At 37.0% G+C, this 72089-nt stretch overlaps 1 protein-coding gene across 2 annotated transcripts; it reads right to left on the minus strand.

The window, feature by feature from the left end:
* Positions 1-21183: 21183 nt before the first annotated feature.
* On the minus strand, positions 21184-47280 carry TMEM33 (transmembrane protein 33). Of its 2 annotated transcripts, none has more exons than XM_004448735.5 (8): positions 47114-47280; positions 46853-46924; positions 43842-43936; positions 43186-43373; positions 37562-37629; positions 36003-36136; positions 31434-31517; positions 21184-26689 (listed from the first exon to the last, which is right to left on the minus strand). In XM_004448735.5, the coding sequence occupies exons 2-8, from the start codon at positions 46895-46897 to the stop codon at positions 26560-26562; spliced, it is 744 nt and encodes a 247-aa protein (XP_004448792.1). In that variant the 5' UTR covers positions 46898-46924; positions 47114-47280; the 3' UTR covers positions 21184-26559. The 2 variants fall into 2 exon arrangements, with proteins under 2 accessions (XP_004448792.1, XP_004448793.1); XM_004448736.2 differs by having other exon boundaries at positions 47033-47118.
* Between the last annotated feature and the right edge of the window lie 24809 nt (positions 47281-72089).

Raw genomic sequence — 72089 nt, forward strand, 5'->3', positions numbered from 1 at the left:
AAAGAACTTTTGTTAAGATGTTGAAAAGGCAGCTTACTCAATGAGAGAAAATATTTGGAAATCACATATCCAACAGGGGTTTTACCCATGATATATAAAGAGATCCTACAACTCAACAATAAAAACTCATATGATCTGACTGAAAAATGGGCAAAAGACTTCAAGAGATACTTTTCCAGAGCAAATCAAATGGAAGGAAAAAAAAAAACATGAAAAGAGGTTCACCTTCACCAGTCATTAGGAAAATGCAAATCAAAACTACAGTGAGATCCTTTCACACCTATAACAATAGTCACTATTAAAAACAAACAAGAACTACAAGAGTTAGGATGTGGAGAAATAGGAATAATTAGTCACTATTTTTTCATGTATTTTTATTAAAGAAGTAGTGAATTTACAAAGTAATCATGCATATGTGTGAATTTCCATATAAGACCCTGTAGCAGTTTGATGTGGTTATGAATTCCAAAAATAGATATTGAATTATGTTTGTAATCTGGTCTGTACCTGGGCATGATTAAGTTATGATTAGGGCTTTAATTGGGTCACATGATTAGGGCATTGAATCCCCACCCCTTGGTGGGTGGGGACTTACAGATAAAAGACAAAGGACAGAGTCGAGGGTTTTTGATGGTGGAGTTTTGATGTTGGAGTTTGATGTTGAAGTCTTAAGCTGGAGCCCTAGGAAGTAAGCACACAGAGGAAAGAGAAGCAAGCCCCAAGAAAAGAGGTCCCGAGCCAGAAGAAGAACAGAGGAATAGAGATGACTCAGACATGGCAGAAACCCCAGGGAGAGAGACAGAGCTGTTCACCTGATAGTTTACAGCTGATCTTGTGGAGAGAGGCAAAGTCTAGAGAGGTTCAGTCTACAGCTGACCTTGCAGAGAAAACAGAGGAGCTGAGCCCAGAGAAACCCAGGAAACCTGAACCCTCACAGACTTCAGCAGCCATTTTGCTCCAACACGTGGAAATAGACTTTGATAAGGGAAGTAACTTATGCTTTATGGCCTGGTAACTGTAAGCTCCTACTCCAAGTAAATACCCTTTAAAAAACTAACAGATTTCTGGTATTTTGCATCAGCACCCCCTTGGCTGACTAATACAGACCCCTTCACCAATACACCACAGAGTCGTGGAACACATTATAGACCACGTGATATCATCAGACTATTAGCACCAACTGTGGTCCTTAATATACACCTGGTATATCTTCTCCATACCCCTATCATTAACAGTACATCTTTGGCATTGATGCAAGAATATTATAGTCTTGCTGTTAACAATAGTCCATAGATTACATTAATTGTATTTTTCCCATGCTTCTCCACATTCTTACCGCCTTGCTTAGTGATGTGTATTCTAGTTCATAGGAAATTCTTATATTTATACTATTAATCACAATTCTCATCTACCTCTGAGTTCTGTTATTCAGTCCCTAGATTATTCTCTAGCTTTCTTTCAATTGACATTTACATCCCTAGACTACACTTTTCAGCCACAATCCCTTTTATAAACCAGCTGCTACTCACTATAATGTGTTACCATCAACTCTATTTCCACACTTTGTCATGTTTATTAAAACTTCTACATATGTTAAGCATCAGTACCCCTTCTCAGCCCTCCTCTTAATCTCCTAATAAGCTATACTCTAGGTTTTAACTCCATGTGTTTATTCTTTGTGTTTAGTACACATTAGTGAGACCATGCAGTATTTGTCCTTTTGTGTCTGAATTATCTCACTTAGCATAATGTCTTCAAAGTTCATCCATATTATTTGTGTCCCAATTTCACTTCTTTTTACAGCAGCATAGTATTCCATTGTATGTATCTCCCACATTTTGTTTATCCATTCATTGGTTGATAGACACTTGGGTTGTTTCCATCTTTTGGCAATTGTGAATAATGCTACTGTGAACATCAGTGTACAAATATCTGTTCAAGTCACAGTTTTTAGTTCTTCTGGATATATTCTTAGTAGAGGAATTGCTGGATCATATGGCAGTTCTATATTTAGCTTCCTGAGAAAACACCAAACTGTCTTCCACAGAGGCTGCACCATTTTACAATTCTACCAACAGTGAAGGAGTGTTCCTATTTTTCCACATCCTCTCCAGCACTTAACAGTTTTGTTTGTTTGTTTTTTAATAATGGCCATTCTCTATGGTGTAATAATTGTCATCTTGATTTGCATTTCCCTAATAGCTAGTGATACTAAGCATTTTTCATGTGATGAAGCAACACAGTTTTACAGTACATTTAGAAACACCTGGGAACTAGTTAACTCCCAACTGTTTTTTTCTTTATACCTTGTAAGAGTCCATAGATGGACTTCTTTGGGGGGTGTCAATGAATACCTAGAAATTGCATATAAACATTTGGGTGCCTGGGCACACATACATTTTTCTGAGGGGAGCATGGTAGCTCTTATTAGTTTCAAAGGCATCTGTGTTATTTAAAAAGCTTTGAACTGTTAATATATATGGTCTCTCCTCAGGACATTGACATTTACTAAATTGTTGTGAGTAGCCAGGAAGGATTTATCAAGATAGTAATTTGGAGAGCTACTATGTTATTGGAAAGTTAGGGTTCTTCTAATACTTCGGTATAGTTCAGTGTCTTGCTCATCAGTTGGAAATTAGGAACCTTTGGAGTTATAGTTATAATGAATTTGATACTCAGGTTGTACTATAGTGGTCAACATTTCCTGTCATGACAAACCTTCATTAGTATAGAAAAATATAATTGTTCATTTCTTAGGAACCTCTAATATTTTTAGGATGTCATTTGCCATTCATGACTGACTAACAGTTTATACCATTTCATGGAACTAACTGACTTTAACCTGGCAGAAATTGGGATGGTAAGTATGGGATCTTTTGAGCAATTTCCATTTTTCAAAAAGCTGAATGAAAATTATATATTTATCCATGAAATAAAGCTGACAGTTGAACTCAAATATAAGGATTCTTTGCTTATGTCTGGAGTTAAACTGATGAGAATCTCAGATGACTACATACAAACACAGATTTAGACTCTTTAAATTATACAAATTAAGAAAACATTAATTGTAATAGCTTCATAGGTACAGTATCTTGAAATAAAAGGATCACTTTATAGGAAAAGAATAATGGAGCTTTAGTTGAGGAAAACTTGAAAGCTACTCTGTAAACCACATTATTTTATCCATCATCAGTTGATGGGAATGGGTTATTTCCATCTTTTGGTAACTATGAATAACACCGTTTGTGAAAATTGATGTGCAAATGTGTTTGCATCACAGTTTTCAGTTATTATGGATATATTCCTGGTAGAGGGACTGCTGGGTCATACCCTCCAGAACTTAGTGTTTTCTGTTGTTTTAATAATGGTCATTCTGTTAGATGTGACATGATATTTCATTGTTGTTTTAATTTGCATTTCTCTAATAGCTAGTGATATTGAACAATTTTCATGTGCTTTTTGGCCATTTGTATTTCCTCTTTGGGGAAATGTCTGTTTAAGTCTTTTGCCCATTTTTAAAATGGATTGCTTGCTCTTTTATTATTGAGTTGTATGATCTCTTTATATAGAATGAAAATCAAGCTCTTATCAGATATATGGTTTCCCAGTATTTTCTCCCACTGAGTAAGCTGCCTTTTCACCTTCTTGATGAAGTCCTTTGAAGCATAAAAGTGTTTGTTTGAGGTCCCATTTATCTGTTTTCTTTCATTGCTTGTGCTTTCAGTGTAAAGTTTAAGAATCCACCACCTTGATGAGGTTTCCCTATATTTTCTCCTAGGACCTCTATGGTTCTATCTTATATATTTAGATATCTGATCCATTTTGAGTTAATTTTTGCATAAGGTGTGAGATAGGGGTCCTCTTTCTTTTGGATATGGATATCCAGTTCTCCCAGCACCATTTGTTGAACAAACTACTTTGCCCCAGCTGGGTGGGTTTGACAGCCTTTTCAAAAATCACTTGGGGAAGTGGATGTGGCTCAAGCAATTGGGCTCCCATCTACCATATAGGAGGTCTAGGGTTTAATGCCCAGGACCTCCTGTTGAAGGCAAGCTGGCCCGTGTGGCGAGCTAACCCATGTGGACTGCTGGCCTGCACAGAAGTGCTGCTCAGTGCAGGAGTGCTGGCCCACACAGATGGCACAGCAAGATGACAACAAAAAGAAACACAGAGGACAGACAATAAGAGGTGCAGCAGATCAGGGAGTTGACGTGGTGCAAGAGAATGATTGCCTCTCTCCCACTCCAGAAGGTTCCAGAATAGGTTCCCGGAACTACCTAATGAGAATACAAGCAGACACAGAAGAACCTACAGCAAATGGACACAGAAAGCAGACACCAGGTGGAGGGCGGGTGGTGAGGGGAGAGAAATAAGTAAACCTTAAAAAAAAAATCACTTCATTCTTGTATAGGATCTATTTCTGAATTCCAATTTGATTCCATTGATCAGTGTATCTCTCTTTATACCAGTACCATGCTGTTCTTACTACGATAGCTAGGTAATATGATTTAAACTCCTGAAGTGAGAATCCCAACTTCACTTTTCCTTTTTAAGATGTTTCTGGCTATTTGGGGCCCCTTACCCTTCCAAATAAATTTGATCATTGTGTTTTCTATTTTGTTAAAAAATGCTTGTGGAATTTTTATCAGGATTGCTTTAAATGTATATCAGTATGATAGACTTGTGATCTTAATGATATTTAGTCTTCCAGTAATGAGCACAGAATGCTCTTCCATTTATTTTAGGTCTTTTAAAAATTTCTTTTAGCAATGCATTGTAGTTTTCTAAATACAAGTGCTTTACATCCTTGGTTAAGTTTATTTCTATTTATTTTATTTTTTTAATCACTATTGTAAATGGAATTTTTTTCCTGACTTCCTCCTCAGATTGTGCATTACTAGTGTATAGAACTACTGTACTGATTTTTGCATATTAATCTTGCATCCTACCACTCTGCTGAAATTGTTTATTAGCTCTAACAGTTTTGCTGTAGATTTTCAGGACTTTCTACTTATAGGATCATATCATCTGCAAATAATGAATGTTTTACTTCTTCCTTTCTTATTTGGATTTTTATTTCTTTTTCTTGCCTTATTGCTCTAACTATAACCTCTAGCATTATGTTGAACACTGGTGACATCCTTGTCTTGTTCCCAATCTCAATGGGAAAGCTTGCAGTCTTTCACCATTGAGTACAATGTCAGCTGTGGGTTTTTCATATATGGCCTTTATCATGTTGAGAAAGTTTCCTTCAATTCCTATCTTTTATAATATTTTTATCAAAAAAGGATGCTGTATTTTGCCAAATGCCTTTTCTGCATCAATTGATATGAACCATCCTTGCATGCCTGATATAAAACCCCCTTGATCATGATATCTGGCTTTGGTATTAGGGTGATATTGGCTTCATAGAATGAGTTTAATAGCATTCCTTCTTGTCCATATTTTTGGAAGAGTTTGAGTAAGATTGGTAATTAATCTTCTTTGAATGCTTGGTAGAACTCACCTGTAAAACCATCTGTTTCTGGGCTTTTTATTTTGGGGAGTTGTTTAAGCCTGTTTCAATCTCTTTACTTGTGATTGGTTTGTTGAGGGTCAGTGTAGGTTGTTTGCACATTCCTAGGAACTCTTCCATTTCATCTACCTGGTCTAGTTGGTTAGCATACAGTTGTTCATTGTATCTTCTTACAGTCTTTTCTTTCTCTATTCTCTTATGATCATTTTTATTTCTGTGGGGTCAGTAGTAATTTCCCATTTTCATTTTTATTTTATTTATTTGCATCTTTTCTCTCTTTCTCTTTGTCAGTCTAGCTAAGAGTTTGTCAATTTTATTAGGTTTCTCTGAGAACCACCTTTTGGTTTTGTTCATTCTTTTTGTTGTTGTTGTTCTCAATTTCATTTATTTCTGCTCTGATCTTTGTTATTTCATTCCTTTTGCTTTATTTGGGAAGAGTTTGCTGTTCTTTTTGTATTTCTTCCAGCTGTGCTGTTAGGTCACTGATTTTAGCTCTTTCTTCTTTTTTTTTTTTTTTTTCTTTTTTTAAAAATTTCTTCTTCTCCTTCTTTTCTTTTTTTTTTACAAACCCTTGTGTCGAGGGCTGACTTTCAATAGATCACAGCAAGGGAGCTGCTCTGCTACTTACAAAACCCCGACCCAGAAGCAGGTCATCTACGAGTGGTTTAGCACCAGGTTCCCCACGAACGTGCAGTGCGTGATGGGCGAGGGGGCAGCCCCCTTTCCGGCTGCACCCCATTTCCCGGGATGAGGGGCACTCTGCACCGGACCCTAGTCCCGACGCATGGCGGGGGGCGCCATGCACGCAGGTGCGTGCGACGGCCCGCCGGCGGGGACAGCAGGGAACCGGGTATCCGAGGCCAACTGAGGCTCCATGGCGCTGCCGTATCGTTCCACCTGGGCAGGATTCTGACTTAGAGGCGTTCAGTCATAATCCCACAGATTGTAGCTTCGCCCCATTGGCTCCTCAGCCAAGCACATATACCAAATGTCTGATCATCTTTTTTTATTGTAAGCATAAGGGCTATAAATTTCCCTCTCAGCACTGCCTTTGCTGCATCACATACGTTCAGATATGCTGTGTTCTCATTTTCTTATTCACTATTGATGGGAATGTAGAATGGTATAGTCTCTGTGGGAGACTGGCAATTCCTAAGAAGTTGAATATAGATCTGCCATGTGACCTGGCAATACCTCTACTAGGTATATATCTAGAATAACTGAGAGCAGGGACATGAAGAGACATCTGCACACCAGTGTTCATAGCAGCATTATTCAAAATTGCCAAAAGATGGAAACAACCCAGGTGTCCATCAATTGATGAATGGATAAACAAAGTGTTGTATATACATACAATGGAATATTATTCAGCTGTAAAAAGAAATGAAGTGGTGAAGCATTTGACAACATGGATGAACCTGGAGGACATTATGTTGAGTGAAACACACCAGAAACAAAAGGACATATGTGGAATTTTGCTATTATGAACTAAATATAATGAGCAAATTCAGGGAGTTAATAGCTAGAATAGAGGTCACCAATAGATAGAATGAGGACAGAGACTGGAAAACTGAGGCTTAATCCTCAGAATTGGCAAAGAGGTTGTTTGAAAATGTTTAGAAATGGATACTGTTTGAAATGAGAAGTACTAATATTTAAGTATGATAGTGGTTGAAAGGGAAAGTCTAAGGCCATTTATATCACTAGAAGGAAAGCTAAAAATGAAACATAGGAATATATAGCATAGCAAACACTCTTGTGAGAAATGTGTGGTTAATAGGGCATATATAGAAGTTTTTTCTCTGAAACAGAAAATAGGTACATAAATATTACAAGTTCTTAATAATAGGGTGATATCTGGGTAAAAATACAACAAAAGCAAACCATGGACTGTAGGATATAGCAATATATTAATATTCTTCCATTGTTAAAAAAAAACACCAAGTATACTAAGTGAAAGAAATTAAACACAAAGTACTACATATTGTTGGACTCTGTCTATACAAAATGTAAATATAAATAGATATATAGATGTGATCCTTAGGCTATTGTGTCACCTCGCCCAGATAATTGTGCCCAATTGTTTGGTCAAGCAAGCAATGGGCTAACTGTAATACAAGGGCATTTATGGACTTTAGTCACCATTGACTTTACTGCAGTGGTAAATCTTAGATAGCTGGTTATAATTACATCAATCAGGGAGATTGCCATCTGCAAGAGTGAGGCTTAACCCAATCAGCTGAATGCCTTAAAAGGGGAAGTGATTCTAGCATTAAGAAAGAATTTCCCAGCTCGTCTTTGGACAGCCAGCATCTCCCAGAACTCGTCAAGAACCTTCATGGGACTTTCATTGGAGCTCCAGTTTGTGGCCTGCCTGCAGAACCTGGACTTGTGAATCCCCATGGCTGCGTGAGAGACTCTGATAAATCTCTCACTATCAACAGATATCCCCTGCCCGAACCGGCGGGGGCAGATTCAAGGGACCTGTGGGAAGAAGTGAGGGCAGGGGTACGAGAAGAATGGAGGCAAGACAGGGTTCTGATCAAGCCTCGTTTATTGGGGGTAGAACATGGGAATTTATACTGAGGGAAGGGAGCGTGTCCATAGGTGGTAGGCTGGTTTTGCGGGTGGCAGACGTCCAAGGAGGGGATTGGTTGAAAGTTCGTGCCGGGTCTGCAGAGTCTTGCGTCTTGCGCATGCGTTTCGCTGTGGTCACCAGAGTTGTGGCAGGAAGGGGAGAACAAAGAAACAAGGAGGAAGAAGAAGGAAATGGCGGGGTAGGGCTGTAGTAGTTATGAGATTCGCCATGTTGTTGGAGGCTGTAAATAGATTTCACAGCGGGTGGCTCCCCACAATCCCCTGTTGCTTCTGCTTCCTTAGAAAACCCTAACTAATACAATAGATAAGGAAATAGATTAGCAGTTATGTATGGCAGGTGAAGGATAGAAAGACAGGGAGGTGACTGCTAAGGGGTAGAGGGTTTTTCTTTTTGAAATAAAGAAAATGCTCTAATATTATTGCAATGATGAATACACAACTCTGTGATTATACCAAATGCCACTGATTGTACATTAGATGGGTTGTAAGGTTTATTAATGTTTCAATAAAATTGATTTTAAGAAAAAAAGATTTATCCCCCACAAAGTATAATAGGGCTGCTATTGAGAAGCCCTGCACAATTCAGAACTGCATATTAAAGGCAATGTCCAACAGTTTCTATCAAGTTTGTGTGCATTTGTGTATATGTGAATATAAGTATTTTCTAATTCCTAAATCCTCACACATACTAACAGTTGTTCCCATTCACTCCAGATCTGTCCATTCTGAAGCCACTTCCCCACTTCAGAATCACTGTTGGAAGCAGGAGAGGGGAATAGGGTACATTATTATTCCTCATCTTCTTGCCTGAATACCTATACAAGTGGGGACAGGAAGGCAAAAAACAACTTGCTCTGTTCTGTTCTCAGCCTCTGGCAAACCTCATCATCCAAAGATTTCAGCAGCATGGATATGGTTTATTACAGCTTGTTTGTTCCCACCAACTTTATTACACTTTCTCCTAAGATCACCAACATTCCATTTCTTGTCTTTGGTTAGCTTGTTTTGTGTAACATCAATCTCAATGAATTGGATTTTTGTGAAATTTTATAACGATTATTTTTGCTTTCTAAAAATATTCAGGTTTTTTACTTGAATTAAGTCAATTCTGGTGTTATATTTGGCTATATCATATCTACTTCTGAATATAAGCAGCTGTGGCAATTTGAGATTATTTATGAATCCCCCCAAAAATAAGGATTATGTTTGTAAACTGATCTGTTTCTCTGGGCATGATACCCTTTGATTGTATTAGATTCAGCTGAGATGTCTTTCATTAAATTAAGATCAGGGTTTTGATTCAACCACATCAGTAGGTTGTAACTCAGGTTAAATCCCCACCCCCTTGGTGGGCTATATAAATGGACACTCACTCAGGAAGACACACAGAAGAAGGATGCACAGGAAGAGTGAGAGAAAGCTCTATAGATACGGAAGAGAGAGAACTTTGTCAGTTTTGATCCTGGAGCCCTGGGGAGAGAGGAGCTCTATGCCAGCCTACAGCTGAGATTGTAAGAAGCTGGACCCATGGAGCCTTAAGAGGAAAAAGAAAGGAAAGAACTGGCAGTCATTGCCCACCATTTTGCTTCAACACATGACAACAGTCCTTGGTGAGAAAGTACCTCTTACAGTGCCTAGAGTTGGACTCTTTAGGGCCTTGTAACCATAAATGTTTATCCCAAATAAATAACCCTTTATAAAAGCCAACAGATTTCTGGTACTTTGCAATAGTACAACTTCAGCTGTCTAAAACAGCAGCTAAAATGAAACTGGAACAGGAAGAAAAGAATTCTGTCCCTGTCATGTTTCCTGATTAGGAAGGAGCAGACTTTGGCAAATAAAGGCCAAAGCATGTTTTGTAACAAGCTGAAAATATCCCCTTAGAAGCCAAGGCCTAAATTGTGTCTGTGAAATGATAAACAAGCCTGACTGTGGCTTTGCTTTATTTACAATAAAGAACAAATCGAAGTATTTCACATTCTTCTTTCATACTAGAGAAGAAGTAAACCATAAAGAGCCATGAGACTTTACTGTGTGAAAGGAATTCTTTAAAGAGAAAAGAATGAAACAAACAATAGGAAATGAAAATAAGCGCCAAAAAAAAAAAAAAAATGCTTTTTAGAAGGCTAAAAACATTTTAGAAGGTGTCAAAAGAATAATTGCTAAACCCCCATGGCTACGACAAATAAATTGCAATCTGAAACTAGAGTACAAAAAAGAATTATTCATTAACTAGCACTGTAGCATCAGCTACATGTTATTTCAGTAGCCAAATTGTGTAGTAATGACAAGAGGTGAATTCTAAACTTGAATATCTAATGATTTAGCATAGTCCTTTTTGCTCCCAACTTGCAAAAATAGTAAGGGTGGATGGAAGGAAGGGGGAAAGCAAGAGAAGGAATGAAGGAAAGCAAGAGAAGGAAGGGAAGGAAGGAAGGAAAGGAAAGAAGGAAGGAAAGGAAGCAGGGAAGAAAGAAGAAAGGAGGGAGAAAGAAAAGGAAAAAAGATTATGGGAAAAATGGCTAACTGGTGTTAAGACTAGTCATAAAATACAATGTGATATTTGTGGTGGTTTGGAGCTGTATGTACCCCCAAAAACAACAGCAACAACAACATGTTTTTAAACTTAATCCATTTCTGTGGAAATGGACCTTTTGATGAGGTTATGTCTGTTAAGGGTTAGCCCACCTCCATCAAGATGGGTCTTATGCCTATTACTGGAGTCCTTTCTAAGCAGAGAGAGATTCAGACAGAATGTCACAGGAAGCAAGAAACTGAGTATCCATGTAACTCAAAGAGAAGGGAGAAACCAGGATACGCAGTCATGTGACAAGCTAAGGACCAAGGATTACCAGCAGCCAGCCCCAGAATGCCAGGCATTGGGAAGAAAGCATTGCTTTGATGATGCCATGATTTAGACTTTCTTTTAGCCTCAAAACCATGAGCAAATAGATTCCCATTGTTTAACCCAACCCATTTCATGGTATTTTCTTGAGCAGTCAAGGAAACAAAAATATTTAAACTAGGCAGTAGGCTGCCTGCTGGCCTAGTTGCTGAGTACATAAGGTTTTATGTAATAGGTGAGATGCTCTTCTGAGACAGCCCAATTATTTATACCCTTGCTACTTTTTCTAATAATGGTTCACACCCTTATTCCTTTTACACAAATGAAGCATCAAGTTGTCCAACAACAAAGGATGTACATGATATAAACCATATTCCATGCAGTGGATTTTGGCTATTTACCAGAACATCAAATGAGAAAATGTGCAAATGATAAAGTTAGAAGCAAAGTCAGGGATAATGAAAAAAGAAATTCAAAAGCATACAGGTTAACAGTTGCTACTGGAAACAAATTTTGGATTAAAAATGGAGTTTTTAACTAAATTAAAATAGTCTACCTGAAATTTATGAAATGTATGATCAAATCCAGTGCAATTGAAGGACAATTATCATATTTCATAGCCACCCAACATATTTTGAACATACTTCCAATATCTAGAAAATTTCCTACCTTGTGATGACCATCTCCCCAAGGGAAAAAGCTCAGAACTGTCTGGGCTCCCTTGCAGCTAGGGCCCATACATGTGTCAGAGGCTCCAACCAACTAACAGAACATCTGTGAGAGGCTTCAATTTAAAAGAAATAATGGGAAAAGCAAGGCTTCTTGTATTCTGACAAGGGAAGAGGTGTAAAGCAAAGATAAATTCAGCTTTTGGAGGAAGTAGGGATAGAGGAGTGTCCTAGGAATTGTAATGATTGTTCCCAATGGCAACTGCAGTAAGAAGCTGCATCATTGCTGATTATATTGCTTCCTAGTCTATTTCTCCACTCCTCCTAGAATTTTGTTAGTTACCCAATATGAGTGCCTTCTATGTTCCAGGAACTGACTTTTCAGCAATGAACAAAACAGAAAAAGATTCTTGTCCTAATGAAACTTACGCTGTAGTGGGAGAGACATGGTAAACAAAATAAACTAGCAAATATATATGTCAGGCAATGATAAATGCTTGAAGAACAAAAAAGTAAGGAGGTAAAAATCGCCAGTGTAAGGGTAGGTTGTAGCATATTTATTCAAAGGGGGAAATATTAAATACAAATTAGTTTTTATGGCTAAGAGATTGCAAAATAAGATGGGAGGCTATTCCAGAGGTTACGCTTATGCACATCTCAGCAGGATCTCACTGAATGCCACAGTAAGCAGTGCCTCAAAGAGCAGGGCTCCTGAGGGCGTTAGAGACATCTAGACACTATAGGCAGGACAGACAAACCTCAGGAATTCAGCACCCTGTCAATGGGCCTTACTTTGGAATATGTGCTTCCCAATGTAACAGTGTTGACTTATTTATAATATTTCCCTACACGTGGCTCTTCTGCCCCTTTTATTTGAAACTATACTTGTTAAATATATGTCCCAGAGACTTAAATCTTAGGTCTGTTCATATGCCAGTTGAGCCATGAATCTCTGCAGAGTTGTAACACCTACTCACCAGTTCATTGGATCCAATTAGAGACAGGATGGGCATCACTGTCCCCATATCCTCAAGATTGAGGAATGAACAAACATAAGGGGGAAAGCAACTATGGACTAAAGTAGACTTATGGGAAGCGGACTTGGCCCAGTGGTTAGGGCGTCCGTCTACCACATGGGAGGTCCGCGGTTCAAACCCCAGGCCTCCTTGACCCGTGTGGAGCTGGCCCATGTGCTGTGCCACACAGGAGTGTCCCCCGCGTAGGGGAGCCCCTCACGCAAGGAGTGGACCCGTAAGGAGAGCCACCCAGAGCAAAAGAGAGTGCAGCCTGCCCAGGAATGGCGCCGCCCACACTTCCCGTGCCGCTGACGACAACAGAAGTGGACAATTAAACAAGACGCAGCAAATAGACACAGAGAACAGACAACCGGGGAAGGAATTAAATAAATAAATAAATCTTTAAAAAATAAAATAAAGTAGACTTATGATTATTCTAGCAATGGAAGAACTTGTGTGATTGATATAAAGGCAGTGGCCACCAGAGTTTTCTAAGGGGAGGGAGAGGGAAGAATAGGTTCGACATTGGAGCATTTTGGGGATGTGGAATTGTCCTGCATGACATTACAATGACAGATACACCATTATACATTTTGTCAAAACCTATAAAATTGTGTGGGGCAAAGTATAAACTATAACGTAAACTGTAGAACTTGGTTAGTACAATGCTTCAATATGTGTACATCAATTATAACAAACATACTGAAAGATATTGTTAATGTGGGAAAGTGTGGGAGGGGAAGGAGGTGGGGTGTATGGGAATCCCCTATGTTTTTGATATAATATTTACATAATTTAAAGCTTCTTTTTAAAAAAAATTGTTGAAAGAAATTAAAGTACTAAATAAATGGAAAGACATCCCTCCAATAAATAAATAAATAGAGAAATAGGGTGGTCAGGGAAGGTCTCACCAAGGTGACATTTGAATAAAAATCTGAAAGAGGTAAAGGAGTGAGTCAAATGGACATCTTGGGCAACATTCTAGTTAGAAGGAACACAAATAAAAGGCCCTAAAGCAGGAGTGTGCTTGGTACATTCTAGGAAGAGCGAGGAGGCCAGAGTGACTGGAACATAGTGAACAAGGGGAGAAATAGTAGGGGATAAGACAGGGAGAGAATAACCAAGTAGATGCTTGTGGGTCAATGCTGAAGGCAGCATTCAGGAAGAAGATTTGGATGAAGCACACTGGATACTACTGGGCACCTCTGCAGTTAATCAACACCCAGTCTGCAAACCTTCAGAGTAAAGGTCACTTCTTCACTTCTGCCTCTCAATTCTTATGCAAATTCCTGTTTGGGCCAATACTAACCCAGAATCATAGAAGAAAGGGAATTGTGAGAAATGCAGTTCCCAGCTTGACTAAGCAGACAATAGAATACAACACAGCTGTTTATAACAGATACACCTAACTAAAGCATAAAGAATAGGAAAAGACATACAAGACAAAAATTAAGCAAAAGAAACTCAGTACAACTATATTAAAATCAGAAAAAAAATTAAAGCAAAAGTTATTTTCTACAGTTAGAAGGTCATTACATAATAAAAATGTTTATTTAGATAAAATTCATTTAGATAAAATTCTAAAGTTGCATAAATGTAATAGAGCCTCAAAAATAAATAAGGCAGGGAAACAGATGTGACTCAAGCAATTAGGCTCCCATCTACCATATAGGAGGTCCAGGACTCGATACCCAGGGCCTCCCAGTGAAGGCAAGCTGGCCTGTGTGGCGAGCTGGCCCACATGGAGTGCTGGCCTGTGCGGAGTGCTGCCCTGCAGGAGTGCTGCGCCACGCAGGAGTGCTGGCCCATGTGGAGAGCTGGCACAGCAAGGTGATGCAACAAAAAGAGACAGAGGAGAAACAATAAGATACGCAGCAGGCCAGGGAGCTGAGGTGGCGCTAGAGAATGATCACCTCTCTCCCACTCTGGAAAATCCCAGGATTGGTTCCCGGAGCTGCCTAATGAGAATACAAGCAGACACAGAAGAACACAGTGGAATGGACACAGAAAGCAGACAATGGGTGTGTGTGTGTGTGTGTATGTGTGTGAGAAATAAATATTTAAAAAAATAAATAAAATAGGGCAAAAACGGAGAGAATTTTGGGAAATTGACAAATTCATCATCAGAGGAAGATTTAAAAAAAAAAAAGATTTATTTATTTCTCTCCCCTTCCTCCCCACCCCGGTTGTCTGTTCTCTGTGTCTATTTGCTGCCTGTTCTTTGTCTGCTTCTGTTGTTGTCAGCAGCATGGGAATCTGTGTTTCTTTTTGTGGCGTCATCTTGTTGTGTCAGCTCTCCGTGTGTGCGGCGCCATTCCTGGGCAGGCTGCACTTTCTTTCGCGCTGGGCGGCTCTCCTTACAGCACGCACTCCTTGCGCGTGGGGCTCCCCTACATGGGGACACCCCTGCATGGCAGGGCACTCCTTGCGTGCATCAGCACTGAGCATGGGCCAGCTCCACACGGGTCAAGGAGGCCTGGGGTTTGAACCACGGACCTCCCATGTGGTAGATGGACGCCCAAACCACTGGGCCAAGTCTGCCGCCCAGAGGAAGATTTTAAGGCACCTTTCTATTTCATAGTAAAAACACAATAAGAAAGAATATAGAAGATTTTAAAAAAACAACAGTAACATACTTAAGGAAAAAATGTAAAGTGCTGTAAGAGGAATGGGGCAAAGGGGGCCGAAGGGAGCGGGGAGTCCTTGTGATTTTGCTAGGTAAGTATAACAAACATGGCCAATGGGGCAAGAATGCTGAGGAGGCAACCAAAAGGAAAAAGGTTCATTTGATGGCCTGAGATATTTAAAACTAGAGAAGAAAGGAGATAAAGACAGAGTAGAAGAGGGAAAATGTAGGGGTGTCTATGGAATGATGATTCACCCATAAGTCTTTTGTCTAAACGGTGTTCTAGGCTTCAGGGAGTTCTCTTTCCCTTGGATCTTTCTGTACCTCAAAGATGAGAGGAGAGGTGCCAGGAAGCCACTCTACTAAACCACAGGCCAAATAAACCTGAGGACCTCCACCTGCTTGACAGGTGCCCATTCTCCTTTCCCTTCCCCTCCTTTAACCCAAATATGTTCAAAATTATGAGTAAAATGGAAGAATTGCAAGGCTCAAATTCAGGTATTTTCTTTTCCAAGAAAACATCTGGGTCAGGGACTAAGTTCACCTAACAAGGATGGAGTACAAGGGAAAGAGATGGGGAAGGAGGTTAGCCTTAGTCAGTAAAAGGAATGTGTTCTCAGGATTAATATGCCAATTAATATGCCTGCCCAATTTGCCAGGACAGGAAGTCAAAGAGGGTCTGGGACAGAGCCCTTCACTATTATGCAATGCACTGTTCACTGGCCCAGGAAGAGACCATAATCTGGTGGCCCATAAACTAAATTGGATCCACTAATTGACAGTGTTTTAAATTTCTTTAAGTTTGACTACCTGTAGATAAACCAAGTATTTTCCAGCTCAATTTGGTCTTCTCATTACTCCTGACAGTACGTTTACTGACCATTTCACCTATTTTTGCTAGGGCCCCTAAATAAATTTTGCATGTGTACATTGGGTTTATTTTCCTTGGCCAATGGTAAACAGCTAGTTGAAAACCTGGGGTCCTGGCTGTTCTTGAGAGACTTGACCAACCTCAATGAAACAACAACAACAAAATGCTATGTGACTTTGCACTGTGCTTTGCAACCAGATTTACTACATGATTAATTATGATAACACAGACTTGTTTTATACTCTTCAAAAAGGGTTTGTTGTACATTCTGTTTAATGGTGAGAATGAAATATAAGGGATGACCAGAGATGAGCCTCCCTGGCACCGAGGGATTATTACCAAGCATTAATCAGTGATGTATTTGGAAAAAGACCTTGACAAAATGAGGGAAATAGCAAAAAAAATAGTTTTTTTTTGGCTAAGAGATCTCAAAGGAGTCCGGAGGTCATTCTGAAGATTACGCTTACACATTCTCAGCAGGATCTCATGGACTGCCACAGTAAACAAAGCCTCAAACAAAAATGCTCAAACAAAAGGGCTGTAGGGACCTCAGAACACCATAGGCAAGCCACAGGGCCTCATGAAGTCAACACCCCCTCAGCGGGCCCAACCTGAGAATGTATGAAAATCTCTTCAATATAACACAGTTATTTATATAATAATTCCCCTAATCACAATTCTTTTACTCTTTTTATTTGAACCTATAATTTTCAATGTACCTGTTAAGAATATTTTTCAGACTTAATTCTTCAAATTGTTCATATGCAGAGTTGCAGCCAACTCCTACTCTCCAGATTTTTGGACTTGCCTTGGACTATTAATGATACAATGATGAACCAGCCCTATCCTCAAAACAAGAAGTATCTTCAACTGCAAGCAGAACAATTTCTTTCCTCTGCCCCATAATAGCTATGTCCCTTCTCAGCCTGAAGCTGTCAGAGTAGACATTGTCCCAAATCCCTCGATTGAGGAATGAACAAGAATAAGGGGAGAGTGTAACCAGAGACCAAAGCATATCATTGTTACTGTTATCATCTTGTGTTAATGGAATAACTTGTAACATTGATATAAGAAATAAAATAATTTAAAAAATATATATAGGGGATGAGCTAGGTCACCTATAAATAAGATTATATGGATATGACATTAAAATAACTAACCAGTGTTAAGTTCTACTAATGTCTGTAACAATGGGTATTATTTCAAGGCAAAAAAAAAAAAGAGTATTTGGTTTTAAGTCATTATGCAATACTTTTTTCCCCTGGCATTGCAGTTGGAAGATAAGATCAATACATAACATAGGAACCGACTTTGGCCCAGTGGTTAGGGCGTCTGTCTACCACACGGGAGGTCCGCGGTTCAAGCCCCGGGCCTCCTTGACCCGTGTGGAGCTGGCCCATGCGCAGTGCTGATGCGCGCAAGGAGTGCCGTGCCACACAGAGGTGTCCCCCGCGTAGGGAAGCCCCACGCGCAAGGAGTGCACCCATAAGGAGAGCCGCCCAGTGCAAAGGAGGGAGCAGCCTGCCGAGGAATGGCGCCGCCCACACTACCCATGCCGCTGATGACAACAGAAGCGGACAAAGAAACAAGACGCAGCAAAAAGACACAGAGAACAGACAACCGGGGGAGGGGAGGGGAATTAAATAAATGAAAATAAATCTTTAAAAAAAAAATACATAACATATATGTTACTGATAATCAAAAATGTTCACTTACTCCTTTTATCCTTGCTCAAACTTTGAAGACATGTAAGACTGTCTACTTTTCTGAATCTGCTGCTTTTGGATAAATAGCAAGTGCATGGATGCCTCTCCTTAGACCTAAATCATGTAAAGGTTTATTCTACAAGTTTTAAGAAAGGATTAAGCATGTGAATACCAAATTATTATGGTATTCTACAGAACATCCATTGGCTGCTGTTTATAAGACTCACTCAGAATATAAAAATGGGCCCTCACTCTGTGAACATGGTGTGAATGAGGGTTGTACTATGATATCCTCCACAAATTATCAATCGGGAATTCTTGCTGACTTGTCTGTGGAACTAGACGTAACTATTCTCTTTAACTTTGGCTTCTGTCTTTAAAAAAAATAGAGGCAAAAAAAGTTCCTCTACTTCTTTCATAAATATAATGGAAAAATTCATTAGCTCACTTAAGCACCTCATACACTGATAGTGATTAGTCAGTAATAATGGTCTAAACTCTCTAACAGGCGGCAGACTTGGCCCAGTGGTTAGGGCGTCCATCTACCATATGGGAGGTCCGTGGTTCAAACCCCAGGCCTCCTTGACCCGTGTGGAGCTGGCCCATGCGCTGTGCTGATGCGCGCAAGGAGTGCCCTGCCATGCAGAGGTGTCCCCCGTGTAGGGGAGCCTCACGTGCAAGGAGTGCACCCTGTAAGGAGAGCCATCCAGTGTGAAGGAAAGTCAGCCTGCCCAGGAATGGCGCCGTACACACAGAGAGCTGACACAACAAAAAGAAACACAGATTCCTGTGCCGCTGACAACAGAAGCGGACAAAGACGCAGCAAATAGACACAGAGAACAGACAAACGGGGTGGGGGGGGGGAAGGGGAGAGAAATAAAGAAATAAATCTTTGAAAAAAAACAAGACTTTCTAACATGAAAAGGTTGCAATCATAAATAATACTTTTCATACTTTTTCTTTAACTTTGATTAGACATTTTTTTAAAGATTTATTTTTATTTCACAAACACCCCTCCTCATTTGCAGATTTTAATGTAAAAACCAAATGGAAATAAAATCAAGTTGTTTTTTCTTCTCCTATGGTTTTTTATTGCATGTAAAATGAGATTTTTCAAAAAACTTGCCACCAGAGGGCAGTTTGCTTGTAACTAAAATAAAATTCTAATGTTTTAAAATTTGAGAAGCTGATTACTACCAATACATAGAAAATAAATAATGATTTTGTAAATCTGATTCAAGGTTATTTGTACATTTTTATGTCAAAGGGATAAAAGATACTAAGTTATTGAAAACAGCACTATATTAATGGTTATATCATTTTGACAGTTGACATAAAACCATTTAAGAGCAAGTATAATGAACATAAAAGTTCAAATATAGTTGTAATAAGTCTCCTTATTACAGTTATTTTAATTTTGCTGCAGTATTTAAAGGTAAAGAAAAAAAGGAACACTGGTAGTTTCCTATTAGGGTAATATTTTGTTTCTATATTCAAATATTCATATTACTAAAAATATGAGCCCAAATTAAAATATTCTTCTAAAAACTGTACCAATATTTTTGTAAGAAATAGCCTTCGGCTTTTATTTTGAAATTGAGGATATCCTCATGAAAGGAAAATATAAAGTTCATAAATAAAAAGAAAAAAACAGTTACTCAAAATTAGCCCAATAGTACAATAAGCCTAAGAAGGAAGGTTAGTTTTTTAGACAAAGGGGTAAAAACAGTAATTTCTAAACACTTCAAAAGATGAACTAGTGCTTTGCATATTACTGAATAGAATTTATGAATCTGATAATTCATAGCATAAGGACTATTATTTAGATCCTGGATATATGACTATTACTTTTATGAGTTAACAACCAAAAACAGACATATCCATTTTATTGTGGATTACTGCAAGTTCCACGTCTTTGTTTTGAGGCTTTCATTTTTAACTCCTTCTCTTTGGTTAGCAGTACACCTACCTTCCAGCCCGCTGCTCTTCCTTTGAAGAATTAGCCTACTTCCATCTTGTTTCTGGCAAGTCTGCCAATTAAAATCCCACAGGCTCATGTTTTCAAGAAAAATAATAATAATACAATGTCTCCTTTAAAAGAATGTTACTTCCCTGAGAGGGTGGAGGGGTTGGTCTTCGTGTTCCTGAGGGCAGCCACTTGGATTAGAAGTCTTCACCTTACTAAAAAATACTAGAATTTCCCCTCCTTTCATATTGTATTGTTTTAAAATCATTTAAGTCATTTACACAGTTGGGCATTACTCTTAGTCAATCACGTCTAAATCATCCTGGTAAAAGACTTACACTGTTAATTTTTTATACTGATTTTTAAAAGGATCCTTATCTTTTAGATACATAATGAAAATTTTACTGATAAATGATATAAAATAATGTGAAATTATTTAAACCAAGAAGGGAAAGTGAACAGATGTTAATATGGATGGAGTTAAGGTTGTGAGAGCTGGGTGATAAGAAGCTATTTTTATAAACGTTCAAAATTCCCCATAATAAAGTTATTTTAAAAAGACCTTTGTTGACATATCACAAGCTTAGACTGACAATTCTGAAGAATCTCAGTTCATCACTTTTTTAAAGAATTTCTCCATTCAACCAATCTCAAGGAATGAAATGACCTTTCCCTTCCCAAAGCTCAGAATTACCCTATAAACTGTTCCAAAGGGCATTATGACTTAAGAACATACATGTCCCTAATACCCTATACCATTAATCTTTAGGAAATCAATTTTCCTAATACTCTTTTCATTTGTTGGGTACCAAACATATTTTTCTTTCCCCTTATGTGAACAACTTATTTACTAAGCAATTCAATATTCACATATTGGAATTGCCTTTTAACAACTGATTTCCAGAAAGCCTCTTAGATTATAATCTCCAAGTGGACAAGGATTTAACTTGCTTGTGCAGTGCTGGTTAGTAGCACAGTTGTTAAATTGTCATAAAAATATCTGCCAGCTCTAAATGCCTACAAGGAAAATATATTCCTCTGTTATTCTGTGTTGACTTATGACTTTGGATATACTGTATATTGTGAATCATTTTAGTGTTATAAATAACTCTTCCACTATGCTATAAATTCTACTAGACAGAAAAAGTACAGAAGCAAATAAGCAGTCAACTGAGATCCAGTGTAATTTAACTTCGTTTTCAGTTTTACCATTAGACCACAAAATCACAGCATTTCTATTATTTGTGATGGGCTGGGGACAACAGAAGTGTGTTTAAATTCACCTTATTCTAACAAGGATTAAATTAAGCTCAAAAGAAAACTGAATTCTAACAGTAAATGTTCTTTCGCAACATATCATTTTAAAATCAGCTTAAATCCAGAGAGATTTTTATTACACAATTTGATTTTTTACATCAATAAGATCTTAGATATAACAATACAGATGAAGGAACAACAATTTAATTTGTATTGAAATAAATATTAGACATACAAAGCACATACAGTAAAAAAGGGTCACAATAAATTATAAGTAGAGACATTATTTTGCTCAATCATCAAAGAAAGCCCTTGATACTTCCAATTTCATACCATCAGATTTATCATTCTTGCTGATTTAAGCAGAACACAAAACAAATATGGATCCCAGGTCTTACTTTCACAGGTACCAGCATGGATAATTTACTATAGTGATCCAATTTGGAAATCAGTAGGGACCAGTAAATCGCTGCATAAAAGAAAAGCACAAATGAGGTCCTTTTTCCTTAGTGTCAGCAGGCTATGATTATTAGGTTTATTAGATTTTCTTGAAAGACCTTCACATTTTCTCAAATATGCAGGAGAACTATATTTCCCCTCTGAGCCCTACATTAGCATTTATGTGCTTTGGTCTTGAATACAGGGGAATGATTAATTTTTCAATTTATTTTATAAATTTATATAGTCTGAATAGTATTCACCTGAAGAGTAAAACTCCCCAACCTGTTCAATATTAAATATTAAAAATGGATTAAAGAGAATTTACTAAGGAATGCTGACATACTGTACATAACAAATTTTTAAGTCCAATATACCTATTATAGAGCAACAGAAATAATGCATTTGTAAAATTCAAGCAGGTTTTTATGACTTTGTTTCTTATCTTTGTGACCCTTTTACATTTGTTCCAATATATATACATCATGTTACCAGCCCAAGACTTTGCCCATTTGGTCTCAACTTACAAATATTTATGTAGCAAAAATTTATGGCAAAAAGGAATTGTTCTATTTCAAAGTTACAAAAGGAAATAGTAAAAGTTTGAAATTAAACTGTCATGAAACCCATGAAGCAAGAGAAAAAAGGTTAATGTCAAAGTGCAGAGTACTCAAAAGTAGCTTCATAAGGCTATGAAGGAAAAAGTGAAATGATTCTTGAGCCCTTCTTTCTCTTGGAATATAAGTTAAATTTTAGATTCCAGCAAAGATATCCATAAATTTTCCCTATCTTTTTCTAAGAAAAAAAAATCTGCTTTAGATTAAAAAAAACACTGCACTTCCTTTATTCCTTGTTACATCAACTCAAACCTAGTGGTCAGTTTTCCTATAAGCACTGCACAAGAAAGGCTATTCCAGAGTTAATTACTCACAGTGAAACAATGTGTTCCTTTTTAAAGAATTCCACCTGAATACTACCTTAATAGTATTAAAACTCTAGAACGACAATCGGTAAAACCTCCCAAACTTTCAGCAGTTCCTTTCTTATCCTTGATAACAGACCCAATAACCTTCTACCCAGAATATTATAAGAGGAATGCTCATTGAAACAATTCCCGGGAATAACTCCTAGATTTTTAAATATATGACTTAGGTATACTATTTGTTGAGCTATACTATTAAATAGCCTCTGTGGAATTCTCTTAATCCTAGAGAAATACCAACAAGGTGTTAAGAGAAATTAGTTGTCTCTTCAATCCAAACTGAATTTTCAAATCTATGCATCGTTCCTGATATAGCATTTTAAAAAGTAAATATGCTTCTTCATTACTGTAAAATATCTGAATTTTAAAGATGAACTAGCTAAATCTAGTATACCTACAAAATGATAATGAAAATATTCTAAGTAACAGTTTTCTACATCTGAAAATACAGAAGGAGAAAGAACTGTTTTACAATTGATCTGGCTAGGTGATTTAGGCACTTAGAATGAAAAGACAAAAACCAGACAGACAATCATCTGAATGATGCCATCCCCAATCACTGCCTATTTTACTGTTTTCCTAGAAAGCAGATATTGACAGGATATTTCTTCCAGCTTTTGAACATCTCATTATTTTAAAAATATACTCATAATAAATGCTTACTAAATATCTGTTGAGAATTGAATGAGTGCACATAAAAAAGGCCATGGAATTTAGATCCTTGGTTTTATGGCTGACTAAGCACTTTGCAATGGCATTTAACCTTTCAACACTGCTGTCTGCAACAACTAGGGACTTGAGGAAAGACTGCCACCTACTGAATATAAACATAATTTGTTTGTGTCCACTTTCTCCCTTGAGGTTCTAATTTAAGTACCAAAATTAGTCTAATGTGTATGAAAGTTTGAAGCTAGCAAATCTGAAGGGAGCTGGACAGCCTTGAGAATAACTATATTAATCAAAATAAATTGTTTAGCATTAGTTAAGGATCTTTACCATAATCCCTCAAAAATTAATTTCATTCATTCTGATCTTAAACTTTAAAAACTAAATCTCTCAGTTACACACATTTTTCTTTCCAGGAGGAACAAAACTTCCACATCTCATCTGAATTTTTAAGGCTTATTTTTTTAGAAGAAAGAAAATGCACTCTGATAGCTCTGCAAACATAGTTATATAACAGACTTCCCTGAACTTTCATAACTTTTGGTTTAATACTAGCATATCTTGATTTTCTCAGGAAGGGAGGTTCTTAAATATCCAAATTTAAAAATAGTAATAATAAGGTTAGCTACCTCATTTGCTTTCTTCCAGGAACATCTACTTCAGTGAATTTTATTCCAAGAAAATTTAAACACAAATTTTATTTAAGAAACTTCTCTTTTGAATGATTTTTAAAAGTTTATATTCAAAAGAAAACAAGTATATAAAGAAATATAGAATCTTTGCTATATTAAAATAAAGCAGGTTTTGTGTATGGCTTCCACCTGTTTAAGAGGACTCAATAATTAAAAGTGCTAGAACAATGCACTCTACCACTTCCTGAAGAATTAGTCTACATGTTAAGTCAACTTCTTTTAAATCTGTAAGTACAAATAGGTTCAACTATGCAGTAAGATTTAACTTCTACTTCTTTCATTTGTATACTACTATTGTATTTCCTTAATTTTAATGTAATAGTTGTACATGTTATTCTATTATTTCAGATGCCAAATTAGCTGGTTGTATATATTCAAACTGCATAATTTCTAACTATAATTGCATGCAAACTAAGCATCTAGTAATGCTCAGACTGTAAAACTGACTTTTCGTAGGAATCTAGCAATATTTTAATCACGCTTTCCTTAAGAAATCAATATTTCCATTCAAAAGTGTGCAAATCAGAGATTACAAACCTGCTATGTGATAATAAACCTCAATATAAAGCAAAAAAGTGTTTTCAAGTGTAGTAGTTTTAATGTTAATATTGTTTTTGTTAAAAAACAAAACAAAACCAACATGAGTTATTTCCTTTAGAAAAGTCTTTCTGACAATAATTTTAAAAAGAGAGAGGAAAACCTCAAAACTATACTTACAGTTTATTGAAAGTAATAGATGATCATGGTAAAAACAGAGCACACAAAAAGAAAATTAAAAATGGAAAAAACGGTGGAATCTGAATAAGTTCTGTATTTTAGTTAACAGTATTGTTCCAGGGTAAACTTCTTACTTTTGTTAAGTGTTTTATAATTATTTAAGATGTTTAACCTAAGGGAAAGTTGAGTTCACAGGAACTCTCTGTACTATTTTTCCAACTTTTCTATAAATCTAAAATTATCTCAAGATAAAAAATAATTGTAATAATAATAAAAAATTAAAACCTCAAATAAATACATCTTCAGCTGCCAAAACTTCTTGATATAATTCAAGATTTAATTTTTAAAACATCATTAAAAATCAATAATGTACTGCTTACTTAGCGTTACAGTCACTTTATTGCTGCAGAAATTTTAGTTTTTAAACCATCAGATTACATAGTGAGAATGAGGCTCATCACACATACACACAGACAAACACATATGTGTATGCACAAATCAATTGTATGTTTTGAGGCTACTTCTCCAACTTGGTGGGTAAATATTACAAAAATACAAAAATAGCTGGTTACAGTTGAGTACAAGCTATCAAGTAGAATTTCTGTAATTTTTCAGAAGAATATCACCCATGTCTATATCAGGAGGTTGAGCAAAAAGAAAACTGATGTTACTGATAAGTTACTAATGAATGTATTTGATAAATCCAAATTACATGCAGACAGAAGAAAATTGGTTACAAAAACCATTATGTTACTCTGTACAATTTTGTAATGTTTTAAACATTTCAAATCATGCAATAGTAATAAAGAGCAAAATGAATTTTATAAAGGAGTTCATGGAAGCTGAATAAACAGGATTTAACATATTTTACAACCCAAATCACGGTTGTATAATACATCCAATTCTTCCAAATTTATCTGTGCATTATATAAGAGAAATGCAAACTATTCTCCCACAACTCCTGTTCAGCCCCAATCAATGACTTTACCTATAAACCTTTCCAATTAACCTTTTAAATCAGATTTGATGGGTAAAATATATAATCTCTAGGATCTTCATTATTAGGGAAGAGACAAGTACTTAGTCATGTGAACTTAAGCTCAATCTTCGGTTACATTCCTTTCAAAAGGCATATGAACTGATGCATTTGTCTATGAAATTCAAGCCTAAGAAACCGAGAAAACTGGCAGTCAAGAATCTAAACTAGGTGATTCTACAAACTATAGTAATACTAATAACCCTGTATTCCCACATTTGTAATAGAAGGATTTCCTATTTGAGAATACCCAATGAGCCTTTGAAAGGACAGCTATAAATTTACTGCTTTCTGATGTAAAACGGTCAGGTGACCCCAAATATTTACCTGATTCGCTAACAAGCTTACAAGTGAGCATTCAAAAAAAAAAAAAAATTATTTGGGAATATAAAAAATTTGGAAGGTCAGAAAATAACTAATACAGAATTCCTCTTATCATGGTACATCCAATTAAATCTGCCCTATCAAAGCCGCACAGTCAATCTAATAACAATTTGAAATTAAATATAGTAGAAAGTGCTTCTGTTAAAATCATCAACCAAAATTACTGAATGGCAAAAGAATACTGTCTCAAAAGATACTGAAGTCATGTATATTAATATTACCATAATGAAGTCATGCCAGATATAAACTCAGACTACCAATTAGATTAAAACAAATTTAAGCACTCTTTTTACTAGATAAATAAATGTACTTCATGATATAGGTACAGCAGCTAAAAAGAATTTGGTACATTTATCACAAGATATAAACTTTCTTAAACATTAGCAACACAGCACAGTAAAATTTTCTCGGAAACTTTTTAAAAGGCTTGACTTAACATGCCAGGAAAACGATTATTTTTCTATTGAGATGCATTTAGGTAAATCATTTAAATTGGACTGAGGTCAGTGTAACGCCTGAAATTTACAACCCCTAGCAGAAGTACCAGCTGCTAATAATATATAACTCAATGTTAAACTATGCGACAGTTGGTGCCAGCCTACTTATAAAGGCAATGCTCTGGAGACAAAGTCTTCTCACAAACGGTGGGCAGGCAGGTTTCATTATTATGTGTTCAACAACAATCCTTAGTTCATTAAACAAGGTCCTGCAAGATAAAATTATTTTCTTTCAGAAATACAAAGAAAAAGTAACAATGCTAGCAAATGCTAACAAAGAAATTTCCCATATTCATGAAAGAATTTGAAGAAGGAAAAGAGGTAACTATAATGCATTAGATGAAACACATAAATACACATTATAAAATTCTCAAAATCAAAAGTTCATTTAAGGAAAAAAGTTTAGCAACTCCTCAAAAAGTTAAAAATAGAACTACCATATAACCCAGAAATCCCACATCAAGGTATATACCCAAAAGAACCGAAAGCAGGGACTTAAACAGGTATTTGTACACTAATGTTCAGAGGCATTATTCATAATTGCCAAAAGAGTGGAAGCAACCCAAATGTCCATCAACAGATGAACAGATAAACAAAATGTGATATAATCATATAATGGAATGTAACTCAGCTGTAAAAAGAAATGAAGTTCTGTGATACATGCTACAACATGGATGAACCTTGACATCATGTTGAAGGAAATAAGCCAGACACAACAGGACAGATATTGTACAATTCCGCTTATATGAAATACCTAGAATATACAAATTCATTGAATATAAATTACATGTTACCAGGGGTGGGGGTGAGGAGGAATGAGGGGAGTTGATATAAAAAGGGTGTAAGGTTTCTGAGGTGATGGACAAGTTTCAGTAATGTATGGTGCTGATGGAACCACAACATTGTAAATGTGACTAATGCCACTAAATTTCATGCTTGGGAGTGGTTAAGATGAAAAATCTTATGTTGTATACATGTTACCACAATTAAATTAAAAAAAAAAAAAGAGACTAAAAAGACAATGACAATTAAATGCACTATACAATCCTGAACTGAATATAGTAGTAATAATTGAGAAAAAAAAATAATTGAGGAAAAAATGCCCAAAAAGACATTTTGGGACAAATGAAAAAATTAAGAATATAGCAACGTTAAATTTCTTGAACCTGATAACTGTACTTAATGTGGTTACATAAGTGAATATCCTTATTCTTAGGAAATATACATGTAAGTTCTAAGTGTTAAAGGAACATGATGGATGCAATCTATACTCAAATGTTTAGAAGACAGACATATACATATATTGATATTAATAGAAAACAAATGTAGCGAAACATTAAAAATCTGTATTATTTTTGCAACTTTCCTGTAAGTTTCAAAATATTTCAAAATAAAAAGTTTTTTAAGTTCACTTAATAAAAGCAGTTAATAAAAATTGCTATCTCAAGGGCTGGGATTAGGGATAATTTTTATTTTCTTAGAGTTGCATCACTTGCACAGTAAACTTAGGCAATTCACTAGCTCTGAAAAAAAAGAGCATGAAAGAGAAAATTATATAATATATGCAATCCTAATTTATAAATGTATTTGAAGTATTATCAAGGGTAATTTTGATATTTCACAATTTTCTCTTTATGTGTTAACTCTACAAACTAACCACAGCATTAAGATACAATGCCTGTTCTTTTCTGTATCCTCTGTTCTTGTTATGGTTAAGAAAAAAGCAATAAATCTACTTTAAAAAAAAGTATTCAATATGCTCTCATACAAAGACAGGAAGAAAATCTGGAAAGATACCCATTTATCGAAAAACCTGCTCTTCTTGTATTTCCTATCTTAGTGACAGCATCATTACTAACAATTCTCTTAGGTTCCCAGACCAGAAACCTGGAGGACTTCTTTACCTCATTCTTCTTCCCCCTAGTCCTAAACCTATTTCCTAAATATCTTTCAAATTTATCTCCTCTGTCCTTTACTACTGAATTAATTTGTTGAGACTAATATTAACTGGACTAGGCTTCAATTGGTCTATTATCTTCTTCTCTTGGCAAGCCTGCAACCCATTTTTGGAATGATATTTCTAAATCAGATCTCATCATCTTCTCAACCTCTCCTTGTTAAAAACTCTTCCTACCTTGAAATAAAATCCAGACCCCGGAACAGTCCCACCTACTTTTCAGAGCACAGATCTGTATTATTTCCCTATATATTTCCTCAGCTCAGCAATATGTAACTACTGAGTTTTAAGCACTTGTAGGAACCTGTATGCCTGAACTTTGGTACAGAACTTAGGCTTGGTCTTCAAAAGACTTGACTTAAATTACCACCTCCTCAGTGAATTCTTATCCACCTCTCTTATTTCTCTGTGCTTTCACAGCACCTTGACCATCACATTTACTACATAGCTATCTAGTTGACTCAGTTCTAAGTCCCCTGGAAGCATATATTTTAATATTACATAGTTTTGTAATCACCAACACACAATCATTCTTTTCTGAATAAATCAATCAAATAAATAAAGGAAGTCACCTTGAAACTACTCTAGTCAAACTCCTTCAGGTTATAGGTAAGGGCCTAATGAGGTGAATAACATGTCACAATCACATGGCTGTTACTTTTATTCCTAACTCTAATCACTGGCATAATCCAGACATACTTACAGAGTTCCTCAAGAGCAGTGCCAACAATAGAACTTAAGGTAATGTTGGAAACACTATGTATCTGTGCTGTCCAATACAGTGGTCATCAGTCACACACAGCTTCTGAGCACTTGAAATGTTACCACGACTTAGGATTTTGAGTTTTAAATTTTATGAATTTTAAATTAAATTTAAGCAGCCAAATTTGGCTAGGGCTATCATAATGGGTAGCCCAGCTCTCAACATTCATCCACAAAGAAGGAATGATAACCACCAATTTGAAAATAAATAACACAATAGGTGAAAACGGTATAAACTATCAACATTTTGATCATGTAGAAACCCATTATTTCCAAACATTTAAAAGATAAATTCGACTGGAATTGTGGGAACATGGCAGTACATTAGGCAGAAAAGGCACAGACAAAAACAGAGAAACAGCCAAACGCTGCCTCAGGGACCTGTTTTGGGGCCCAGGAGACCAGGACACTGCTTCACAACGCCTAGGTGACTGAGGGCAGAGAGACAAAGAAGCCGGAACAACAAACTGTGACATGCTAAACTTCCCGCTGCCTGGAAGGGTCCCCCTCCCCCATCTCCAGGATATTCAGCGGGGGTCAAATCCCTGCTCATTTCAGCTGACAGAAAGGGGAGCACAGGTATTCCTTCCTGCCAGCTGTTACAAGGGAAAAGGGAGGGGAAGTTGGGGGCTTTTCTTCAGTGAATTCCACCAGCGGAGCCCAGCTTAAACTTTGGTTCTTGCCAGAGGAAAACAAGGACAACTGAGAAATACACCTCACAGAAAGGTGCGCCAACGAGCGCCATCTGCTGACCAGTCTGGAAAATACATGCACAGGAACTACTTTTTGAGCTCAGTTACCCCACCTCTGGGAGAAAGTGTAACCCATTCCTGAGTCCCTGGCACAATTTTGGTAACTTAAGCTGGGCAATTTTTAAGACTTAGGATAAGCTGAACCAAATATCAAAGCACTGTGAAAAAATAATAACAATAGGCAAGAGAGAGAAATTGGCCATTAGAGTAAATTCACCAACATATATCAGATGCCTGGACAACAGCAAAAAAATGTAAGCCATACTAGGAAACAGGAAGAGATCGCACAGCCAAAGGAACAAACCTGAATATCCCGCAGAGATTCAGGATGTGAGACGATTAATCAATGATAATCACCCAACTCTCTTAAATCATTTTAAAGAAGGAAAGAAAACATGACTAAAGAGATAAAGGATATAAGACACTGGGTGAGCATAAAGAACAATTTGAAAGTCTGCAAAGAAAAGTAACTCTAATCTTATGGGAATGAAAGACACAATGGATGAGATTAAAAATACATTAGAGACACATAAGAGCAGATGTGAAATGCTTGAAGATGGAATTAGTGATTTTGAAGACAGAACATGTGAACTGGAAAAGTCAGGAGAACAGAAAGAGAGGAGAATGGAAAAAATGGAACAAGGTCTCAGGGAATTGAATGACAACACAAAATGCAAAAATGTACGATTACTGGCGTCCCAGAAGGAAAAGAGCATGGAAAAGGGGCAGAAAGAATATTTGAGGAAATAATGACTGAAAACTTCCCTACCCTTATAAAAGGTAAATTCCAAATTCCTTGCCCAGAAATTCAAGAAGTTTTATGATATGGCTCTAATATACCCTTTCCAATCTTATTTCCACTAACTTGCCATTCAGAATCTCCATTATAGTCAAACAGGTCTACTCAATAATTGCTTATAGCAATTGCCTCTGAACTTGTGCTCTTAATGCCTACCTAAAATGCTTGTCCTTATTCTAACAGTCTATTCAAAGGCTTTAATCCTTCCAGAACAAATTTAAGTCTCTAAATTGTGAAACTATCCTAGGCTCTTCTATCTTCTGGCCCAATGATCTTTCCCTCTTGTGGACTACTATAATACTGATAAAGCAAACATATAGAAGCCCATCATACATTGACTTGTGAATACTGTATATTCAACTATCATTACTTCTTTTATCTGACATGGATTTTTTGTTTCTTCAACTAAGAGTTCCCTGAGAGCGGGGCTTATTCTACAACTTTAACTACCTTAAGTTGTAGCTGTGTTTTAGAGGTAGTCCTCCAGTCTCAGTTTCTAAAAAGAAATACAAAAACTTCCTCACCAACCCCAGGTAGTTTGGGCCCTATAACTTAAATTTCTGAAAACACTGCTTGCTTCCAAATTCTAACAACAACTAAATAATTCTTACAGATTACAAATGCTATTATTCTCATAATATGCTTAACAAAATAAAACAGATTTAAACTAATCATTAACTTACCGGCAATATGGATTTCTTCGAGAGGAGTATCGAAGAGTAAGAAATCTATAGTATATAAAAGGCTGGAGTAAATTTCCTTGACCACTGAAATAAACAAATACAAGGTTGATAACTATACATTGTCAATTCATATGTAAATACTCAAAACTTAAAAGCAACTGAAGTGGAGAATTTCACCCATCAAATGGTTACAGTAATATCTATCACATTTAACTCTAGTTATCCTTAAAAGGAAATACAAGAACGTATATGATTGATAAAGAAGAAAATGTTACTGTTTAAATTTTTATAAGCATGTATTCATATACACATTACTTTGAAGATTTAAAAATCTACTAAAAATCAGAAAATGTTACATAAATGCTTCCATAATTACTACTGATTGATAATCAAATTTGAAAACTTCATAAAATATTAACATGGAAAGCGGTTCAATGAATGAAAATAAAAAACTAATAAAGTTACACAGACTCATTAGTAAATTTACATAACCTATACTAATTATTGTTCTTGGTTAAAAAGCACAATTACAGTACAGCAAGAACTATATATATATATATATATATATATATATATATATATTTTTTTTTTTTTTAAATGAAATTCCAAGTCTGGAATTCTTCCCTCGGAAAAGCTGTCTGGATGAATCATATACATTGAAATAACTAGAAACAAAATGCAGCAAGAACCTAATGTGAATAATAAGGGCATAAGTTCAGTAAATTATGTTTATTTGCTATACCCAGTATGCAACTATTTAAAATTTGATTATGAAAACTATATAGGAACTTTGAAAAAGGCAGAATAACAAAACTATACATATTGTTATAGCTAGATTTTAAAACTTTTTTTTGGAGAAAATACATTAAAATGGTGTATGTGGTTCTTTTGGTTAACCTTTTCTTTTCAATTGTGTGATATTATTTTCATAATAAAAAGAGATTACAAACTATCACTAAACTGAATATTTCACCCATCTTCCCAAATAAACTATTTGGCAAAATTTTAACTTCTTTAAATTGAGAAAATAATACACATACTCCAGAAAATATAAGAAGTCTCCCATCACTTAACTTATACCCTTCCTCAAAGTTATAACACAATTTCAAATATATCCTTCCAGAAATTTATGCACACAAGCATATATAATGACTGCTACTAATTCAGTGCTCACTTTATACAGATCAGTCCATATCAAAACACATAAATTACCTCATTCCTTTTACAGCTTCAAGTGAGTATTTCATTTTATAAATGTACCATTATTTAACAAGCTGCCCACTAAATAATATTTTGGATGGTTCTAGTCTCTGAAATATAATCATCATCCTTTTATCTGTCTTTGCACTCATATGCATGTATATGTAGGATAACTTGGACTATATATTTTTAAATGCAGAGCTCTAAGCATTATTGTTACAAACGTAATTTTTTAAAGCATACTCATTAAATTGTGTTCTCACATTAAGGGGAACATATAAGGAAAGGTAATGATTTTATATACTTTGTGTTATAGTCAAGTGACATACTTTAAGGCTTTAATAGCATTTCCTATAAGGAACTAATTAAAACCTTATAACCTTCTTTTATTTTTTAGAATAACAAATTGATTTCTTTACGTAAATATTTCTGAATTCTCTTTTCCTTTAAAATAATCTTGAAAATTCAAGTGATAATAAATTTGAACACAATAAGTATTCAGGTAAAATATTAACTAGAACACTGAGTTAATGTACCAATGCAATCAAAACATGGTGCTCCAACAAAAAATTCACTGCAGTTCCAAAATGAGACTTTGTAAGTTTGCATGGCATCTCAGTATTTTACTATAATTATCTAAACTGAGTTAAGAGGAGCATAGTCAATTATTTTGCTTATTACTCAGAATCTGTAGGTTTCAGATGTAGACATCAATTATTATTTTGATCTTCATCCAGTTACATGAAACAAATCACAGAACCTAGCATAACCCAAAATCAGTATAAACTAACCCCCAAAAACAGAAAAATGAAAAGAAAGCAAAAGGGCAAAAAGTTCCTTTTACTAATTAAAGTGCAAACTAAGTTTAAATGTCAAATCAGGATCACAAAAGAGAAAGATGAAAAGACCTATATGTCAAATCAGGATCACAAAAGAGAAAGATGAAAAGACCTATAAATCATGAGGAAAATCCTGGAATTTTGACCTTGTCCCCTCTTCCTTTGCCTCAGATTACATTACCGTTTTTTGTTTTTTGTGTGTGCCTTCAGCTTCTAGCGTAAGAGAAGACTTTTATTAACTTTCACGGTGAAAATTTTAGAGTTGAATATTTGATAAAATATAGCTCCATCATATCGTATATTCAGCATTCATGGAATATTACAGCTGGAAGGACACTGGGAGATCACCTATTTCAACTACTACTAGCTTTTTAAATGAGGCAATCAAGGTTCAGAAGCCTTAAATTAATGATCAAGTCACCTAGAACCAGGTCCCTAATACCCAGTAAGAAGTCCATTGTACCATTCCAGAATTTTAGATTATATTATCTAGTCTGGAACACCACAACTGACATAACATGTATTGATCCTATAATTCTGAAGAAAACATCATTTAAAAGAATGGAACAGATACATGTATAAGACAAATCTGCAAAACTGTTACTAGTTTGAAAAGAGACAGCTAAAGAAAGGAGTAACCGTCAGGTATATAAAAATCTCAATAGGTAATCAAGGCAATGAATATTAAAATGAAACATAATTATTTAATCAACAAATTAAAAGTCTGTTACATATTAATGAAATTATGGAAAGCAGCTAACAGACATTTTAGAGGACAATTTGGCATGGTTTATTAAATACAATGACTCCAACTTACAGTCAGCAAAATCAATGCTGGCATCCATGTTAGAGAAAATATTGGCACATTAGTATAAGCTGACAAGTGAAAAGATGTTTACTGCATCAACAATGGGAAAAGTAAAAATTTGCAAACAATTTAAACGTCCGTCAATGGAGAACAAACAAAAAAGGAGAAGGAAGAGACAACTATTATGCCATCACAGAAAGACAAGATTCATGAATGGCTTAAGGTTTAATACAACCTCTACCTCATACCATATGCAAAAATTAACTCAAATGGATCAAAGACCTAAACATTAAAAGCTAAAATCATAAAATTCTTAGATAAAATGGACTTTGTCAAAAATAAAAAACTTTTGTACAACAAAGGACATTGATCCTATAAAATAACCTTTAGAGTGGGATAAAATAGTTGAAAATTATGTATCTGATAAGGATTTAATATCCATAATACATAAAGAAACCCTACAACTCAACAACAAAAGATGTACAGCCCGATTAAAAAATGGGAAAAGGACTTGGGTAGACATTTCTCCAAAGACACACAAATAGCCAATAAGCACATGAATAGATGATCAACTTCATTAGCCTTTAGGGAAATGCAAATGAAAAACACATTGAGATACTACTTCACATCCAGTAGGATGGCTTAAAAACAAAAAACAAACAAATCCAGAAAATAACAAGAGTTAGCAAAGATGCAGAGAAACAGGAACCCTTGTACATTGTTGGTAGGACTGTAAAATGGTATAGCCACTATAGAAAACAGTTTGGTGTTTCCTCAGAAAATTGAACATAGAATTACCATATGACCCAGCAATCCTACTGCTAAGAATATACCCAAAAGACTTGTACAGATACCTGTACATCAATGTTCACAGCAGCATTATTCACAATAGCCAAAAGTTGGAAGCAACCCAAGAGTCCATCAGCAGATATATGGATAAACCAAATGTGGAACATATATACAATGGAATATTATTCAGCCATTAAAAAAAAGAATGAACTTGTGATACATGCTACAACATGGATGAACCTTGAAGACCATGTTCAGCGAAATAAGCCAGACACAAAAGGACAAACATGGTATGAATTCATTAATGTGACATACTTAGAATAAGAAAATAAAAAGAGATAGAAAATAGATTATAGGTTACTTGTGGTGAAAGGGGAGAGTAAGGAAAGAGGGGGCAGATGGGAAGTTACTGCATAATGGAGGCAGGGTCTCTGAGGTAATAAAATTTTTGGTAATGGATGGTGGTGAAGGTAGCACAACACTGTGAATGTAACTAATACCACTGAATTATATACTTGAAAATGGTTAAAACGGGAAACTGTGTTGTATATATGTTACCACAATAAAAAGTTAAAAAGAAAAAAGTTTAATCCTAGAACATAATTTTAAGATTCTTCTCTAGTATAAGAAAAATCACTTCAAAGACAGAATGAAGTAAACTAGACCTAAGATATTTTCAAAAGTGATTCTGAAATTAATTTCCAAAATTTAAACAAAAAATCACAAGGAATGACATATAAGACAAATTCCTAGGTTACTATAATGTCTCAGTTTCTCTACCTATAAAGTGAAAAGGGTTAGATTAGGTGATTGTTAAAATCCATCTAGCTCTATATGTCGAATTCTACTCTACTTCACCAGATTTAAACAGGATAAAATATGAGTTATTATCTTCAGTCATCAGCCTCCAAAAACAAACGTTTTTATTCTTACCTAAAAAGCATAAAAACTGTAGCAGGCATCAAGAATATTTCATTACAAGCAATGAATTTCAGAATATTCTGTTGATTAGCACTTAATTTATCCAAGACAGACCTCAGCAGAGGTAAACTATTTGAACCCTTTGCCTAAAACAAAAGAAAATAAACATTAGAAACAATGAAGCATTTTGAGCTCTCAATTATTTTCTTTCTTTAGATAAACAGCATATCCAGCAGGAAATACAAACAAAAGCCAATTATTTAGAAATGACGGTTAAAAGTTTACAAACTACTAAAGGAGAAAAGTCAATGTATTTTCCTGCTTTATTGTAGTTTGTGTATTTGAAGTTAAAAAACAAAAACACCCTGGTAAAAGTCCTTTTCATTTTCAAATGTTTTACATTTCTCTAACCATAACAAAACCAGATATGTCCAGTAATATAACTGAAATATCTGTGACTCCTAAGGGTACAAATTATAATTAGTACCTAAGGTACTGATCCCTACTATGACCAAATAATTATAAGGATAAAGAAAAGGCCAAATGAGGTATTTTAATTCAATTTTCAGAGCATATGCAGTAAATCTGCCTGGCACACTGAAGATAGGCTTAATGTTCCAACTCAGCAACAAGAAAACAGTTTAGGAAAGTAGGAGTTCTGAACATTAGTGTAAAAGAGATACAGTCTAACTTTACTTACCTGGTATGTCAGACATGAGCACTGACAGATCAAGAGATCTCTGACAACATAACTTATCAAACTTAAGATATGACTTTAAAAAAAAATAAAGATATATTTCAAACTTCAAAAATTCCTCTGGGGACTGGAGGTCATTTTAAAGGAAATCCTTTACCTATAAAACTTCATTTATTGGACTTACCCCACTCTGCTAACATGGAGTTGAAGAAGGTCAACCACCACACCATGGAGCCTAGAGTGCCTATAACTGAAAGCAGGAGGATTGCATCCAGTATCCATGTGGAATCTAAGCCTCCTCTTGACATAGATGTGCAATGGACACAACCAATCCAAGGTCCACAGAGAAAATGTGGCATTGGTGTGGGAAAAGTGGCCATGGTGGCTGCTGGGTGCGGGGAATGGGAGGAAGAGATGAGATGCAGAGGTGTTTTCGGGACTTGGAGTTGTCCCGGGTGGTGCTTCAGGGACAATTACCGGACATTGTAGATCCTCCCAGGGCCCACTGGATGGAACGTGGGAGAGTATGGGCTATGATATGGACCACTGACCATGAGGTGCAGCGATGCCCAGAGATATACTTACCAAATGCAATGGATATGTCATGATGATGGGAGAGAGTGTTGCTGTGGGGGGGAGTGGTGGGGTGGGGGCGGTGGGGTTGAATGGGACCTCATATTTTTTGAATGTAATATTTTTAAAAAATGAATTAAAAAGAAAAAAAAACTTCAAACTTTCAAATCACTAAATTTGGAATAAGGTTGTAAAGAATAGAAAAACCATTTTTGTGACAAATGCCAAAATGCCTTGGATCTCTTAAATCCAGGTCAACTATCTCTAATCCAGGAGTCAAAAACATAATAGCTTTACTTACATCAAGGATCTTTTTAGTATACGTGGCAGCATGAAGCAAAGAGAATAACAGGACTGGGAAAATACTCACTGAAGAAAACAATTAAGGAAAACATTTAAAATTCACCAAATACATTGCAAAACAGGCTACGTGTTATGTCCATGTATGCAGATCTGAGATATCTACTAAAACAGTTGAATATAACCATTTTTGCTTTACTGATATATTTCATAACCAAATGAAGCTTTATCCGTAAAAAAACTTAAACCCCAATTTTATTTTCTAAAGTTCACAGTTCTTTTTATGAAGTTAATAGTGAAAAAAACGTTACCCATCTATTTATTATTTGCTGTAAATATTTGCTAAATAAAATTGAAATCTAGGCTACTTCAAAGGATTAAATAATATAGCCTTAACCCAGAGTGCCCATCCTAGCTATTCTAACTTAGCCTTCAAACAAAGAGGCAGTCTTTTGCAGTGCTTTCACCAATCTCACTGAGGAAGAGTCTGTACTGGTTTACAGAGGAGCTCTCAAATTTTCTTCAACTAAAGCTCTCCTATTATTCCTTCCCTACAAAAGTGATCCCGTTATTTTGAGATACTTTACCTATCAAGCTATTACAATCAATGTGTTCTTAATTTGTGCAAATAAAAAGACAGTCTAAGTTTGTGTTTGTATATAGTCCTCTGAGATTCTCATCAATTTAATTCCACACATAAGCAAAGATTCCTTATATGAAAGTTCAACTTTTAGCTTTATGTCATAGATAAATATACAATTTCCATTCAGCTTTTTGAAAAAGGAAATTGCTCAAAAAACTCCATACTTTCTACCCCAATTTCTGCCAGGTTAAAGTCAGTTAGTTCCATGAAATGGTATAAACTGTTAATCAATTGTGAGTGGCAAATGGCATCCTAAAAATATTAGAGGTTCCTAAGAAATGAACTATTATACTAACTGAAGGTTTGTCATGACAGGAAATAGTACAACCTGAGTATCAAGTTCCTTAAAACTGTAACTCCAAAGGTACCTAATTTCCAATTGGTGAGCAGGACACTGAACTATGCCCGAGTATTAGAAGAACCCTAAGTTTCTAACAGCACAGAGACTCTTCCAAAGTAATGTCTTGATCAATTCTTCCTGACTACTCACAACAATTAAGTAAAATGCCAATGTCCTGAGTAGGGACCACATATATTAACAGTTCAAAGCTTTTTAAATAACGCAGATGCCTTTGAAACTGATAAAAGCTACCATGCTCTCCTCAGAAAAATGTATGTGTGTCCAGGCACCCAAACACTTATATACAATTTCTAGGTATTCATTGACACCCCACAACAAAGTCCATCTATGGATCTTACAGGGTATAAAGAAACCACAGTTGGGAGTTAACTAGTTCCCAGGTGTTTCTAAATGTACTGTAAAACTCTGTTGCTTCATCACAAGAAAAATGTACAATATCACTAGCTACTAGGGAAATGCAAATCAAAATGACAATGAGATATCTTATCTCACAGAGAATTAAATTTGTTTATTTTTAAAAAAAAGAGAAAGTCATAAGTGCTGGAAAGAATGTGGAGAAATAGGAACACTCCTTCACTGTTGGTAGAATTGTAAAATGGTGCAGCCTCTGAGGAAGACAGTTTTTGGCTCCTCAGGAAGCTAAATATAGAACTGCCATATAATTCAGCAATTCCTCTACCAGGAATATATCCAGAAATGAAAACTGTGACTTGAACAGATATTTGCACAGATATTGGCATTATTCGCAATTGCCAAAAGATGGAAATAACCCAAGTGTCCATCGACCAGTGAATGGATAAACAAAATATGGTATATACAAAGATGGAATACTATGCTACTGTAAGAACAAATGAGGGGGAAGCGGACTTGGCCCAGTGGTTAGGGCGTCTATCTACCACATGGGAGGTCCACGGTTCAAACCCCAGGCCTCCTTGAACCATGTGGAGCTGGCCCATGCGCAATGGCTAATGCACGCAAGAAGTGCTGATGCATGCAAGGAATGCCGTGCCACGCAGGGGTGACCCCCAATAGGGAAACCCCAAGCGCAAGGAGTGCGCCCCGGAAGGAGTGCCACCCAGCATGAAAGAAAGTTCAGCCTGCCTAAGAATGGCGCCGCCCACATGAAGAGCTGACACAACAAGATGACGCAACAAAAAGAAACACAGATTCCCATGCCACTGACAACAACAGAAGTGAATAAAGATGACACAGCAAATAGACACAGAGAACAGACAACTGGGGCAGGGTGGGGGAGAAGGGGAGAGATATAAAGAAATCTTTAAAAAAAAAAAAAGAACAAATGAAGTTGAGACACATGATAACATGGATGAATCTTGAAGACATTATGCTAAGTGAAATAAGCCAGACACAAAAGGACAAATATTGCATGGTCTCACTAACATGAACTAAATATGAAGAATAAATGCATGGAGTTAAAACCTAGAGTATAGGTTATTAGAAGATAAGAGGGCTACAAAGGAGTATTGATGCTTAATGTATGTAGTTTTAATTAACTTGACTGTTAAGAGTCAAGCTAGAGAATAAGGTAGGGACTGAATAACACAGTGAACCCAGAGGTGGATGAGAATTGTGGTTAATAGTACAAATGTATGCATGTCCTTCTGTGAACTAAAACAGATGTACATCACTACAGGGTGTGGGAATGTGGAAAAGCTTGGGAAAAATACAATTAATGTAACCTATGGACTATAGTTAACAGCAATACTATAATATTCTTGCATCAATGGCAAAGATGTACTATGTTAATAATCGGATGGGTATGGAAAAAATATGCCAAATGTACACTATGGACCATAGTTAGTGATAATATTCTGACAATATTATCTGTAACAAATGCTCTACAACAGTGTGGTGGGTTGGTGAAAAGGTGCTGTATGGGAATTCTATACATGTGCATGACTGTTTTGTAAATTCACAACTTCTGTAATAAAAACATATTCTAAAAACTCTGTTGCTTCTTAAACATAACCCTGAGGCGGGAGTCAAGATACCTGGGTTCTGGCCCTGGCTCTGCCTCTAACTGATCTGATCATTTCCCTAAGTCATGTTTCAGACTACGTCAAATGAATATGTAGGAATCAAAGCTAGCGATTTCTAATAAGTCATTCACCTCTAATACTCTATTTCTCAAATCCTTGATAAGAGATTAGTAATTTCAGTTTTCAATGTCACTCAAACTATTAGGAAAGATAACGGGGGTGAAATTCTACAATTTAAACCCTAAGTACCTGTCACTGTTAGAGCAAGGGCAATATATCACCTTTTTAAGAGCAAAGATGAGAACACAACTTTTCAATATTATTTTGCCAACTGCCCTTTACTAACATAATACTCAAGCTAATTTAGACACTGGATTAGTATTTCTTGCCAATTTCTAGTTTATGTTTTGCCACTGCTCAATACTTTCCTCCATGTAAGACCTTAAAGAATATATAATCCTTAATCATCAACATACCCATGAGACAGGAGCTAGCAAATAATTAATTATATAGAAAAGGCAGAAAGGCTGTCTTCATTGGTCACAACTCTTATTAGGCACCACCTCAGGACTCACTCAAGAAAAGTGAGCACCTGCTCTGTGCCAGGCACTGTTTCAGAATTCATTATTCATTACTGATGCATTCAGTTTATTCTATATTACAAATAATCTCTAAAGGAAGTTTCTATCATTTCCATTTCTCTCTCCAAATAAATTTTAAGCTACTAAATAGAGTAGAATGAAGAACCTCTATATAATGTCCCATGGTAACTCAGAGAGACAAGAGTTTTAATACCAGTGATTGCAAAGGACCTCAATAAATGTGATTGCCAAAAGCAGGTCAATCCAATGATATACCAAACAAATGTGATTTTGTTTACAATTGTAGTACAATAACCACCTAATGAGTTTTACCTAAAATTAACAATGCGAATTATGATGAGGACATTACACAGCTATGCAATGAAACATGAAAAACTTTATCCTAGCATTCCAAACAACTTACATTTTCTTGATAAACCAAGGAATTTCAACAGAATATATATACACACACGTGTAGTTACCAGCTTTGCTCAAGTATGGACAGAAATATTTAAAACTGTATTTAGGTGTTACACACCCATTAACTATCGATTTAGTCAGCTTTTTAAGTCAAATAGACACTTTTAGCATTACTAATTATTAGCTAGTGTAATGTCAGGGAAGTTATTTTAAACTCTTTGAGCCTCAGTATTTTAATCAATAATATGCAGCTCAATAATTTTCTAAGAGTGTTGCAAATATTAGTATGTCAAGTTCTTATATGCTGACAGAGGCTCAAGAAATTTCAGTTTCCTATTTTCTTATCCATCTCCAAGACTTAAAAAAATCTATTTAAATTTGGTACCTCACACACATCAATATGTAGTAATAGTCTTAGAGACACATTTTATTGCACATACTAGTATCATAAATATTCAAGAATTCTTAAAGCATCACTCCTCAAAGTGTGTTTCACAAAATACTTTCCTGAGGGGTGTTTCACAGAAAAAATGGTCAGGTTTAAGAAACAGTAACTCTTTAGCCCAGTTCCTCACACATTTACTTAACTGCAAGAAATGCTCCCAATCCCTCCCCCTCCTCCCATTATCATCCCACTTGTAAAGTGTAAACACAGAAATTCCAACTGAATTATTTTATTCTCATTTTCTGTCAGGGATTAACAATGAGTTCTTATTTTCTACTCTAGCCATGGGACATACTGATTTCTTCTTATTTTATTTATTGATTTATTATCCCATTCTCTGCTCAAATAATTTCTTGATTAATTTCCATTTGTGTCAAGATCCACTCTGCGTTAAGAAAGGAAAGAGTGGAAAACGGACTTTGGCCCAGTGGTTAGGGCATCCGTCTACCATATAGGAGGTCCGCGGTTCAAACCCCGGGCCTCCTTGACCCGTGTGGAGCTGGCCATGAGCAGTGCTGATGTGCGCAAGGAGTGCCGTGCCACGCAAGGGTGTCCCCCGCGTGGGGGAGCCCCACACGCAAGGAGTGCGCCCGTGAGGAGAGCCGCCCAGCGTGAAAAGAAAGAGCAGCCTGCCCAGGAACGGCGCCGCCCACACTTCCCGTGCCGCTGATGACAACAGAAGCGGACAAAGAAACAAGACGCAGCAAATGGACACCAAGAACAGACAACCAGGGGAGGGGGGGAAAATAAATAAATAAATCTTTTTAAAAAAAAAAAAAAAAAAGAAAGGAAAGAGTGGAGGATCTCTCTAAATTAAAGCAAGACACTTGGACACGTTCCTCAAGATGTGAATTAAATCAAGAAAATTTTAAATATTAAAATAAGCCTTACATTGGCTTGTGCTTTGAATCTAAAAAAGCTAACAGAGATGCTTTATGAGGCAAGAACAAAGATACACAAATTCCCACATCAGCTCTTCAAAGAGTTCACATTTTAAAGTCAGAACTCCTACACTAACTGTACCTTCATGGAACGAAAGTGCCAACAAACGAGCCCAGGCTTCATGCAATGTCTTCATTGCTGAATCGTTCATATAGCAAAAAATAATCAGAAGAGATCTCCTATATGCTTAGCAGGTATTTTCATTGTTTAAAAAAAAAGGTAGAAAAGGATACTTGTAACTGGGTAGGAGTTGACAAAGATGAGAGAATACAACAGGTAGTGGCAGCTGTCCTCTAACAATGCCTGGGCCAGGAATGCTCTGCTCAACTGGAAGTGCGGTAATCTCTGGTGCAGCCTCAGAGCACTGGTAAGAGCATTTGCCAGCAAAGCACGTTGGTAAAAACTTGCTGCTTCATGCAACCTGCAAATTACCAGAGGAGATATTACCCTGAGACATAAACAACTACCATATTCTTCCTCCTTTGTGAATTGCATCATAATTGCATAACTAAATCTATTATTTAATAGTCAATAGAAAAAAATTACTTGAACCTATTCTATCTTCTTAGAAGCATCACTTCATATATATGCCCAACTGAATTTTATAAAGTATACATTCTTCCTGTCAAATTAAGTACAAAAAACATGAACTCATCTCATCCCTACCCATTCATTTTTTTTCTTAAAATTTTCAATTTGATGTTAGTTTTCATAAAGCACAGAATACAAAATTCTTCTCCAAGTCATAATATTACTGATCAGTGCCTGAAGGATAGGACTTATATTTTTGTCCCTGAACACCTTAGAGTTTACAAGTTTTACACCTAAAAGGCATTCCATCAAAACTGACTAACTGAATATCAAAGGAAAAAATATGTATAATACATACCCAAGAAGAGGCAGAACAAACAAAGCAGAGCAGTAAACTGTGAACAAGCGAGAAAGCCACATTGCCGTGTCCAGTTTATTGGTCATCATAAATTGCTAGATTTAAAAAGAAAAATATTTAAAAAGAAAAAATAGATTAAAAAAAATAGATTTTTTAAAAATCTGCAAATTATGTTTTTAAGGATGAAGATTATATAGTTTTATTCCTATTCAAAATGTTTTAACAATGCCAAAACATTTAATTTTAGAACATTAGTGAAAACTGTAAAGCAATTAACTGCTTCACATATTAACAAGTTCAAATACCTTATAGTTTTGATGTGGAAGCACAGGAAGTAGTTAAATAGAAAAAATATCAGGTGACATCTAAAAAAATTAAAAGACTAATACAGAAAGAAAAATCCGAACAGAAATTTAACTATCTATATTCCTTCAACACTTGTAATCCTGGCCTCATCTATTTTAAAAGAGTGTTAAAAACTAACTGCTCTCAAGAGAATTCTAATGCCTATTTTTGGAAAAATCTCAAATTCGAATAGATCTGAATAAGTTTCAAATCTGCCTAAGAAGGCATCATACAAAGCCCAGTTTAAGCAGTTTGGATTAAATAAACTTTATAAAGAGAAAATGGAAAACCAAGGTAATAGTCACTTAATATTCAACTCACATGCCTTTGGATGTTTTGCCTAGGAACAAGGTCCTGGCATACTGAAGGTGCTCAAAATATGGCTACCTGTGCCTCTCTGACTACGTGTCTTTCTCCCCTCTTCAAACTCCCCAATTCTTGCCCCAGTTTCAGTGGTCCAATTAGATTAAACATATACTTAGCATTTTCTTCTCTATCTTATTCTCATTCTATTCATTCTATTAAAAAAAGGTTTCCTTTGCTGCTTCTTTCTCAATATATGTGTCCATTACCACTAAAGCAATAACTTAAAATGTTTTCTTATTCAAGATATATCTTATATACAAATTCCAAAATGGGTTTTAAGCTCTTTTGTCTAGACATCATTTTTACATCAAGATCCAATATAAACATACAAAGGTATATAAAGTAAACAAGTCTCACAAAACAATACTTATCCTTACTACATGTGATGGATTTTGAGATTTTCTATTCTACTTAATTTTTTAAAATATACTTGTTTGTGGCCACTAAACTGATTTCAAAACTAACTAATGGGTCTTGACCTGGAGTCTAAAACCCTGTTCTAAGCCATCTAACTTAATTATCTTTTGGAAAAAAGATATACAAGCTTTACAAAACAAATTCCAAGTACATTTTAAAATTCAAGCATCTTTTATTGCAGTCTTTTTTCCCACTATATACAAATACTTTCAGATATGAAAATGCCCCTGCTTTATTCTATCCAGAGTCTACCATACTAAGACTGATCAGCAGTATTCAAGTGGAAGGATGAACCTAGCTTATTGTGTTCAGTTTCTCTATAATACTAAGACTCTACAGCATAGTTTGGAACTCAATTTTAGAACATTTTCTTTAAAACCTATTTGTTTTGGGTGTTTATTTTGTGATAATCATTGAACATTGAAATATTTCAGTTTCTATACTTTTCTGTATATGTATTTTATTTCACAATAAAAAAGATTTTAAAAAGTTTATTGGTTTACATTTTAAGAGTGAACTACATAACCACCACAGTAATAAATACTTCAGAAAGAAATCAGTAATAAATACTTCAGAAAGAAATAGACCTTTGGGTAAAAAATTGTTGAGGAACAGAACATTCACATAGTCCTAAGTATCATGCTATAGAATACTTTTTTTTTTTTTGGAGGTATCAGGGATTGAACCTGGAACCTCATACATGGGAAGCAGGCCCTCAAACTCTGAGCTTCATCTACTCCCCGACAATACTTTTTAATTACAAAAGAGAAAGGTAGCTATTACAGTGGAGAATTGTAACCAAAGTGTAACTAATTGTAACCTTAACCAAATAATCAAAACTTATCCCCAAAGATGGGACAAATCATTGATGTGTATAATACACTGAGAAGGAAACAGTATCACTTACATAATATTCCTGTCAAAACGTTTCACCTCAATCTAATCATAAGAGGAAAAAAAAAATCAAACAAACCTATTCCAGGAACATGCTGCAAAACAAACAGGTCTGAACTCCTCAAAAATATCAGTGTCATGGAAGCCAAAAAAAGAGGGAGAGGGAGCAGAGAGAGGCAAGGCAGTTAACTATTCTAGAATCAAGAAGACTAAAGGGATATAGAAAGTAAGTGCAATGAGTGTTTTTCTTGTTTAGATACTGGTTGAGGGAAAAGAAACTTTAAAGGACAACTGAAGAAATCTGAATATGTACTGTATATTAGCTAATAACAAAACAAGATATCATCAGTGTTAAATTCCCGATTGTTATCAGTGCATTGAGGTCACCTAGAATACTGGGGGTATGCAGCTAACTCTCAATTGGTTCAGCAAAAGAAAAACGTGCATTCAGAGATGTTGCAAAACATTAAAAAAAAATTCAATTCACATACTGACAGAGTTTAAAACTAGCAGGGCAATAACGCCTCGGAACAAATAACAAGTAAACTGCAGACTGGCACCTAAAATAACGTAACAAAGTGAAGGAAAAAACCGCTCTCCTCCCTTTGTGTCATTTCTACATAAAGACATAAAGTTGACAGAACCGTTGTCGGCAAGCAAAGTGTGCGGAATGAGACGCGTCTCTCAGGGCACAACCTTGAAGCCTATGACAATCAGAGACCGACCAGTGGAAAGAGGCAAGAAGGCCCAGTTTCCACTGCACACAGGTGGGGACCACCTGCTCCAGGCCGGTTGTCGCTTCAGAAACAAAAAGCTTGTAGCTCCCGCTTTTATTTTCACTCACAATCCCCTCCCTCCTCGCCTCCACCTCCTACCCATCCCAAAAACCCAGTACTGAAAGCTTGGAGCTGCTGGAGCACGTCGCGACCAGCTCGCAACACTTCCTGCTCCTTCCCAACTCAGCCAGACGACCCGGCCGGCTCACTTACCACTGCGCCCGCCCCTTGGGGGCCGTTCGGGGCTGGATCTGCCATGCTGGATTCACACACGCGTCTGGGACGCTGCGATCACGCGGGGACAAGAAAGAGACAAAGCATGAGCGCCGGGTCCGCGACCCGGGTAACCCACTTCCCTGCCCCCTGCCGAGGCCCGCCGCACTCTATCCGAACCCCAAGACTCCTCAGGGGAAAGGGCTCGCCCGCCCGGATGCAGCGGACTGCCCGAGGAACACCACCGCGGCCGGGAAATACCTGTCCCGCACTGCCCTGAGCAAAGCGGGGTTTCCAGAATGACCGGCGCGAAGGCGGAGCTTCCGAGCAAGGCCCAGGGGGAGTGTTTCAACGCCGCCGGCTCCAGGCTCTGGCCGAATCCGGAAATGCTCCTTTCACTTCCGTGGTAAAGAGGAGGCGACGACTACGCGGAGAACGGAAGGGGTGTCCCGAGGCATTTCGGGAAGTGTAGTTTTTCTCCGCATTTGCCCTCTACCTGTCCAACCTGCCCATTAGCTCGGGTGAGTACGAAGCAAGACTGGCGAAGGAACTTTTCCCTCCAGCTCACAGAGGGTCTTATTTGCGCAAGTCCAAAGACAGGAAATCTTTTTCCTTCCTTACACGGAAGTCTCAGAAACGTCATCTTCACCCTGCTCTGTGGTTCTATTTCTAAAATTAATGCATTCATTCAACAAATATTTAATGAGGCCTGCTCTGTGACAGGCCCCAGGTTGGGCAGGGAGGATAGAAAGACAAATGTTAAAGCCTGCGGGAAAAACATACAAGTGAATGGAAATCACAGCCCAGTGTTTGGTAATACGGGCAGAGGCAGAGTTAAACATAGAGAGACACTATGGAAGTGCAGAGGAAGGTACCTAAATCATAGTCTGTAAAGGGTGCCTGAAAAAGATAATCCTGGCCCTACATTTTGAAGGGTAAATAGAATCGGTTAAATGAGGAAGGAGATTCTAAACAGGAACCGAAAGTGCTTGAGGCAACAGGACAGAGTCCAGAGTCTAGCTCAGTATACCTAGAAGGAAGGTGCCAGTGGAACGATTGTGGAAAATTGGGCTAGAGAGGGAGGCAGGAGTGTGCTAAGGAAAGGATCTGAACTTGACCCTGAAAGTCACAGGGAACCATTGTCCAATAAGCAGAAGCATGACATCCTGAGATTTAGAAAGATCATTCTGCAACCAAGTAGAGGACCATCAGAGGGGCTAGCTAAAAGCTAACAGATTAGTTGGGAGACTTATAGGTCCATATAGGAGAGAAGAGGTGAACTTCTGAACTGAGGCAGTGTTTTCAGGGAAGAGATAAAAGATTCAGAGGTGGCATTCAAGATTTGGTTAGTGACTAGATGTGGGTATGCAGGAAAGGCAAGGCTATCTGCTAAGACCTGGAAAAGAGATACAGAGAAGGGGAGAGCTAAAAGAGCAGTGGGGGAAGCAGACTTGGCCCAATGGATAGGGCATCCACCTACCACATGGGAGGTCAGCCGTCAAACCCCTGGCCTCCTTGATTCTTGTGGAGCTGGCCCACGCATAGCGCTGATGCGCGCAAGGAGTGCCTTGCTACGCAGGGGTGTCCCCTGCATAGCGGAGCCCCACACTCAAGGAGTGCGCCCTCTAAGGAGAGCCGCACAGCGTGAAAGAAAGTGCAGCCTGCACAAGAATGGCACCGCACACACGGAGAGCTGACACAACAAAAATAAACACAGATTCCCAGTGCCGCTGGTAAGAACACAAGCAGTCACAGAAGAATACACAGCGAATGGACACAGAGAGCAGATAACTGGGGGCAGGGGAGGGGGGAAGGGGAGAGAAAGAAAGAAAGAAATCTTAAAAAAAAAAAAAAGAGCAGTGGATTGAGATAAAATTCAAGGGTTTTATGAAGAGGTTGCTGACTGGTGACACACAGGACAGCTGCTTCCCCACTTGGAAAACTCATGAACTTGTAGTTCTCCAGTTCTCTCAGATGTGTAGTTTCCTCCAGTACCCACAGGCAGTACAGGTGCTAGGCTGCTAGGCAGCTATAGTCGAGAAGTCAAATGGAGCTTTCTTGAAGCTGTGCAAACTTCTCTATTTCTAAGATCACCGCCCAAGTTCAGGTTCTCAGGATCTGCAGCCTGGATGCCATATACCCCTAGCTAAGCTAAAATGCGCTCATATATCACTTACTCCATATTTGTACAGCACTTAGCACTTTCTAACATTTCTTAATTATAATTACTTGTGATCCTGCCTCTGTGTGTATATATTTTACCGACTTAAAGGACTAATACATCCTCTAATTATTACAAAAATACTAAAACATAAAATACTCTGATATATTTTGGGGTGTCAACTGTAAGGGTAAGACAACCAAACACTTTCTTTGCCTCCCTATCCTCTCCTCATTAGAGGGTTTCCTTGAAAAATTAGTGGGTCTGATAAAAGGCTGACCATTTGCTTTTACTATGCAAAGTCTCAGGCCTTCTGAACCCTTCCAGGATAACTAAACACCTACCTCTGGAATTATCTCAGAGGTTTCTCCTGAGGCCAATGTACAGGAGACAATCACAAGGTACATCCATTTACCTCTCAAGGGGGTAAGAGAAGTTTTCACTGTTCTTTCTTCCACTTTACTATATAAATTTGTAAGAAACTCTGTCTAGACTTTATAGACACATGCACTTTAAGTGCATGTGAATCTGAAATGCTTTCTCAGTAATAAACTGTTTTCTTTCTTCTGTCTTGAAAAATAGAGTATTCTTTATTGTAGTCAATTGATTTATCACAGTCAATTGATTGGCAGAGAATGCACTGAGTTTTGTTGCATCTTACACCCATAGCCCACATTTGTGGGAGTCCCCCACCTTGGCTTCCCTCCCTAAGGGAAACTCAGCCCACAGTGTACAGCTGCCTGCATGCCTAAGGACACAAGTTAAAATGTAACAAACCTCCTCACAGGGAAATAATGTACAGATGGTATTGTAGACTGTAATTTTCTCCAGGCTGTACAGTTCCTTCCTACAATAACATCCTCCAGACCCCATTTATGTACTTCATGTGACCCTAGTAGAAACTGTGTTATGAAATATCTTTGTTCCGAGACCCTATCTGTTGCCCCTCTTTGCAGATCACTATTTCATTCTCTGGACCACTGCCAGCAGAAAGAATCCTGTCTGTAAGTCCCAATAAATAAAGCTCCTGTCCAATTATGTGCTGAGTGCATCCTTTGGTCTTGCAGCTGCCCTGACCCTGCCCTTCAGGAGCTGACTTGGAACACATATGGTTGCTTTGTGCTATTCACAGTGTAACAGCTACCAACACAACACAATTGAATCTGTATTAACATTTTCTCCATCATATTTCTAAGTCTAGACAGTAAGCAAAATAATAAATCAATCCCTAATTTATAGTGTTTGCTGATTTCCATGGTGTAAAAACTCCTACCCCAATGTATTTCAAACTACCAACATTATGTCAATGAACCTAGAGTTGGGAAGAGATATGCATAGCATGACATTATATAGGCTCTCCAGCACACCAATACAGTAGACCTAAATAATCTCAAGAGCATAGATAAGAGTAAGATGTAGTAAAAATAATTAGGAAGTGATGAGTTGTGGTTATTTAGCTTTGTACATTTATATAATTTAATTTTAATAGTTCTTGTGTATAATAACCAGAATACAGAATTCTTAAAAATTTAACAATTATTTCATAAGGGCCAGTCTAAGCTGGCTCCAGCATGCTACTGTTAGGTGACTTTGTCCATCTTCTCTCATCCCTTCCCCTCACTTCTTTAGGTATTATAATTTTCCTTAATCTTCAGTCCTACTCAATCCACTCAATCTCTCCTCGCCCTGTCAGAAAGATTCCCTCATTGAAATCCTTGAATATATTCCTATTCTATCAGGGTTCTTATTTAATCCTCTCTTGTATTATAATTTAATGATTTTATATTATACAATTATAAATTATGTTATACAATTTTAGGAAGGAAACATGAGAAACTGTTAAGAATAGAGAATGGAAAAGGGTGGAGAATTTTTGCCTGATAGCCTTATATACTGTATTTATTAAAAGTTTTTAAAACTTTTAGTTTTTAAATAAATACATAAAAATTGGTCAAAAAATACTGCCAATATTAGAAGGGCTTACAGTGGATGCTAAAACCAAAGGATGAAATGTTGGTAGGAAGTAATATTCACACAGGTCCAAAGTATCACTCTGGAGATTTTATTTATATACTTATTTGTTTGTTTAGCTAATTGCAAAAAGAAAGTAGATTCCTTTCCATGGAGCAACATGGCAGTTAATACCTCCACTGAAGGATCAAATTTAGCATCCTTTATAATGGTTTGCCCTGTGTGTGTCCCCTGATGTGGTAGAATACAATATTTACAACATTCCCAACTAAAAATTTTGAATGTGGTTAAAAGGGGAACTGTTAGGTGGTATATATGGTAATAGAATGAATTTTTTTTCAAAAATCCATGGGGCTGCAATACAAAGCAATGAATACTAAGTTGATTTATGGATTATGGTTACGAGTATAATTATTAAAATGTGCTGTAATCAATTGTAGCCAAAATTCTACACCAATGCAGAGAGTTAGTGTTGGGTTGGGGTGTGGGAGTCCTGTATTTTGTGCATAATTGTTTTGTAAACCCACAAGTTCTCTAATAAAAAAGAGATGCAGGGAAAGAAAATGGGCTTGAATGTCAGGAAGATCTATGTTTGATTCTGGCACTTACCATTTATTAGCAACATGTATATGACCTTGGGAAAGGTATTTAGTTTCTCTACAAAACTGTTTTTGGTCTGTAAAAGGGGGGTGTGTCAGTTTGGGTTCTCTGTGAAGAAGACACCAAGACGTTACTAAACAGTCAAGGGATGTATTGGGGGAAACACCTGTGAATGATAATGGGAGATAGGGCAAAAGAAGACAGAACTTCAGACAGCAATAGAGATCTGGCACCTGGGAAAGGAGAAAGGGAAGAACGATATCTGTATTAGTCAGGGTTCTCTAGGAAAACAATCAACAAGAGATATCTGTCAATAGTATGCGACTTTATAAGCATCTCTCATGTGACCATGGAAATGCACAAGTCCAAGTTCCACAGGCAGGCTGCAACCAGAGGCTCCAATGAAAGTCCAGTGAAGGTTCTTGATGAGTTCTCAGAGATGTTGGCTGTCCAAAGACAAGCTGGGAAATTCTCACTCAATGCTGGAATCACTTCCCCTTTTAAGGCATTCAACTGATTGAATAAAGCATCACTAATTGCTGATGGCAATCTTTCTGATTGATGTAATTGTAATCAGCTATCTATGATTTACCACTGCAGTAAAGTCAATGGTGACTAAAGTCCATAATGCCCTTGTATTACAGTTAGTCCAGTGCTTGCTTGACCAAACAACGGGGCACAATTACCTGTTCGAGTTGACCCGTTAGCCTAACCATCACAGTATCCTAAGGAAGGAAGAACCTCAGACAATGGTACAGTCTAGGAAAGTCTCATGGCCAATGGAGAATCCCTGAGTCAAACTTGCCTGCCAGAAGAATCTGGCAGAAAGTGGGAATGACCCAGTTCTAATATTCCTATTGGGCTCAGTCATGGGTGAGAGCAAGCAGCCTTCGGTGACCATGGGTAAATTCAAAGAGGTGGCAGCCAGAAGGTGTCAATCAGCAATGCTCCCTGCAGCTGATTTTCTAGAAAGGAGTTCTGAGTGGTGCACTTCCATGGTCACCATAGGGAGTAACAATATCATCCTCATAAGTTTATTGTATTAAAAGAGATACGGTGTGAAGAGTCTGTCACAGTATCTGGCATATAATAGGAACTATATAACTATACTTTCACTGGAAGTATAAACAGCCTCAAGTGGAAACTTCCTAAACATGAATCCTCAGTGGTTTCCAATTTAGAAAATAATTTTTAAAAAAGATTTATTTATTTACCCCTCCCCCCAGATGGTTCTGTCTGCTCATTGTTTGCTTGCTTTCTCCAGGAGGCACCAGGAACCAAACTCGGAACCTCCCACATGGGAGGTGAGTGCCCATTGGCCTGAGCCATATCTGGTCCCTCCAGGCTGCAGCATCTAGCTCATCTTCTTTAAAAGGCACTGGGACTGAACCTGGGACAGCCCTGTGGTAGGCAGGTGCCCAATTGACTCAGCCACACCTGCTTCCCCCCAAATTTTATTAAATATACAATTTGAAATCATACTGAAAAATATATTTGAACACATGCTTGATAAAGCATACAAGCGTGTGATTATGACAATTAGTATAGGGATTTTAAACTTTGGGGATTGCCAAATAGAGAAGAACATTTCACAGGACTATTTGGCAGAGCACAGAATTCTGGAATGTAAAAGACATTCATGAGTATTACTTATTAATAAATAATTCATTTTTAAAATGAAGAATTATTCAATTGAAAATACTTAAAGAGCTGGTGACTGATGGTCCTCGTGGCGTTATATAAAACAGTTTCCATCCTTTTCAGGAGATTGAATCAGATTACCATTAATTCCATAAATTCTCTCATTTAAAAAGACCATCTTGGGAAGTGGATGTGACTCAAGTGATTGGGCTTCTGCCTACCATATGGGAGGACCCAGGTGTGTGCCCGATGTGGCAAGCTGAGTGCCTGCACGAGTGTCCGTGTGATGAGCCAAGTGCCCGCACAAGTGAGTCACGCAGCAAGATGATGATGCAACAAAAGAGAGAAGGGGAGAGTCAAGGCAAGGCACAAGAGGAACTGAGAAACCAGGAACTGAGGTGGCACAAGTTACAGGGAACCTCTCTCCACATCAGAGGTCCCTAGGATCAAATTCCGGTGAATCCTAGAGGAGAAAAGTGAAGACAAAAGAGAAATAGATACAAAAGATCACACAGTGAGTGGATGCAGAGGAAGGAAGGAAGGAAGGAAGGAAGGAAGGAAGGGAGGGAGGGAGGGAGGGAAGGAAGGAAGGAAGGAAGGAAGGAAGGAAGGAAGGAAGGAAGGAAGGAAGGAAGGAAGGAAGGAGAAAGGGGAAGGAAAAAAAAGACCATCTTAAAACAACACAATGCATGGGACATGAAAGAAACCAAAAAGATTCCAGTAAACATAGGAAAAGATTTTTGACCTTATTAGAATCAGAGAAACGTATATTAAAGCATTAATGAGAAATTTTGAACTTTAGTGTTGGCAAGAGTGGGGAGAAACAGGAACTCTTATACTTCACTGATAGAAATATAAATTGGATCAACCCATTTTTCTTATGTTAAGAAATATGGTTGGGAAGCAGATGTGGCTCAAGTGATTGAGCTCCCACCTACCTCATGGAAGGTCCCAGGTTCAGTTCCCAGTGCCTCCTAAAGAAGACAAACAAGACTGTGAGCTGACCCAATGGGCAGGTGTGGCAAGCTGACACAACAAAATTATGCAACAAGAGAAACGAGGAAAACATAATGAGAGACTCAACAAACCAGGGAGCAGAGGTGGCTCAAGCAATTAGGCATCTCCCTCCCACATCAGAAGTCCCAGGTCCAGTTCCCAGTGCCTTCTAAAAAGAAAACCAGCACACAAAAAGAAGACACAGCAAATGTGAACGAAGGAGTGGGGATAAATAAACTTAAAAAAAAAATGTCTGTACATAGGAAAAGTGATAAAGTGTATACACTCCAATTCAGTAATTCAAATGATAGGTTTATGAACTAGAAATGCTCTTGCAGTATGGCATATACAAGGATGTTCATTGGAACATGCTTTGTAAAATCAAGAAAATGGAAGTGATACCTATTCATCCATAGGGGAATAGATAAATCAAATGTGATCTGTTCATAAGACTGAAACCTATAGTGAAAAAAGAGTAAACCAGACCCATGCAAAAGTGGCTAGATAGCAAAAAACTAAATTATCTAAGTTGGAAAAGGATTCACATAATAGGAGACCATTTCTTTCAGTCTGGGTCTTCCAAGAAGCAGTCACCAACAGATGACAAAGCATTCAAGGAAATTAAAAAAAAATTATTGGCAGACTGTTTAAGCTGAATCTAATTAAGCCCATCTAGACCTAACTCCTAGTTTACAGAAAATGAAGAGACAGAGTAACAAGTTAACAGCACCATGAAATAAAAACCCAAAACGTGAGACCTTCTATAACAACTGGCCTGTACACTTCAATAAGTATCATTATAAAAAGAGGCAAAGGTATTTCAAATCAAAGAGTGTCTAGGGTCATAACTAATAAGTGCATTGTGTGATTGTCTAACACTTCACTGTTGTTACTGTATTCTTTCTGTTTATGTTTTGTACTTTTATTACATATGTATATGCATGCATGATAAACAATATACAATGAGGATACAGTATATTGTATCCTTTTGCATTTTTAATGAATGGCATCCTACCTTATGCATCCTCTTGCAATATGCTTTTTTAGACAACTGGATGTTTTCAAGATGTAACTATATTAGTACACATATATTTAGTTCATTTATTTTAACTGCTTTAGTATTCCATTTATTAATTACCTTAATGGTGTATATTTAATTTTTCACCTTTAAAAACCATCTGCAATGAACAGCTTTGAGTTCATTTGAATTTTTAGAGAGTATGTTTTTAGAAGTGGAATGGATATGTCATAGGGTATTTTCAATTTGGCATATGAAAATAATTTCAAAATTATTCCCCTCAGCGTTTGTATTTAGTATATGAGAATATTCCTAATCCCTCCTGGTATTTGTTATTTCTAGTTCTTACGAACCTTATTAGTATAAAATGGCATGTCATTGTTTTAGTTTGAATTTTCCTTCATAGCAGTGAGATTGAACATCTTTTGACAACTTTATTGGCCATTCAGCCTTTCCTTTCTATTAATGACCTATTTTTTTCCTTCTCAGATTGTTTGTTGTTTATCTATTTTTGTATTTATCTATTATGTATTATTATTATCGACTGGTTTGAGTTTTTTATTTATTTTTCTTTTTTTGTTATATAAATTGGAATTTTTTCCTTTCCTTTTTAAAGCTGAGTAAAAATACTAGTGACTAGAAGGCTAAGAGGTGGAGGGATAATCCATCCTGTAACCTTAAGCCCCAAGCTGAACTAGAAATTGCCAAGCCATGGCTCCATAAATCTGCTAAATTAAAATAAATGAAGAAGGGGCACAAGCCAGGTTGCTTTCCAAATGGTTCATAGTTTCCTTGCCTGATTTATGAAAGATGATACTCCCCATTAAAATAATTTTTATTAGGTTGACTTAGTTTTGCTGACTGATTCAACTTCATCATATTAATTTAATAATTGACTTCTTTTGATATCACTCTCTCTTCTGAATTCTCATAAGTGCTGAATATAGATTAAAATGGGCCACAGATGTGGGCCTACAAGGACAGTTTGAAAAAGGTCTCCAAGAAGAAATCATTTGTTTTGAGTGGATAAAAATAAGGATATGATAGCTTATCAGATAGTATAGTTATTCTAAAAAGGGGTGCTCACTTTAAGTAACGGACTAGATTTTCTTCTTCCCTTCTATACCCCTATCAAAGTCAGACTATATTTTCTCCATTTCTATGTCATTTCTTCCCAGGCTTCAAACAAAATAATAAAACCTGACGTGGATTTGAGGTCAGTGTTTTAGGCATTTTTAGGGAAAGTATAAAAGAAATATACTGAGGTTGTAGTGCAGGAAGCTGTAGCCAGTTTGCCAAGATATTTGGTTCTGCTAAGAGCTTTTTGTGGTTAGTTTAACTACCAAATGTAGTAATATTGGTCATTTTTCTTCTGCAAAAAGTATCATGAATAAATTTATATTCTGTGTTATGTTTATGTGTGAATGATATTTTAATCCCTTTATCCCTTTTTCTTTTTTTTTTTTTGCCTTTTTTTTTTTAACAATAGGAACTTGTATTGGGTTCTCCACCCATCTCAGTATATTTCTCTACTTTCTTCCTTGATCATTCAGTTAACAGTGACATAGTTTCTCAAATATGTATATTATGTATAATATATATTAGTGAAAATTCTTGTTTGCAAATGACAGGTATTAAACCTCAACAGGTTATGAAATAAAAGTCAAAATAATTGACTACTCTAAAAAGGCCAAAGGTAGATGATCTTTTAATAGGCGTGACTAGATTCAGGAGTACAAATGACCTCAAAGAAATCTATGTTCTCATCTCTGCTTTCCCCTGAATTGGCTCCATTGTCAAACAGAGTCTCACTTAACTCTAGTCTATATTCCACCATTTTAGCAAGGCCAGCAGGGAAAAAGTGCCTCTTGTCTAAAACTTTCAACTAATGATACAGGCTTAATTCTCACTGGGTCAAATTTGTTCCCATAATAATTCTTAAACCAATAATTGAATCAGATAGGCCAGGCTTGGGTCATATGCCTACTTTTGCTTGAATGGGAGATGGTGAGGGGAATGTGTGTGGGATCAGCTTCATCTGAAACTCTGTGTGTTGCTATGAAAAATACAAGGTATGGATGATGGGAAAGCAAAAACAACATAACATCACTGTTTTTTCGTCTGATGATTTATTTTTGCATTTTTTTCCTCAGCGCCTGTCAATCAATTTCTACTTGGCAAGAGTTTCCATAAGGTTAGGATCAATTCCTAAGTGTTACCCGGTTTGTTTTAATTGAAGGAAAGAAAATCATAATGTAACACAAGCCCCAAAGCTAAAGCAGTTGGCTACCGAGAGGTCATTATTGCTTTTGGCTAGAGATTGGCTAATGGAGCAAGAATTGATTCCAGAGTTATTGATGACTTGGCTCTCTCCAGTTTTCAAGGGGGATTCTACTGAACCATCAAGTTATCAATTTGCTCACTTCTACTTCCATCAGTGATTAATGATTCTGTGGTTGAATAGGGCATCTCTGCAATTGCTAAGTGCTGAGTCATTTATCTCATTACAAATACATTCTACTTTTATTTGCTGCCTGATAACAAAGATCCATAAGCACTGAACATTTAATATAAGCATGAGACCTTACTTTCAAAAATATATATATAGTTACTTTCCTAAATCAGTAATGTGAATGAAAAAATATAAGACTTGGAATGAGTATACTTTCGTTGGAATGCTGGAGACTCTGGAGCTCATCTTATCCTAGAGATACATACATTTTGCCTTTGAATAAGCTATTTTTAAACTGTGTAAATTGTAGCTAACTGGTAGAAATGCAACTAATTCTTGTCCGCTGTATTAGCTTTCTATTGCTCTTGTAACAAATGACCACAGCCTTGGTGGCTTAAAACAACACAAATTTATCTTATAGTTCCATAGATCAGAAATCTGACATGGGTCTCATGGGGCTAAGGTCAAAGTATGAGCAGGACTCTGTTCCTTTCTGGAGGCCTTAAGGGAGCACTAGGGGAGAATCCATTTCCTTGCCTTTTCCAGCATTTAGAGACCACACATTCCTTGGCTCTTGGAACCCTTCCTTCATCTTCAAAGCCTTCAGTGTTGCATCTCTCCCTGACTGTTCTGTAGCCACAGCTCCCTCTGACTCTCTCTACTTCTGCATCCCTTTTCCACTTTAAGGACCCTGTGACAACACTGGGTTTACCTGGATAATTCTATTTTAAGGTCAGCTGATTAGCAGCTTTAATTCCATCTGCAAACTTAACTACCCTTTGTGTGTAATCTAATGCATTTGCATTATTAGGTTCTGGGGATTAGGATGTGGACATCTTTGGGGGGTCATTAGTCTGCCTACCACATCTATAGACATGCAATTTTAAATTCTGTCTGCTGGAGGCTCAACTGACTGTTCCACCCACAGGTTCCCCATGGAAAAAGCCAGCTTTGCATCGATGTGTAGATTCATTTCAACATTCCTTTACTCCAAATACATGTGTGGTTCTTCGACTTTACCTTTGAAGCAGTTTTAACAACTTTCTTGGTTCCCTAATTAATTAATGAGCTAAATAAATCTTCGACATGTGTTTATATGAGAATCATAATTTCAAGTCTTTTTGAAAATTATCCTCTAACAGTAACTTAAGTTTTAATAGGGTTTAGAATCTTAGCAATATAATAAGAAAAATGCTACACTTGGACAAATGGGCTCTGAAATCTAGTCTCAACTTGTCTACTCCCTAGGGATGTCTCAGGAAGTCCTTCAGTCTACTTCAGCCTTAGCTTATCCTAAGATTGGGTTGGGTTAGTCCTCTATGGACCCTTTTCCATCTATAAATCTAGAATTTGAATAAGAAGAAAAAGAGTACTATAATTCATTATTAAATTATGCATCTGAAATAACAATTTCATTTCTCTTGAACTTTATTTTGTAGTCTATGAATGTAGATACATATTGTTCATATAAGAAATGAACAGTATGTGCAACTGAAAAGTTATGTGCAAATCAAACCTTTACCGATTGTTTATTGTCTCTCCCTTCTCCATCCCTCCCTCCCTCCTTCTCCCTCCTCTCTCCTTTCTCTCTCTCTCTCTCTTACACACACACACACACACACACACACACACACACACACACACGAGTTTACTCTTAAGAACTATGTACTTTGAAATTTTTGGTAGTACGAACTATCTCCTAATTGTGTTATAGATTTGTTTTGGAATTATAGGTTTTCTTTAACTGGTACACGTATCTTTACTTATTCAGAATTTATTCACTTATTCACACAACTAATATGAAAGCTGTGGCAATAGCAGTAAGCTACTAGGATATGGTCCGTGCCCATATGGTCCAGGAACTTACTTTCTTGGGGGCAGTAGTAGTGGTGATAACAGGTTTTAATTAAATCAAACTGAGAGTGGGTTCATCCAGTTCCTTGCATAGTAGTATTTGGCACATGGTATGCACTCAGTACATTTTTTAATGAATTATTGAATTATTTATCCATCCTCTACTGAATCCAAACTGCAAACGACTAGGATTTAATTCATGTCATAGAAATTTTTTTTAAAAATCTTAAGCCTATAAAACAAAGGAATGAGGTAATCATACTGTGTTTTTATATAGTGGTAGTCTGTACCCCCCAAATTTTATACTATAAATGCTTGCTTGTTCCCTGTCAATTTAGCAATTCCTATATAGTAACACATTTTTTCATTAACAAATTGAATACTTCTTGCCAGAGACTTACCTTTTAGAGGTAGAATATGTGTTTGTGTGCATATTTATTTGTACATATTAGAGATGTGGTCTAGGACTCTGGGACTTCAGGAAAAGAGCGTATCTCCCACCCTCTTTCCTCTTCTTATAAATTTCAACATGTGCAAAAGATGGACCTGGTTGTGACTGTAATGACTGCTGGCTGGAAGTCAGAGATCAGGTTGCTTCTCTCTAACACTTGAAACTCAAGACTGAGTCACACTTGTTGTGATCCTAGCAATGGAAGAACTTTTATCATGAATGTGGAGGCAGTGGCCACTGGAGGTTCTGAAGGGAGGCAGAGGAGAAAAAAGGTATAATTTGGGGTCATATTTGGGGGTTTGGGAATGACATTGTGATGACAGATACAATACAATACAGGTCATTGTATATCATGTAATAACTTGCAAAAATGTGTGGGAGAGAGTGTAAACTACAATGTAAACGATAATCATTGCTTAGTGGCAATGCTCTAAGATGTGTTCATTGATTGTGACAAATGTACCACACTAATGAAGGATGTTGTTGATGTGGGGAAATGTGGGAGGGCTACGGAGTGGGGCATATGGGAATCTCCTATATTTTTTGTGTACTTTTATGTAACCTAAGTTTCTTTTAAAAAATAAAATTATGACCCACAGGCTCTATGGTCATGGCAGATGGGGTTCACTGCCATGTCAGTTGGCCCTTCTTTGGAGCTGGTGTTTCTGTGTGATGGAGCTGGACACAGATAGGATCTCTTTTCACAAGACTTTCATGCTACTTTACTGGAATTGTAGTTGGTGCTGGGGTTTAAGATATATCTAGGGGATTTGAATCTCTGGACTGACAATATGATAGCCAGGCCCTGAGCCTCAACAGACTTCAGCTCCTACACTCTGATTTATTGGACTTACCCCACTCAGCTAACATGGAGTTGAAGAATGTCAACCACTACACCACGGAGCCTAGAGTGCCTACAACTGAAAGCAGGATTGCATCCAGTATCCATGTGGAATCTAAGCCTCCTCTTGACATAGATGTGCAATGGACACAACCAATCCAAGGTCCACAGAGAAAATGTGGCATTGGTGTGGGAAAAGTGGCCATGGTGGCTGCTGGGTGCGGGGAATGGGAGGAAGAGATGAGATGTGGAGGCGTTTTTGGGACTTGGAGTTGTCCTGGGTGGTGCTTCAGGGACAATTACCGGACATTGTAGATCCTCCCAGGGCCCACTGGATGGAACGTGGGAGAATATGGGCTATGATGTGGACCATTGACCATGAGGGGCAGCGATGCCCAGAGATATACTTACCAAATGCAATGGATATGTCATGATGATGGGAGAGAGTGTTGCTGTGGGGGGAGTGGTGGTGGGGTGGGGGCGGTGGGGTTGAATGGGACCTCATATTTTTTGAATGTAATATTTTTTAAAAATGAATAAAAAAATAAAAATATTATAAACTGTATTTTTAAAAAAAGACCATGTCACAATAAATTTAAGAGTATTGTTTTTTTTAAGATTTATTTATTTATTTCTCTTCCCTTCCCCCACCCCACCCCCACCCCCACCCCCACCCCAGTAGTCTGTTCTCTGTGTCTATTTGCTGTGTCTTGTTTGTCTGCTTCTATTGTTGTCAGCAGCATGGGAATCTGTGTTTCTTTTTGTGGCATCATCTTGTTGTATCAGCTCTCTGTGTGTGTGGCACCATTCCTGGGCAGGCTGCACTTTCTTTTGCGCTTGGGTGGTTCTCCTTATGGGGCGCACTCCTTGCGCATGGGGCTCCCCTACGCAGGGGACACCCCCACGTGGCAGGCACTCCTGCGTGGCACAGCACTCCTTGCGCGCATCTGCACTGTGCATGGGCCAGCTGCACACAGGTCAAGGAGGCCTGGGGTTTGAACTGCGGACCTCCCATGTGGTAGATGGATGCCCTAACCACTGGGCCAAGTCTGCCACCCAAGAGTATTGTTTAAAATCACCTGTTCATTACTCTGGCTGGATCCCAGAAGTTTTACACTCTACTTCTTAAAAAGAAAGCTGACGTCCAGCCACCCAGATCAAGATGGCAAAATGAGGTAATTCAGGGCTCTGTCCACCTACAGAGGCTTTGAGCAACCAATAAAAACTGGCAGAAACATCTTTCTCAAAGCTCCAGTAAACAGTTAAAGACTGAAGCAAAGGGTTGAGTGCTGAATTGAGGAAAAAGCTCACTTAAAAAGAGTAAGATGTCTCTTGCCATTGCGGCTGATCCCTCCTCCAGCCTCCCCCACTACTAGAAGCCAGCTGGTGCTGCCAGTGCAGACCCCTGTTCCTGGGACCCTAGGGAACACAGTAGCCCTTGAACACATGCTCAGGACATGTGTCTGGCCCAATCTGTTGGTGGTGGCCTGAGGGACACTCTGTCTCAGAACTTGCCCTGCATGTAGAATGCAGCTCACCAAGCTCTCCTACAGAATGCTGTGGGAGAGTAGTGAAGTCGTGCTGCTTGGGGCAGGGGATTGCTGGCTGTGGGACATAAAGTACAGTGCCAGGACCATGAGAAAACTGTTCCCTAGAGAGAGGAGACATTTGGAGTCATGTAAACTAGTGTGTTGGGAAATTCCCAGAGCCATATGTCCATGCCCAAGATAAGACATGCACAGAAAAAAACAAGGAGACCCTACACTTCAGGCTGGAACTTTTTCTTTTTTCTTTTTGGTTTGTTTCTGACTTTCAAGGAAAGTGAGGTAGTGGCACAAGGACAGATATATAGAACAATGGAATCGAATTCCACATATCTATAACTACTTGATTTTTTTTTAAAGATTTATTTTTTAAATTTATTTCTCTTCCCCTGCCCTCCCAACCCTCCCCCCCCCCCCATCGGAGTTGACGGACCTGAAGGGTATCGGGAATGAAAGATAAAGAGAGATTGGGATCAGGGGTTCTGAGAGCATTGATTTCTCAGGCTCATCAGACAAGTTTATTAATTTCAGGGGCTTCTTTATATACCCCAAGCAGTTGTGAGAACCAGCAACTATTCTAGCTAACTATTCCCGTTACCTCATTCTAAATAACACAGTGCACAGTGGATAAGATAGTTACCAAAGTTCATAATGTTCTATTTTATTACTGAAACAAATATACTCATTAATCTTGTTGCCCAGGTTACTTGAGATATCAAGTCTGGGTTCTGCTGGAATGTTATGTTTCCCAGAGAGATTAGCCACCTGCACGTATATCTTTAGGGACAGCATGACCCAGTGGTCAGAAAGTAACTTGCTTCCATAGAAACAACATGCTTTTGTTTCCCACAATTCCCCCTTTTTGTTTTAGTCAGGATGGCTGTGCCTGTCTTAGGTTGCCCTCCTCTGAGAGTCTTACTTGTCATTGACTACCAACCAGCCAAGCATTCTGACCATGGGGAACTATACTAGATTTTTTGCAAGTACCAAATTATTAGCTTGTCCCATTGCATCAACATGGTGCAGTCTTCGATAGACTTCTTGTCCCAGGCAAGGGACAACAATGAGCAACAAGATTAACACACAAAGTCCTATTCCTAATGCTGATAAAAAATATTGAGACTTCCACCAATCTACTGGATTAAACTTATTAAAATGAGAAATTAAATTATTAACGCTATCCTTATCGTCAGCTATATAAATCTGATTATGAGACATTTCTAATATCTTTTTCTGTAATTCTTCTATTTCTAATGATGTATTACTTTTATGACCTATCAAATGATTTTTAATTTTTTCCCAATCAAACATAGAATTATTATAAGCAAGTGGAGTAATGCAAAAGTTACTTTTATTCCAATCACATTTCAATCCCCTAAGTAGATTTAAGTTATATAGTTGATCTCCAAGATGTAAAACCGCTGATTCTAAATCATTAACTCTACTGTTTAATTCTCCATCGATATATTCTTGACTATGCCATAAGTCACTAGCATTCTTATGCCATTCATGCACATATTGTTGAGTCTGCACCATCTTATGCAAGGCCACAGTAGCTGTAGCAGAAGCTGAAATAACACTAATCAGACCCAATATGCCAGCTATTAGCAGTCCCACAAATCACTTTGAGTGCTTCAGGATTTCTCATGCCATATGGGACAGCAGTTGACTCTCAGGTGATGATTGCCAAATTCGGTTCAGTCACACTGGAATCCACACTCCCTGCTGCCTTTGAGCCATTGTAATGAAATCTCCATTCTGTAAAATGTTCTCAGACAAACAAGTATGCAAGTCCCCACTTTTATAAAATAGAGCATTCTTGGTTATAATTAATTTTCCAACCACAAACACATAAGGATCTCTTACACATGCCTGAAGATGATGAATTTGATTTAAATGCAGATGTTGACCATTACTATTATTCCCAATCCATTCTATAGTAGGAGCTATTCCTAGAAAAACTTTCCACAAATTATTTTGTTTATGTATAGATGTAATGTTATACTATGGAGAAGGTATCCATTTCCTTTTATATTTTCAAACACTATTATTTTTGGTAAAAATTATTTTTTGTTGTCCTTTACTATTTAGACCATGCCAAATAAATCTGTCATTATATTCAATGGGACTCCCCATAGGGGCACTTTCCCACACTATTCCATAGGAATCATTAAAAATGACAGATCTTCTTCTTATATAGCACTCTTGCCATCCTTCTTTATCCCTACTGTTTTGTTTTTTTTTTGCGGACAATCATAAGTAAGATTTTTAGTCATGAAAAAATTGTAAGAGGGAAATAAAGTCACAATAAACTGAGTATTATTATTTTTGAAGGTAATTATGGCCCGATTTTTAACATACATACAGGAAGGATGGTTACCAATGCATAAGGGTTGATAATCAAATGGTAATATGAGATTATAGATTCTTTGTCCTTCCTCATAGGGTTTAATTGGCAATTGATCATCACTTGGTCCAGGGAATATATGGGTCTTATTCAGACATATGTGAAAGAATGGATCTTTCCAGGTTAACACTTTAAGTAATGGGGGGTTAGGTATATAGGCCCAATAAGTGTACTTACTGGCAGCTTCCTCATTACTTACGATCACCATCATCAGAAGTTGAAGTTGAAGTTGAAGTTGAAGTTGAAGTTGAAGAGACTCCATCTCTTCATTCCGGCGTTTAATCCTCTTCACAGGTAACCAAATTTGTTCTCCATTTTCTGAAATGACAAGAGCATAGTCTCACCCCCATACTTTAATCCTGCCTTTTTTCCATTCATTGCTAAAATATCTTTCCAGAATATTGGTTGATCTTCATTTCCTGTGTCCACTGTAGATGTTTGACATTTTCCAAAGGACATTCCGCAGGTGTCAATGAATTATAAACATTAAGAAAATTTAAAGTAAATAAAGCTTTTGCCAATTGATCTTTTGGTGTTATAATACCATTATCTCCCACTTTTTGTTTTAAAAGCATAGTTTTTAGGGTATAATGGCTGTGTTCAACTATGGCTTGACCTGTAGGATTATAAGGAATACCAGAAACATGTTTTATAGCATATGTAGAACAAAAAGAAGTAAAAGACTTACTAGTATAAGAAGGGTCATTATCAGTTTTAATTTTCAAGGGGCATCCCATCACTGCAAAAGTAGACCATAAATGGGAGCGAACATGATGAAAACGTTCACCACTTTGTGCAGTAGCCCACAAAAAATGAGAGTAAGTATCAATGCAAACATGGACATATTGTAATTTACCAAATGATGGTATGTGAGTAACATCCATCTGCCATAGTTGATTAGGAGGCAGGCCTCTGGGATTAGTCCCAGCCTGAAAAGGCACTGTAGTTAAAGGTCCACAGGTGGGGCAGGTGCGAATAATTTCTTGAGCTTGATATTTTGTTAATTGAGGAAATTTATGTCTAAGTCCCTTTGTATTAATATGAGTTAATGCATGATATTTACTGGCATCTTGCAAACATCCTACTAATAAATCAGCTCTTGTATTTTGGATAGCTAGAGGACCAGGAAGGGAAGTATGAGACCAGCTATGAGTAATATATATGGGCTGACTTCTTTGCCGAATGAGGGCTTGAAGGTCAGCAAAAAGTTGAGATAATTCATCAGTCATAAAAATATGAGCTGTTTCAATATGAGCTACAGTTAAACACACATATTCAGAGTCAGAGACAATATTCAAGGGTTTTTGAAACGTTTGTAAAACCTTAATGACGGCTGAAAGCTCTGTGCGTTGATAGTTGGGCTATGCATGTAGCCCTGAAAAGCACTGCAAAAGTTCATTGTTGGGTTTTTTACACATAGAGGAATGCAACTGGCTTGACTTGTTCAAGAAGATACTAAAGAAAGTTTTAGCAAGTTTTAAAACAAAATGATAGCAACACAGCTGGACATTAACTTCTTGCAACAAACTAGCAGTGTTTGGGATTGCTGCATACTACAGTGTTGTTATTTTAATCTATGATAAGAGGTTGTTTTTGTGACACATACTCTTTTATAATAATTAAAACCATAATTAACCACATTGTACTTTTCTTTAATATTATGCTGAAATATTGGTAAATTTATACACTTTTAAGCATTCATAGGAACATTTTACTCATACAACTTTAATTAACAGAGGGCTAAAGGAAAGAAGAAACTTGTTAATTTTATAACACTTTTAAACACCTTCTATTCGACTTATAACATTAAATGAACTTAACTATTACTTTAATTTTTCTTTCAAGGTAAAAGAACAAATCTCTTATAATTAGTTTGGAATAAAAGGCTACTTTTCAGGATTTGATTTTGAGAAAGCAGGTTTGAACATTATGTTCTTTTAAAAGAGATAAGATTTTTCCTTTTTTTGAACACTGAGGAATGATGAGGTTAAGGCACAAGAAGCTATTTTGATAAAACACACTTTCTTTGTATACTGATTATTCAGGAAACTTTTACCAAAACAGATTAATGATTTGAGAGGCTTTGAGAAAGAAGAAAATTTTAACTTTGCATTAGTATACTGCTTAATACTAAACCTTTTAAAATTTTATAGATAGACCCATCAAATTTTACTTAACTTTAATCATAAAATTTTCTTTTCCACGAGCCTCTACACTTTCAGTATTCACCTAGGTTTTGTTCCATATTTTACTCTTTCTTAATAACCAATCATTTTGTCTTAGGACAAAATCATCTCCTGTTTCCTTAATAATAAAAACACATTTCATATAGCCCACATACTAAGTTATCAAGCAAACTTCTTATAACATAATACTGTCAACACTAAACAAGCTTGTTGAAATAATGAACTTTTCTTTACTTTAACTACTTAGGAGCATGCAATATCAGAAACAGTTTCCTAGAAGCAAGTTGTCAAGGGAGGCTGGCTGCAGCCAAGCTTTTCTGTTATAAAATTACCTTTTATTATTATTATTATTAATTCAAGTTTGTTCAATAATGACTTTTTGAAATTAGCCACTTAAACACTTTAATTTAAACAATGCTTCATAAGACTTTTTATAATTATTTATAATCATATAGAGTATAATTATATTATTTTAAGACAAATTTTACCTTTACTGAACACATTTCTTTACTTAAAGTTACCACAATACTTTCTATAACTTGCCACATGCATTTAAGTTCCAAGAGTTTATGAAAATTAGCCATCCTACTTTAGGACAAAACACACTTTTTGGAAAAAACTTATTAAATTTCAGTCAGCATTTCCATAAACTTTTAACCTTCTTTAATATTCATTTATGTCTTACATCCTTCATTTTATCCTGTGAAGAAAAATAAACTATTCATTTCAATCTAGGCAAGAACAACTTTTTATAAAAAGACTTATAGTAATTTTGTTAATCAAAACTTACAACTTTTATCATTGTAGAGATCTTATTAACATTTAAACTTAAGTATTAATATAAGCGCTTATTTAATTTTTGGCCATTTGAATAGAGCTCTTTTAAAACATTTTTATTAATTTATATTACCATCTGTAGGTATCAAAATATACACTGACATTGAACGAACAGACAGACACAAAACAATTACAACACATTAACAGAAACATATAGTTTGCAATTAACTCATAATTCTTACTTTCTTGGTACAGATGTTTTTAAGTTCTCCATTATATCACATTTTAGATATCACTTTTTAAGATTTCTTCTGGAATCCATGTTGCCTGTAACATGCAAGCTTGTGCTTGGAAACATTTTTTGTTAGTTATCAGCAATCAAGATAACTTGAGACAGACCATTAACACACATTTTTGGATTATTACTCTGTAAGACTATACTGAGACTTGAAGTTCAGGAGTAAACTATTGATTTAAAACTAAAAATTCCTTTTTAAACCTTGATAAAACTTTTGTACTAATTTTATTATCTTGATTAACTAGGCCCAATCAGAATTAGCATGGAAACAAAACAGAACACCAATGTTGCCATGTTTTTCTCTTTTTTCAGTGGCTTAACTCTATTAACCCCCACTAACCCACAGCTACATTGTCATGTAGACAGCAGGGGGTTTGCAGAGTTGCTGCCAGAATAGTTTCCTTATCTTAGTTAACACTTTAACAGAGAGCTTTCTTACAAGCCTGATTTCACTAACAAGGACTTTATTTAGTATCTTTGCCTGTTTTAAATCTTTCAATAGTTTAAAAGGTATGGCTCAGGATGAAACTCGACATCCCCTTGCAAATTATTTGTATCTGGTGGTATCGCATGTAATGTTACAGGGAAAGCAGATAATAATTGTTTAACATAAGGCAAAGCATCAGCAATATCTGAAAACATTTCTAATTTAGGCTTAGTAACAGAAGGCAATTCAGTAGGTGCAGAGGGTTGTACTGGATACACAGAAGATATTTCATTAGGACACTTCACTGAGCTTTTATTGATGAAAGGGTTAATATCAGGATGAGGGAAAAAATCTGATGGTTCCCCATTTGCCTCAAGTTCCTGTTCTTGTTCCAATTTACTTTCTTTCATTTCAAATTTACTTATGGGCTTAGAAAATACAGTAACTTCATCTTTCTCTCCTTTAGACCGTAAAGTACCTAAGGCTGCTGCAATTTGTTGTCCTAAAGCCCACACCGACAATGGTATAGTTTTTCTTTTTTGGTATGCTCTAAGTGGCGCCTTCATTACTTGTTTCCACTGTTTAAGATTTAAAAGATTTTTCCCTTGTGGCTGAAACCAATAACAGTGTTTTTGTACTAGAGCAAAAAGTTGAAGTAAATTAGCAGTTTTTATTGAGACTCCAACAGTATTTAAAAGAGATTTTAGTACCTGTGAATATTCTTCCAGCTGTCCTGGTTGATTACCCATACCCTGATGCTAGCGTAAAACAGGATTAATTAAAATTCTTACCACTGTATGGTCAGACTCAAGTCACCCTTTGATGGACACCTCAACCTTTCAGGAAGGTTTTCAGTTCTGCGTTCCCGATATTGTCGTGGAAGAATCTCTGCTGCAGTCACTACTTCGGGCCCCACATTGGGCGCCAGATGTCAGAGTCAACGGACCCAAAGGGTATAGGAAATGAAAGACAAAGAGAGATTGGGATCAGGGGTTCTGAGAGCATTGATTTCTCAAGCTCATCAGACAAGTTTATTAATTTCAGGGGCTTCTTTATATACCCCAAGCAGTTGTGAGAACCAGCAACTATTCTAGCTAACTATTCCCGTTACCTCATTCTAAATAACACAGTGCACAGTGGATAAGATAGTTACCAAAGCTCATAATGTTCTATTATATTACTGAAACAAATATTCTCATTAATCTTGTTGCCCAGGTTACTTGAAATATCAAGTCTGGGTTCTGCTGGCATGTTATGTTTCCCAGAGAGATTAGCCACCTGCACGTATATCTTTAGGGACAGCATGACCCAGTGGTCAGAAAATAACTTGCTTCCATGGAAACAGCATGCTTTTGTTTCCCACACACACCCCGCCCGGTTGTCTGCTCTCTGTGTCCATTTGCTACGTGTTCTTCTTTGTCCACTTCTGTTGTGGTCAGTGGCACGGGAATCTGTGTTTATTTTTGTTGCGTCATCTTGTGCGTCAACTCTCCATGTGTGTGGCGCCATTCCTGGGCAGGCTGAACTTTCTTTCGCACGGGGCGGTTCTCCTTACGGGGTGCACTCCTTGCACATGGGGCTCCCCTATGCAGGGGACACCCCTGCATGGCAGGGCAGTGCATCAGCACTGCACATGGGCCAGCTCCACACAGGTCAAGGAGGCCCGAGATTTGAACCACAGACCTCCCATGTGGTAGGCGGACGCCCTATCCACTGGGCCAAGTCCGCTTCCCTAATTGATTTTTTAACAGATATTCCATTGGATTTTTAATTAAGAAAAAAATTTTAATTAGAGAAGCTGTAAGTTTACAGAAAATGCATGTAAAAAATACAGTGATCCCATACACAAGGGTGTCAAGTCCAGTCAATAGGGAAAGTATAGTCTTTCAACAAATAGTGCTGGAAAATCTAGATATCCATATGCAAAATAATGAAAATAGACCCTACTTCATACCATGTACAAAAATTAACTCAAAATTCACCAATGACCTAAATTTAAAACTCTTAGAGAAAAACATAGAGAAATATCTTCAGGACCTTGTATAGAGTATAGGCAATGGAGTCTTCAATTTTATGCCAAAAGCATGAGTTGCTAAAGAAAAATAAGACAAATTGGACCTCATCAAAATTTAAAACTTTGAACATAAAATGACATCATCAAGAAAATGAACAGGCAACTTACAGAGCAGGAGAAAATATTTGCAGATTATGTACCTGATAAAGAACTAGCATTCAGAATATATAAAAAGAATTCTTAAAACTGTGCAATAAAGGACAATAATCAAATTAAAAATGGGCAAAGGATTTGAGTAGACATTTTTCCAAAGATACACAAATGGCCAATAAGCACATGAAAAGATGCCCAACATCATTAGTCGCTAAGGAGATGCAAATCAAAATCATAAGAATAATCCTTTGGAACGGTTATTATTTTTTAAAAATGCACAAGACCAGAAAACTCCTGAGGGATCCTGAGAGACCCTTGCTGTGAGAATTCTGTTCCAGGCCAAGGGAAAGCCTGGGATACCCTCAAAAGCCCTCACCATTGGCCCCCGAGAACTGAGAGTTGGGGCAACCAATCAGAATAGCAAGCAGCTGGGGCCCCTCCCCAACATTATGCCAGCGGAGGAGTAAAAGTGTCAAAAGGTCTAACCTGGGGCCCCATGTGCATGCCTCACTCTGCAGCATGCCTGAGGTCCATACCTCAGACTATGTATTTTTCTCATTTTCTTTCTTTTTTTTTTAAGATGTTCTTTTTATTTATTGCTCCCTCCCCTCCCTGGTCCCCCCATTGTCTGTTCTCTGGGTCCATTCACTGAGTATTCTTCTGTGTCTGCTTGTATTCTCATTAGGTGGCTCCGGGAACCGATCTTGGGACCTTCCAGAGTGGGAGAGAGGCAATTACTCTCTTGCACCACCTCAACTACCTGTTCTGCTATGTCTTCTTATTTTCTCTCCTCTATGTCTCTTGTTGGGTCATCTTGCTGTGCCAGCTCTCAGCATTGGCTGGCACTCCTGCGTGAGGCAGCTTTCCTATGCTGGGTGTCATTCCCATGCAGGGGGCACTCCTACACAGTGGCATTCCAGCATGGGCCAGCACTCTGCTTGGGCCAACTCGCCATTTGGGCCAGCCTGCCCTCACTTGGAGGCTCTGGGCATCAAACCTTGGACCTCCTATATGGTAGATGGGAGCCCAATTGGTTGAGCCACATCTGTTTCCAATTTTCTTGTTTTTTAGTTAACTCTTTGCTCCCTTGCCTACCCTAAAAAAAAAAAAAAAAAAAAAAAATAGGCAAGAACAAGTGTTGTGAGGATGAGGAGAAACTGGAACCCTTGCATTGTTGGTGGGAATGCAAAATTTTTGCAGCTGCTGTGAAAATGATTTTGTGGTTCCCCAGAAACCTAAGTATAGAATTACTATATTACCCAGCAATTCCACTTCTAGGTATGTACCCAGAAAAATTGAAAGCAAAGATTCAGACAGATATTTGTATACCAATGTTTATAGCAACATTATTCACAATAGCTAAAAGGTGAAAGCAACCCAAGTATCCACCAATAGATAAATGGATAAACTAAATGTGGTTCATACATACAAAGGAATATTATTCAG

Source organism: Dasypus novemcinctus, chromosome 1 (genome assembly GCF_030445035.2).
Source record: "Dasypus novemcinctus isolate mDasNov1 chromosome 1, mDasNov1.1.hap2, whole genome shotgun sequence".
NCBI lineage: Eukaryota > Metazoa > Chordata > Mammalia > Cingulata > Dasypodidae > Dasypus > Dasypus novemcinctus.

Coding starts and splice junctions, on each gene's coding strand:
- TMEM33 (XM_004448735.5), bottom strand. CDS start 46,897: ATGGCAGATCCAGCCCCGAACGGCCCCCAAGGGGCGGGCGCAGTG. Junction 43,937..46,852: donor CCCAAGGGGCGGGCGCAGTG/GTAAGTGAGCCG, acceptor TTTTAAATCTAG/CAATTTATGATGACCAATAA. Junction 26,690..31,433: donor CGAAGAAATCCATATTGCCG/GTAAGTTAATGA, acceptor TTTATCTTGCAG/GACCTTGTTTAATGAACTAA.